Below are 72,089 nucleotides of genomic sequence, written 5' to 3' on the forward strand. Positions count from 1 at the left end.
CCTCCAATGCATTGCCAACTGCCTGGAGGGATTGGAAGCGATGCAGCAACAACTGGCCAAGTTTCTACAGGAGATGTCTTGTCGCCAGGATAACCTTCAGGCTTCTCTGGTCACAGTGAATTTACCAAATGTTCCAAATCCACATCCCGTACCAGTCGTCCCCACTCCTACCACTCCTCCTGCTCCATCCCATCTGCATCTGCCTAATAAGTTCGACGGGAACCCCGAGTCATGCCAGGGTTTCCTCAACCAGTGTGACGTACATTTCACACTTTAGCCAGCGAACTTTCCCTCCTCCAGGGATAAAGTGGCTTACATAGTGTCCCTTCTTTCTGGATCCGCCCTGGACTGGGTGTCGCCACTGTGGGAGAGATCCGATCCTCTGCTGGACAATTATCCTGAATTTCTGGCATCCTTTAGGAGAATCTTTGATGAGCCAGGAAGAACAGCGTCAGCTGCCACTGAGATCTACGACTATGCCAAGGCAACTGCCCTGTGAGTCAGTATGTAGTCCAGTTCCAGACGCTGGCTTCAGGGATGATGTGGAATGAGGAGGCCTTGATCGCTGCATTCTGGAGTGGCCTTTCTGACCGAGTAAAGAACGATCTCGCCACTAAGGATCTTCCTTCCTCACTGAATGAGGTCATCTCACTTTGCAACAAAGTGGACCTTAGACACCGGGAACGCCAAGTGGAGAAGACTAAGGGAGATCGCTATCGGTTCCACCTGGCCACCCTTCCTAATACACCAGTTCCTGAGCCATCCAATGAGGAGCCAATGCAGATCAATAGAGCTCTCTTGTCCACTGAAGAATGGCAAAGACATCGCCAAGACAATCTTTGTCTTTATTGCGGAGGGACTAGCCACCTGGTGGCATCCTGCCCTGTTTGTCCGGGAAACTCCCGCTCCTAACTGGCATTGGGGACACCAGGCTAGGAGTTATGTGTCAGTCCCCATCTAAAAAAGAGTCTACCTCGCCTCTCTCTCTAGAACTTGAGCAAAATTCTAAACTAGTGCTTTCTCTCCTTGATTCAGGAGCAGCAGAGAGCTTTATCACCACTGAACTTGTCCAGGAGCTCTCAATTCCTGTCACTACACTTGAACACAATATCACCTTATCCGCAGTGGATAGTAGCCATATCCTTAATGGGACTGTGACCTCATTGACTCAACCAGTAAGAGTCCGGGTAGGAGCTCTCCATACTGAGCGCATTCAATTTCTGGTTATTCCCAAGGCCTCTCACGGGATTATCCTAGGCTATCCTTGGCTGAGTAAACTCAACCCCAAGATTGAATGGAACACTATTCAAATTCTGTCCTGGGAGGAGGCGTGTCATGAGTCTTATCTACCGTGTGTCAGACCTGTCAAAAAGATTGAATTTTCAGAATATTCACGACTTCCGTATCATTCTTTCTGGGACGTATTTAGTAAAGCTGGGGCGGATTCCTTACTGCCGCACCAAGACTGGGATTGCCCCATTGAGTTGATACCAGGGAAAACCCCACCACGTGGCCGCACCTACCCTTTGTCCCTGCCAGAGACCAAGGCCATGTCTGAGTATATTCAGGAGAACCTGCAAAAAGTCATCATCTGACCTTCTACCTCCCCAGCCGGTGCGGGCTTCTTTTTCATAACCAAGAAAGATGGGGGCCTCCGTCCTTGTATCGACTATCAGGGATTGAACGATATTACAGTGAAAAATCATTACCCTTTACCTCTCATCACTGAGTTAATTGATAAGGTCAAGGGATCTACAGTTTTTTCAAAATTGGACTTGCGAGGAGCATACAACTTAATTCGAATACAACCTGGTGACGAGTGGAAAACTGCTTTTAATACTCGCGACAACATTTCGAGTATTTAGTTATGCCTTTCGGGTTATGCAATGCTCCAGCGGTTTTTCAAAGTTTTATTAATGAGATTTTCAGAGACTTGATCTATTCCTCAGAGGTAGTGTACCTCGATGACATACTGGTTTTCTCTTCCTCACTAGATGAGCATCGGAAACACATGGAAGAAGTCCTGTCCCATCTCAGAAGAAACCATTTGTTTTGAAAAATTGAGAAATGTGTTTTTGAGGTTCCATCCATTTCTTTTTTGGGATATATAATATCTGGATCTGGGCTGAAAATGGATCCTAAGAAGGTGCAAGCCGTTCTGGACTGGTCCCGTCCTACTTCCTTGAAAGCAGTCCAGAGGGTCCTAGGTTTTGCCAATTATTACAGAGGATTCATTAAGGTATTCTCTACCCTAGTGGCACCCATATCTGCTCTGACTTGGAAAGGAGCGGTTCCCGCTCGATGGCCTCCCGAAGCTCAATCAGCTTTCCAGTTGCTGAAACAAGCATTTATCTCCACTCCCATCCTGAGACAACCTGACGTTGAGAGACCTTTCTTCTTGGAGGTGGACGCTTCTTCCGAGGCGGTTGGAGCAGTACTGTCCCAGATGTTCGAGGACAACCGAATCCATCCTTGTGGATACTTCTCCAAAAAGTTCCTACCAGCGGAAAGAAATTACCCCATAGGAGAACAAGAACTGCTAGCAGTTAAACTCGCTTTTGAGGAGTGGCGTTATTTACTCGAAGGGGCTAAACATCCCATCTCAGTGTTCACAGACCATCGAAAACCTACTCTTCCTAAAGAACATCCACTGCATCAGTCCTCGTTTGGCCAGGTGGGCAATCTTTTTCTCCCAGTTTGATTTCTCTCTAACATTCCTTCCGGGATCACAAAACCTGAAGGCCGATGCCCTATCACGTTCTCTCTCCTAGAGGAATCAGCTGTGTCTCCAGTTCTGGAACCTAAAGTTTTTGCTGCCATCAATGTTCAACCTCACCTGGGGAAAGTCTTCGTGGTTCCCGAACTCAGGAAGCAGCTGTTAACATGGGCCCATAAATCTTGCTTTACTGGCCACACGGGGGTTCGCAAAACCTTAGGATTTCTCCAAAGGTCCTATTGGTGGCCTGCCATGAAGGCCGAGATATCTGAATTTATTTCCTCTTGCACCCAATGTGCTCAGCACAAGACATCCCATCAAGCTCCTGCCGGAGAACTTCAACCGCTACCCATACCGACCCATCCCTGGACTCATCTATCCATGGATTTCATAACCAACCTCCCTGTCTCTAATGGGTACACTACCATCTGGGTAGTGATCAACCGTTTTTCCAAGATGGTGCACTATATACCACTCAAACAACTACCTTCCGCTCCTGATCTGGCCCAACTCTTCATCTCTCACATATTCCGTCTGCATGGGTTACCGACCAAAATAGTTTTGGACCGAGAAGACCAGTTCGTGGCCCAATTCTGGAGAGCCTTATGTTCAGCGCTACAGGTGAAGCTAAAGTTCTCCACGGCCTATCACCCCAAAACCAACGGGTGCATGGAGAGAGTGAATCAGGACCTAGAGACATTCCTAAGAATTTATATGTCCTCTTCCCAGGATAATTGGGTAGATTCTTTACCCTAGGCAAAATTCGCACATAACAGGTCATATCATTCCTGCACCGGACAAACCCCAATTCTCGTTGTCTACGGCCGTCATCCCAGAGTCCCTGGGTTCCAAAGTCTTCCAGTCTTCGATGTCCCAGCAGTCGATTCCTTGCTACAACAATTCTCCCGAATCTGGTCCCAAGTCCACTCATCTTTAATGAAGACATCCAGTCGCTACTTGTAACTTATGACTTCAGGTACCCTTGATGAAGTTTGCCCCTCGCTTCATCGGGCCTTTTGCCATTAATGAGATAATCAACCCAGTGGCCTATAAATTGAGGCTACCCACTTACCTCAATATCCCAAACTCCTTCCATATCTCCTTGCTCAAACCCTTGATCCTTAACCGATTCCTTCAAGTTCTGCCATCACCTCCGAAAGTCCATACCAAAAGAGGGGAGGAATTTGAGATAAAACTCCAGTATCTCCTGGATTGGAAGGGTTACAGACCAGAAGAGAGATGTTGGGTGAAGAGTGAAGATGTCAATGCATCTCGTCTAGTGGCTAAGTTTCATTCCGAAAACCCAGAGAAATCCAAGAAATGCCCAGAGGTCACTCGTAAAGGAGGGGGTACTGTCACGACCAGGGCTGTGAGGGGTCGGGGTCAGTGGACTTACCTGTCCAGATGCTCTGGCGGGGTCCTTCTGGTGGGGGTGCAGGCACATGGAGGTCCGCGCTGCATGCTACAGGGGTCTGGAGGCATAGTATCCTGGCTGCCAGTGTGAGTATTGCACAACTTGGCAGTGCTGCAGCACGACATGGGCGCCACCATCTTGGATGTGGTCAGGTGACTACTTTCGGCCAATCCAGTCAGAGCATTCCTGGGAGTCCCTAGCAACCTATCCTGCACTTCCTCTGGGTATTTAAGGGCTGATCTGCAGTCCTTTCATTGCCAGTGCAATGTTGTTCCCAGCCTAGCTGGGTGTTAGTTCTCTGAGCTCCTTGCTATTCCTTGTCCCTGCTGAGTCTCACATATATACTGCTCCAGGTTCCAGCCTCCCAGACACCCTGCATACCAGCGGTGCTACTCCCTATTACCACCACCACCAGAGGGAACCCTGCTTAAGCTATCCTGACAGCCTGTGATCCTCCTGGATGTCCCAGTTTCCTGTTGGGTGTATCCGCAGTCCGCTCCGGGTGTATCTCATCACCAGTACCTATTCGTCATCAGGGGGCCATCCATGAGCAATACACATCTCAGACCAGCGTCCTTTCAATATCAGACGTCTGCTCCTATAAACTCCCCTGAATCCACCCCAGGTTCACCTCCACAAGTACTTAACCCTCTTGTGACAGTAACAAAGATCCGAGGGCTAAGATAATAAGTCTGCCTGGGGGTTTGTGTAGTGATTTATGGACTTTTGGGACAGTGTATAAAATTGGAAGCCTAGGATGTTGAGAAGATAACACCTCTTTGAGCGTTGATGAGATTAAGTTCATTTCTACAGCCGACTGGAGGACCAAATCAAGATCCTTTTTAAATGAGTATGTTGGGTCACCACTTAATTTAATGTAGGTTGCTGAATCAGACAATTAAGAATAAATTTCTTGTTTGTAATCTTCCAAATTTTGGCCTGGTATAGACCCCCGGTTATCTGATGATCTAATGATAATCGATGGGTCAAGGCGTAAGTCATTGAGTGCTTTGCGTTCTGCTCTGGTAAGGTTGAGGTGTCAATGTTCAGTGGGTTTTGTTTAATATTCTCTGAATACCTCAATAACCGGGAAAATGTGTTTAGCGAATAATTTGTAAACACAGGGTCAAATTTAGAGGGTGGCTGAAGTGCTTTTAATTTAGCAGGAATCAACTCCCTCTCATTGGAATACAACACTGTAAATTTGGAAAAATGTTCTTTCAGACTGAGTTTACGACCTAACTTATAATTGTAATCATTCTGTGGGCAGGTCCCTTACAGAGGTTGGAGGATGTATTTAATCAGCATAATGCATTATCCCACCCAATTAAGTTTACTTATGTATGTAGAACAGAAACGATCAATTATCTAGATGTAACGATAAGTATTTGTGATAACAAGTTGGTAACTGATTTATTTTCTAAACCAACAGACAGAAACAATGTTTTACACTATAACAGTTTTCATCCTCCAGGAACTAAACAGGGCTTGCCCTTTTCTCAGTTTCTAAGGGCATGTAGGATCATTAATGACAGGGCTCTCTTAGACACACAACTAGACAATATGGTAACAAAATATTCAGCCAGGGGTTATCCATTAGCTCTCTTGTTAACACAAAAACAAAAAGCCATGGCCATTCCGAGAGAAAACCTCTTAAAACAACATAGCCCTAACAGCAAGAAAGTGTCAAGAATTCCCTGGATTAATCACTATAGTCCTTTAGTTCCACCATCAATAAGGAGCTAAAAAAACATTGGCCTATAGTAACTTCAGACCACGAATTAAAAGGTCTTATAGAAACTACGATTATGCAAAGTTTTACAAGAGGTAAAATCTTACGAGACCTTCTATTCAGAACTGATATTTCTGATACAAAACCCTGTAAGGGATAGCTGTACAATACCACTAAAAAGGGATGTTTTAAATGTTTGAATTGCTTGACTTGCCGATATTTAACAACTGCCAACTCATTTAATCATCCCTCTACTGGTAAAATGTATCTGATCCAACAGTTTTTGACATGTACAACTAGGTTTGTCATTTATCTAATCAGTTGCCCATGTAGTAAGAACTACGTGGGGAAAACTGAACGCATGTTCAAAGAAAGAATGGCACTCCATCAAAGTGCCAATCATAGTACGCTGACTAAAGATTTGAGCGAACAGCCTGTAGCTCGACATTTTGTAGAGGAGAGACATAGTCTAGCTACTCTAAGGTACAAAATTATCGACCATGTCCCTCCCCTCACAAGAGGAGGGGACCGGTCCAAAGCTTTATTACGTTTAGAATCCCAATGGATCTTTCACCTTAACACATAGGCCTCGATGGGATTAAATGAAAATCTTGGTCTCCAATGTTTCATATAATTATATATTAATGTTTAAATCTTATCCATATTATATTGAGATTGAAATATATTCATTTCACAGGTTGTTGTGCAAGTTTGGCTCCGCATTATCGTAACCTCTCCATATCTAGTTAACATGTAAACATGCAGTAATGTTTCCTTTAAAATAACCATCTTGGTTATGTCAAGATGAGATTATGAGTGTTGCGATTTCATGTTCCCTCTATGGATCTTTCTACCTGCCTTAAATGATGCTTTTTGCTATGTTTCATTTCATTGTTTCTAAGCGTGGTTAAATTGTTTGTTTATAGTTCTGTAACCATGGTGATGGGTGCACTAATCAGTTGGTTGACGTCATCATCAGCTTCCTGGTGGCAGGTCGGCATCTTCACGAGGTGATCTGTATAAAGGTATGTAACTGTTCACTTTTATATCCTGACGAAATGAAGTAAATTCATGAAACGTTGATCTAAAACAAAGAGGCTAATCTTTCATTACTTACAAAGTCGCTACGAGTGCCGCCATCCACGTACTTGCTGTATTATTTTCCTGACATTCTCAGGAACATGGAGGGCACCAGTACATTTTTACTATGGACTTTATATATCATATTCAATCCCAAAGATTGGGATTTTTAACGGACTTTTGACTGTGAGGTTGAGCTCTATAAATTCCACCGACAATTAAAATTACAAGATTTCTTTCACAAAACCAACAAGGTTACCAATGCTAAACCCCCATTCCATGTTGCCAGTACTTTTGATCCCCCTAGTACCAACCCATCTATTGAAACTTTTATATGATTGGTCAGGCAAGATAGAATACCATTTATGAATAAACAAAAGATATCGTACTCTAATATTTCTATCCCTGAAAAACAGGCCATTAAACAACTTAAAAATAATAAGGACATCATTATTCGCCCCACTGATAAAGGCGGGGGTACAGTTGTTATGAACAAGGTTGTAATACTGTCTGACAGTACATGCTATAAGGAATTAAGGTTTAACCCTACAAGTTCCTTTAAAAAAGAAATTGATTTGATCATTTCTGTGGGTTTTTCAAATGGTTGGTTGGACGAACACACAGTAAAATTTTTGACAAAAGAATATCCAGTGATAACATTGCTTTATATTTTACCTAAAATACATAAATCCCTGTTGAAACCCCCAGGTAGGCTTATTATCTCCTCCTGGGGTTCCTTGTTTCAAAGCCTCTCGGTTTGTGGATTATTCCTCCAACCTATCGTGTGTGAAATTTCCAGTATATTGAAAGATACTACTGACTTTCTTCTTAAGCTTCAAGAATTCGGCCCCCCTCCCTCTAATTGTCTGTTGGTGACTCTCGACATTGTGAGTTTGTACACTAATATTGATCACGAGGTGGGTTTGATAGCTATTAAAAAAGCCATCCTTAACAGCTTAAACTACTCTGGTCCACCCAAATTATTTCAGGTTTGAGAATTATCCCCATTTTCCACTGAAATTCCGGGTCTGACCCGGAGTTGGAACAGTGGCCCTGATTCAGACCCGGACGCAAGTGGCCGTTCGTACGTTCGACGTACGTGCCGAAATATGTTAATTTAAGCGCTCACTCGTAATTTCGTACGCAGCTAATCTTCCTCCCCAAAGTCTCCCAACCCCTCCTCTAGCTAACGAGCGAGCCAAATAGCGAGCGTACATCCCCATTGTGGCTTGCAGGGAACGCTCGCACAAGTACAAACCGGAAGTGGGCCTTTTGGTGTTGGTTTTAACCCACAAAGCATAGTAAGATACTGAGCAATTTTACACATTACAGGATTAGCCATTAAGCAACTTTTCCTTGGGTGAACCAGCTTACACTTGCTTGTAATGTCGAAAAGAAATTATGTTTTTAAAATAAGCGAAAATTTATTAAACATAAATAATAAACACAAAGTGTTGGGTCACAATCAATACACACAGTGAAAACAATCTCAAAAATCCAGCCTACACCATAATAAAAAAGGAAAAAAACAATCAAGAACTGGTTGACGAATTAGCATGCCAACATGATTCCACAAATGTGGTGTTGCAAAATTGGGTCCAGAAAATATATCCAATGTGGCCACATGAAGTCATTTTTTGGGAGCAGGAAGTAGTCATCGTTTCATTCCAAAATATTATGGAATAAAACACAAGATGGGAAATAAAAAACCGATTAATTTGTCTTAAAAATAATTACCTTTCTACATTGTGTCAAATAAGTTATTTTGTGTCAATAATTACCTAAAGAATCTGGCCACCACATCATTGCGTATGGCCCCCCCACATACTGACCTCCGACCAACCTCGGGGGGGCCATCCTCAGGCAAGGCATCCTCTGGCTGCATTGGGACACCACTCCTTATGGTGGTGTTGTGAAATATCCCACTCATGACCACAATTTTCAAAACCATATCCGGCAAATACATGAGCTTGCCACCAGAGTGGTGGAGGCATCTGAATCGGCCTTTTAAAAGGCCGATACAGTGCTCCACCACTTGCCTGGTGGCTGTAAGTGTGGAATTAAAATCACTTTGTGGGCCTGGTGTGGGAGCCAAATAAGGAGTGAGCGGCCAGGGCGTGCAAGGGTAGCCACTGTCTCCTGTGAAAAAGAAGTGACAACATCAGGATCACTGTGTATCAAGCTTTGCATTGGTATCTACTAAAGGTCTCCACTTACCCAGAAGCCACGCATCACCAGCTTGTAGGTTGTTTAATTTTTGCCAAATCCCTGATTGCCAGATGACGAATGAGTCATGTGCACTCCCGGGTAATTTTGCATTCAGGGACAGGATCTGGAGGGAGGCATCACATACCACCATTACATTCAGTGAGTGATAGTGTTTTCGGTTCTGGAAAAATTGAAGTGGTATGTGAGTACCATCCACAACCCCTATGATGTGTGGGAAGCCAGCTATTTGGTAAAAATTGGCCTTGGCCACACTAAGGGAACCCATATCCAAAGGCATTTTAATAAAATGATGGAGGTGCTTGAAAAGGGCCTCCATCACTGCCCTCAGGATCCTTGAAAAGGAGGATTGGGATATTCCCGCAACTATTCCCACCGTGGTTTGAAAGGATCCTGAGGCACAGAAATGTAACACCGCCATAAATTGCGTAAGTGGTGGTATTGCTGTAGGACTGTCAATTTGCCACTCAAGATCACTCTCTATTAATGAAAGAGTGTCTATGATGATTTGGGGCGGAAGACGGTAGCGCCTTAACACCTCATCATCGGGCATTCCAAAAAGGGTGATACGTGTTCTATATATCTGGGGCCTTGCACGCCTACGATGCCTACGCCTGGGACGAGATTGAGGTTGGTCAGCTTCTGGCAGCATGACCACAATAATACGACCAACATCGACCTGAAATGGTAAGAATTGTAGTTAAGGTATGTTGCCCCCAAAAAAGTCTTAAAAATACTAATCTTTACGATACAATCCAAAGATGCTTACATGCCGGGGTATTGTCATGATTTACAAAACCTACATTTCAAAAGACCATAAAAAGTTAAGATTTTGGGGTGTCCATTTTGTAAGCTTGATTTTTGAAAAGGCACAAAAATAAAGGGGGTAAACACACATTTCTAAAAATAGCAAACCGACATTGCGACGACTTCCACAATTCGGCACCAAAAAAACAACCCAGATTGTGAACGCTAAATAGTTCGCATTTTTACAAGGGGAATTAAGCCTACAAAAGTGTGCTAAATAGTTCGCATTTTTACAAGGGGAATCAAGCCTACAAAAGTGCGCTAAATAGTTTGCATTTTTACAAGGGGAATCAAGCCTACAAAAGTGCGCTAAATAGTTTGCATTTTTACAAGGGGAATCAAGCCTACAAAAGTGCGCTAAATAGTTCACATTTTTCACATCCCCAAAAACCCGGAAGAAAACCGTAATGACCCCAAAAGATGCGAAAAACAAGACATGAACATTTAACAAACAAGTTAAAATCAAAACTTACCAATACACGATAAAGAAGTCACAGAACAAAAAGGTCGTTGGGGCACAGCCAAAGAAAACCTACAAACAAAATTAAACAATAAAAATTATTTTTGGGCCAAAACCAAACAAAAAGGAGAGCCATATTTTACAAAAGGATGACGGGAAAAAACTTACACAAAAAAAACACCACAACTAAAAGAACCACACCAAAAAATGCGAACGGAAAGTTAAACACAAAAAAAACGCCTCTAACACAATCCAAAAAACCTCCAAACACAACTCCCGCCAACAATCCACTCCAACCAACGTAACCTCCAACAAACAACACCCGCCACCTCGACTCGAGTCGCCAAAAGCCATAAATAGTGGTTTTTTTCCCGCTCAAATTAAGGACGGATCATAGGAACGCACAATCAATGATGCGGCCGAATAATAAGGACGCATGTATAAATACGTCACGGAAAAAAACAAACGGTCTGGTGTAGTACAAGTTTTGGCATGAAAAATGGCTACAGACCAGCCAAACAATGGGCAAGAGGCGGCCGGTAAGTATTTCTCACATTTCTAATAAAGGCTTAGGGCCTGATTCAGAGCCGTTCGCTATTTGTGGTCGTTCGTTCAAAAAACAAGGGGTGGCTATTCAAATGATCCGTTCGCAAATTGCAGTCTGTTCCCACCTCTAAGTCTGAACGAGCGAGCAAAACATACGCTCGTTTTTTTGTTAAAAACGCCCCCTGGCCGCACGCACCATACGTCATGTCCGCTATTTATTAGATTAATCGAGTACATCGTACAGCGTATGAACTGCTCGCTATTCTTGTGGTTGGTTTTTGCTACCACAATCTTGCGAGCAGTTCTGGCTTTAAAATAACCCAGTGACGTGGTCAATGACGCTGCTGTATTAATTATGCACACCCATAAAACGCCCGTTTTGACCTTTAAGCACGCCTGCGTTCGGATCTCCACTCCCCATTTTCAAGCACCTTCCCCTGTTACCACCCACATACGCCTCATTCTGTCACTCAAAATAGCAGGCATTCGCTATATTGCGAGCACATGAATTTCGGCCGCACTGACTGGTTCGCGCATGCGTATAACGATCCGTACGCATGCGCAGATGTGCGAACATCGCTCGGAACGAGCGTACTGCCGCTAGCGAGTGGCTCTGAATGAGGGCCTTAGTTTGAACCAGAACATAGTGAAAGATTGACATCTAAATTCAAACTAATTTAATGTAAATAGGTGTTGAGGATGACATGGAAGAGGCTGCTGGGCCCGGTATTCCGGCCAAAGCTGGCAAAAAGAAAAGGCAGCCACAATTCACAAGAAAGGAGATGGAGGTTTTGATTCAGAATTGTGTGGACATCCTGCCACAGGCAGACAGGAATATGGGTGTAAGCCAGAAGTGGAGAATGTGGGAGGAGATAGCCAGTGCTGTCAATAGGGTGGGTGATTATGTCCGTCTAGCCCGGGATGTCAAACGCCGGTAAGTAAAAACTTGACCAAAAAAAAAAAAAGTGTCAAATAATGCAGGAATAATGCCTACTTTTTCACCCACAGATGGCAAGACTTCAAATATCGCCTGAAGCAAAAAATGGCTGACAGGGCTAGGCTTGCAAGGGGGACAGGTGGGGGTCCCACCCCTGTGTCATTGGAGTTTAATGATTTGGAAGAGCTGGCACAGGGGTGTGTGCAGGATGTGGAGGTGTTTGGCGTGTCCAACATGGATACGGACATGCCAGACTTTGCGGCTCCTCATGTTGTCCCAGATAAATGTTGTGATGTAACCAACTCTGAAATGTTATTGTGACAATATGTAGATTGTAATGTTCCTCTTTTCTCTTTTTTCTCACAGAGACACAGGCGGATGAGTCTGCTCCAGAGGGGAGCCTTGGCCGCAGAATTTCTGCTGGCTCTGCAGGGGAGCAACCAGTACATCCGGCTGAGGACCCTGCAGAAGCCAGTCCTGGGCAATCCCCCTCGCAGGCAGTGGCACTCCTCACAGAACTCAATTTTAAATCGGATTACCATACGGAGATTCTGCACAGGATGGACTCCTGTCTGCTACGGGTGGCTGAGGCCCTGGAGCAAAATGCTGCGGCCAACATGACCATTGGTCAGGCCCTGGCGGAAAATACCAGGGCCAACATCAGAATCGCCAATGCCCTGGAGCAGCTCGTTCGCCAGCACATGGTAGAGCCGACCTCCCTTCCTGCCGGAACATCTGGATCCTCCACCTCTGGCACAACAACAGCCATTCCTCCAAATGTGCCTAGCCCTGTGCTTAGTCCAGAGGCCACAACATCTGCCTCTGGACAGGCCAGCCAGAGGACATCCCGGACCCGGTCTGGCGCCCACCCTACCCCAGTCAAACGGGGAAAGAAACGATGACAGCACTGGCTACTTTTCCCACACTCCTTCTGTGCTTGCCCCATATTCCTTAAGGGCCAAAACTTCCCTCTCCTTTCTTGTGAATTGTTTTTAATTTGTTGGTTTTTTTGGCCCAAAATTGGCTTTTTTTTAAAGACAAATGTAAAAAATATTAGTGGGTAACAATGACCCCAAACTTTTAAGGCAAAATGCACATGATTTGTTCAAAAATGTGTTGAGAAAATAAAAAAAAAAAATGTTCTCAACTGTATTGTGACATTAATTGAAAAATGGTTTAGAGTTAATCCTGTACCACAAGGCAAAAATGAAATTTTAGCTTTAAAAAAAAGCCTTAAAAAAAAGGGTTAAAAAAAATGTTTCTTTAAGGAACACTTTGTTAAAAAAAAAAAAAAAATCTCCAGGCCAATGCAAAAGGTTACAATATACACAAACATGATGACAATATTGTTACAATATCACAAAACCCTAACAAAATTGTAAAAAACATACCTTCAAAAAAACGCTAATTGATTGTGTAATCCTGAAATTAGCAGCAGAGATTTTCAGCTGCGTACGGTTTTGTGCTAACCCAAAAAAAAAAAAAAAAAACACATCACAAGCTGGTTTTCAATCCAAAGTTGATTGTTATTCTGAGAAGCCGTGATAAATCGATGAAACATCGAGGAGGCCCGGACCAGATGACAAGGCCATCGCCATTGTGGTCGAGTAATCCAGACCCCAAGCTGTGCGAGCAGTTTGAACGGAAAGAGGATCAGCCAGTGACATATGACTTGGTACGAACACATTTGACGTTCGCATGAGCTAATTTATGTACGCCCAAAAAACGCCTCGCCACGCCTGCGTTTTCCCATCTCCACCCCCGTCAACGCCCAAAAACGGCCTGTTCTGTCAATCACATTTGACATGTCACTTCCTGTTCGCAATTTGCCGAACGAGTGAAAAAAAGCTTGCAAACTGCCGTACGCACATGCACAGTGTTACACCGATGCATGCGCGGTTTCTCAACATCAGAACGCAACGAGCGTACTGCTGCTAACGAGCGGCTCTGAATGAGGGCCAGAGTTTCTATCCGGATCAGACCCGGAATTTAGCCAGCGCCGACTCAGAACATTCCCGAATTGGCGCCGCTCACACCGGCTTTCCCAGCGTGAAAGTGGACGCTTGGAGATGACGTCATCTAAAAGCGCCACTGAAGCTGGACCAATCGGCCGGCTTGCAGCGCACTCCAGGTCATCATGACCCGGAGTGCGCTGTTCTCACAGCAGGGTTTCACGGGCTAGACCCATGTTAAACCCTGCTATTTACCTGGGTCGGATTGCCGGGTCACTCGACCCGGCGATCCAACCCTCTCCCCTTTTACACCAGGGAGCTGCCCGGCAATAACCCGGGTTTTAGCTCAGATGTAAAAGGGGTATAATTTTTATTTGCAGCTACGTGGAACAGCTATGGGGTCGAATATGGCCCCATGCTATGAATATCTATATATACACGAATACAAGTGTGTGCATATTTTGAATAACGTGTTATTTTCCAAACATATTGCCTTTCATACAAGATTTATCGATGGTTTTTTTTTGGTATGGACTGGTGGACTGGCTTCTTTGGATCAATTTGTTTGTTTTTTGAATAATTTAGCCATCACCATTAGAGTAACATGTTCTAGCAGCCCTCAAACATTAAACTTTTTGATGTATCTGTTTCGATTATTCACAACAAATTTGTGACTAACATCTTTAAGAAATCAAATAAAAGAGCTCACATATAATTCCAATGTGTTGGATATGTGTGCAGTTGACAACAGCGCACCCTGCCTATTATTATGTAGTTGTTCGTCTCAACTGATGACTCCAAATGTTGCGTGGTGAACTGTAATCCCGATTATGACAAGAGAGACTGTGTTGGGGAAACAGTGTCTTTTATTAATAAAAAGTTACTGGAAGGCACTGATAAATAGCCAATGTTCTCCGGATTAATCAGGTGATGGTACAAATCCTAGGAGACACTGATAATTAACAAGTGATCTCTGGATGGGTCAAATAATTGAAATGACAAAGTTGCAGAAATGCTAAATGCGCATAATGACTGTGTTATAAAACAGGGGGGGAGGGGGGAAAAAAAAGAAAAGAAAAGTGAACAGTCTGATGTGCAAGATAAGCCCAGCGACTTCAGTAACTGAGCTATTGGTGGATGCAGTCTAAAAATCTGTCTGTGGATGATACGCGAGGTGTGTGAGTAGTGTTCTGGTGGGGCGGCGTCCCAACTCCCCCAGATGCACAGTACTCACCCTCAAGCGTCCTTTGTGGCCACCTCCTGGTGGACTCCGATGGATGTGTGGATGGCCCCACTCCTGTGGTCCTGGAGCTCTGAGGCGCAGCGCGCCGTCCGCCCGCTGTCGGGGAGAGGGAGCCCCACCAGAACACTACTCACACACCTCGCGTATCATCCACAGACAGATTTTTAGACTGCATCCACCAATAGCTCAGTTACTGAACTCGCTGGGCTTACCTTGCACATCAGACTGTTCACTTTTCTTTTCTTTTTTTTCCCCCCCTCGCCCCGTTTTATAACACACTCATTATGCGCATTTAGCATTTCTGCAACTTTGTCATTTCAATTATTTGACCCATCCAGAGATCACTTGTTAATTATCAGTGTCTCCTAGGATTTGTACCATCACCTGATTAATCCGGAGAACATTGGCTATTTATCAGTGCCTTCCAGTACCTTTTTATTAATAAAAGACACTGTTTCCCCAGCACGGTCTCTCTTGTCATAATCGGGATTACAGTTCACCACACAACATTTGGAGTCATCAGTTGAGACGAACAACTACATAATAATAGGCAGGGTGCGCTGTTGTCAACTGCACACATATCCAACACGTTGGAATTATATGTGAGCTCTTTTATTTGACCACTTATCCCACTTGAGTTTAGGACCACTCACGACATCTAGCTGCCCCTTCCTCTTTTTCTACATTATATATAACACGGCTCAGAGAGTTTGTTCTATAGTATTTACCATCTTTAAGAAATCAAATTACTTAAATACGGTTCTTATGGCCGATCATCCTAGACCACTCAAAAGGGGTTTGCCATACTCCCAACTAGTATGAGTGTCAAGGATTACTTCTGAAATTGAGGATTTACCCTTTATAAAATGGGAGCTGACTTTATACAACGCAGCTATAACCGGAATGAGGTCAATGAGGCAATTCAGAAATGTCTATAGTTGAACAGAACCTGTTTACATAAGCCTGATGAAAATCCAATTGCCAAACAAGAGAGATTATTTATTTATTTATTACCAGTTTTTGATATAGCGCACATATATTCCGCAGTGCTTTACAGAGAGAATATTTGACCATTCACATCAGACTCTGCCCCAGTGGAGCTTACAATCTATATTCCCTACCACATGTGCACACATACATACACACAGGTTAATTTGTGTTGGGAGCCAATTAACCTACTAGTATATTTTTGGAGTGTGGGAGGAAACCGGAGTAAACCCACGCCAACACAGGGAGAATATATAAACTCCACACAGTTAGGGTCATGGTGGGAATTGAACCCATGACCTCATTGCTGTGAGGCAGTAACGCTAACCATTACACCGTCTGTGATTAGTTTTTCCAATGACATTTTCAATTTCCTCTGGCAAAATGAGGGAGTCCATCCTCAAGCACTGGCCCATCATTAGTTCCGACCCGGTTCTCAAAAGCTCATGCCAGAACAACCCATTGTTTGCATATAAACGTAGTAGTAACCTAAAAGACCTGGTGACCAATGCAGATATTTGCCTTGGCATAGTTAATGACAACTGGCTCTCGTTAAAAAATGGTGTGTTCCGTTTCAGTGGGTGTGAGAACTGCAGGTTTTTACTAACAGGGGACACTTTTGTCCATCCTAAAAGTGGCCAGCGCTACTGCTTACATCAACGTATGAATTGTAAAAGCCGTTTTATCATTTATGCCATAACGTGCCCTTTCTCAAATGGTCTACATTGGCAGAACCACAAGGATGTTGAAGGAACGTATTACCATGCATCGGTCATCTATTAAAAAGGCTTTTACATCAATAGATCAGAGCACACTGCCAGTGGCCAGACATTTTGAGGACTATGGACATGCTATTAAAGATTTCCATTTCATGCCCTTGGATCAGATCAAGCCCCTTAGAAGTGGTGGTGACCGTGAGAGAAAACTCCTTCAAAAGGAATGTGAATTGATCTATAAATTGGGGACTCTAAGACCAATGGGCATTAATGAGGATTTGTCTTTCAATGTCTTCCTCTGAAGCCTTTAAGACATTAATGTAATTGAGGTCTGCTGAACATTATTACTTGACTATATATATTTTTTTATATTTATTTTGCCAAGCTTTTTTACTTTTTGGTGTTTAACATTTTTTCATTAATCTTTTCTGCTTGGTGTTTAATTTATATATATCATATATCCACATCTATCAAGTATGGCGATTAGGCTATTCTTGTACCTTGGTGCTTTGTATTTATCTTTTTCCTATGTGTTTGTTTTCTTGCAGGGGTTCCTGGTGCCTGTTAGATACTGACACCGCTAGATCCTGCTTGTGTTTACCTATGCTGGTTACTATGGCAACATTAAGAGTGGTTTGATGTTCCATTGGGTTAGTGCACGTGACGCATGTAGGTCACGTGCTTCCAGCTATCGCCCCTTCCTTGATGGCCTTGATTACGTTGCATTAGGTGCTGCCCTTGGGAGACACGCTGGCATTGGTCCCTTTGCAGCATGTTTCTCCCTTTGGGTGGATCTGTTATGCCTGACCACACGGTAGGCTGGGTATATCGAACCCTCCATGACTTTGCTTCTGGGATGCGGAGGCCAGCATGTAGCTTGGCCCCCCGGTGACATCTATGTATGGTTGTCTGATTTGGCTCCATGATCCCCATTTAACACCATGCTTTGACATTTATTCTGTGCTCATGATGGAGGTTCACAACCGAAACAGCCGTCGGGCTCTTGATTGAATACGTGTATACGGGCACCAGGCACTGAGAAGTACTACAGGAACTTTACTGCATGCATTTTGCGTACCCGATGAAGCATGGCTGTTTTAATATATTCTATTTTCTTTGCATTAAGCTAATGGCGTGCTGGTCTCGTTTTTTTGATCTCTTTGGGATTGAATATGATATATATCACAGTATGTGACCTTAGCACCCAATAATTCAATTAAGTGTGCACAGTTCTTCTTTTGTGGATATGTGGACATATATATATAAAAAAAATATATTTTATATATTTACATACATACACAGTACATAAAGTAGTGTGCAAAAGATTTGGGACCTCATTCAGACCCGCTTGCAAGTGGGTGGATGGTGGGGCACTGCGCACGCGCAAGCCCCGGAGCAAGAGAGATATTCTCTCACTCCAGGGTTCGCTACAAAAGGGGTGGCTGTCGATGTTGATCGACAGCTCACCCCATTTTGTAGGCGTAGTGCGGGGGTGGCCAAACAGAGGCATTCCTGAAGGAACGCCTGCCGTTTGTAGGCGGCCTTACTGACATCACCGGTGATGTCAGTAGGGAGCTTCCTGCTCTGTTAGAGCAGGAAGCTGCCTGGGGCTTGCGGTAGACGAGATCCAACCCCAAGGGTCTCGTCGCAAGCCCCGATGGTCTCGACCATCTCCTAGTCACTCGCTAAAGCTGTGGGTGGTAACCCACAGCTTAGCGAGTGGCCAGGAGGCCGCCTTTCAAAAGAAAAGTGGCCGCCCTCATTCAGAGCGAGGGCTCGCATTTTGCGAGCGGCTCTGAATGAGGTCCTAAGGCAGGTGTGAAAAAAATGCCGCAAAGTAAGAATGCTTTCAAAAATAGAAGTGTTAATATGTTATTTTTACAAATTAACAAAATGCAAAGTGAATGAACAGAAATCTGAATCAAATCAAAATTTGGTGGGACCACTCTCCGCCATCAATTCTTCTAGGTACACTTGCACACAGTTTTTGAAGGAACTCGGCAGGGAGGTTGTTCCAAACATCTTGGAGAACGAACCACAGATCTTCTGTGGATGTAGGCTTGCTCATATCCTTCTGTCTCTTCATGTAATCCCAGACAGACTCAATGTTGAGATCAGGGCTCCTCGTTCTTCTTTACGCTGAAGAGTTCCTAATGACATTGGCTGTATGTTTGGGGTCGTTGCCCTGCTGCAGAATCAATTTGGGGCCAGTCAGATGCCTCCCTTATGGTATTGCATGATGGATAAGTACCTGCCTGTATATCTAAGCATTGAGGACACCATTAATCCTGACAAAATCCCCAACTCCATTTGGTGAAATGCAGCTCCAAACTTGCAAGGAACCTCCACCGTGCTTCACTGTTGCCTGCAGACTCATTATTATACTGTTTTCCAGCCCTTCGGCGAACAAACTGCCTTGTTACAGCCAAATATTTAAAATTTTTGGCTCCTCAGTCCAGAGCACCTGTCATTTTTCTGCAACCCAGTTCCTGGTTTCATGCATAGTTGAGTCGCTTGGCCTTATTTCCACGTCAAAGGTATGGCTTTTGGCTGCAGTTCTTCCATGAAGACCACTTCTGACCAGACTTCTCCAAACAGTAGATGGGTGTACCTGGGTCCCAATGGTTTCTGCAAGTTCTGACCTGATGGCCTTGGACGACCACTGCATCTACGGTCCTCAATGTTGCCAGTTTCTTTTTGCTTCTTCAAAAGAGCTTGAACAGCACATCTTGAAACCCCAGTCTGCTGTGAGTTCTTTGCCTGGGAGAGACCTTACTGATACAGTATAACTACCTTGTGTCTTGTTGCTGTGCTCAGTCTTGCCATGGTTTATGACCTGACACGAAATGGTCTTCCACAACCTCACCTTTGTAGCAGAGTTTGGCTGTTCCTCACCCAGTTTTAAGCCTCCTACACAGCGGTTTCTGTTTCAGTTAATGACTGTGCTTCAAACTATATATGAAAATGATGATCATTATCACCTGTTTGGTATGACTGGTTAATCATACACCTGGACTATAATCCTACAAAATCCCTGACTTTGTGCAAGAGTTAAGGCCCCCATACACCAGAGATTGATTGCAGCAATCGTGCAATTTGCAATCGATTGAAAAAGGGAAAGATTTTTTATACACAATCGATTGCAAATTGCACGATTGCTGCAATCAATCTCTGATGTATAGGGGCCTTAACTAGAAGTGATGCTATTTTGAAGGAAAAGGGCAGTCACACCAAATATTGAGTTGTTTTAGATTTATCTTCTGCTCATTCACTTTGCTTTTTAATTGCTAAAAATAAACTTAACACTTCTATTTTTAAAAGCATTCTTACTTTGCAGCATTTTTGCACAGTACTGCACAGCACAATATATTACATTTATTCAAGACCCTCGGTGCCGCCGTCTCTTTTTGTGCATATATATATATATATATATATATATATATATATACACACACAGTATATAAATCAAATGTCCTGACTCAAATACCTAAGTGGGTGAAAAGGGCTAAAACATTTCCTCCCCTGTGCAGTGTCCTGCCTGTCTCATCGTGGCTGTAGCACAGGTTCATATTCAAACACCAACTGTCGCCCCAAGTGCTGCCAAACATCACTGGCAGTTGGTGTGTCTCCTCTATTTGAATAGTGAGGGAAGGAATTGTGTTACTACATAGGTGAGAGAGGAAAATTTGTTACTACCAGTGGTGGCTCCAGAGGTGGGGCTGCAGCACAGTCCAAAATTCAAATAGGGGAGCCACACCAACTGCCAGGAGTCCCAGCCAGCGATGTTTGGCAGTTTGTGTGGCTCCCCTATTTGAATTTTGAACTGCACTGTAGCCCCACCCCTGCTGCCACTGGTTACTACACAGGTGAGGGAGAATGTCAGATTTGTTACTATGGGGTGAAGGAAGGGAATGTGTTACAACATGGGTGAGGGGGATTCAAGTCAATAGACAATGTCTCGATAGACAGCATTAGTTGTCTAATTCCAGTCTATCTTTTGTACCAAAACCGGGCGAGGGAGGGGAATGTATTACTACAGAGGTGAGGGAGGGAATGTGTTACTACAGGGTAAACAGGAATAATGTGTTACTACAGAGATGAGGGAGAAGAATAAGTTACTACAGATGTGAGGATAATGTGTTACTAGGGATTGTATGTCTACACAGGTGAGGGAGGGGGAATGCTGAATGTGCTATTGTATGTCTACACGGGCGAGGGAGGGAAATGTGTTACTACAGAGGTGAGGGAGTGGAATGTGTTGGTATACAGGTGAGGAAAGTAATGTCTTATAGCAGTGATGCATTACTATAATGATTAATGTATTACTGGAGTGGTGAAATAGAAACTGTAAATATCGAAGGTCTACACAGGTAGATCAGCTAGTATATTATATATATCCCCTCTTTTTAAAACATTTGTGAATCAATAATCAATCTTTTAAAGACTAAAAACAGCAGTAAGAATTTTTTTTTAATGATCATATTGTACTATTACCTATTAAGGATGCAGAGTGACAGATCTGCACAATGATACAGTTAATAAATATATACACCACGACCAAAGTTAGGAGATGTGCGATACATCAGACATTGAACACTTTGTTGAAGTTTGAAACGTTCCAATAAACCACAAGGAAGGATAGAAACCATCTCCATAATTTCTTTCTGCTTGGGATAACGGATTTTGATATATCGGTTCCGGATAAGGCAAACCAATTATATAGGACACCCATCAAATTCCTCAGAGACGAAAGATGATTTGGCAAAAGTAGTCTTATTTATTTACAAATGTGAATAGCTCGGTTTCAAATAAAATCATGGTTGTGAAACGCGACATAACAAAAAGCAATTATTTATTGGTAATTTTCATGACTGAAACATTATTCTCTTGAAGACAACTCTTGTCCTGATGACCCAAAGATGTTCCATCGTCTTTCCGGAGCGAGCGCAGCCTACTCAGTGGCTTTCTCCTTTCTTCCCGACAACCTAGAGGGGCAAAGGAAACATTGTAAGTGGTTAATCATGGCCAAATAAAAGAATGACGTTCTGCATTGAGAAACGGGGAGAAACTCATAGATCCCAAATCAGCCAGAAAAAAAAAAAAAAAAGCCTACACTACATGCTATGGAGTCATTAGCATAATTTTACATATAACCATGAGCGAAACCAATTCCAAAGCTATAGAATAAGATGTTAGGTCAACCATGTCTTATCCACGTCCGTCTGTGCCGGGAGGGCTGTAAACCACTCATACAGCTGACCAGACACATATCTTACATTGGAGGGACAGAAAGGTGCACATATTACAGTGCCTATGTGTGAAAAGATCTGAGCCCAGCAGAACGCTTGGGGAGATTTTTGTTTTGTTGGATTCATTTAATAAAGCTGCTTCTCGGCGGGTTGGAGTTCGAAATTTAGTGGCACTGATGTTAAGTGCAAAGCGCAGCGCGTTTTGCGCTTATTAATACCAATTCAAATTTCGATCTCCAATCCACTAAGCTTCGTTAAGTCTAGTCCTTTTATCTTAATCGTATGGTCTGTACAGAATACTTACTATGACTCGATCATTACTGCCAATCAGTTTGTTACCCTCTAAAGCAGGGTTGGCTAACCTTGACACTCCAGCTGTTATGGAACTACATAACCCAGCATGCACTGCTACAGTTTTGCTATTAGGACATGCTGGGATATATAGTTCCACAACAGCTGGAGTGTCAAGGTTAGCCAACACTGCTCTAAAGTATCCGCTGTTGTACGTAACAGTAAAGTTCACACAAATTCAAAAAATAGAATTCAACAGGCTCCTTTCCTCATCCCGTTTGGGTCAAACTACTGTAAAGTGCTGTTGTACTTTACTAATAAAAATATAATACAATGATAATAAAGTAACCAGGTACTGGAGATAGAAGAGGAAGGCACTACGGTGCAAATGTAATTCTCCAAGCTGTGCGACTGTGCACATCCCTGATATTTACGGTGTGGCAACAAAGCTCATTTTACGGCACACCGTTATTGGGGTACGAAGTCAAATGAGCAATGCTGCAATCGCAATGTGTCACCAATACGAGCGTTCCGACCGCAAAATAATTTAACTGTCCCCAGCTACTCAATGATGTGTGTACCCAGCAGTGTGACCGTTTTAACCACCCCCTGTAGACGGGCCGATATCGATCCGCTGCCCGGCTGCCCAATCTGTGGGTCCCTGCCGCATCCCACTGCATGGGGTCATTAGTCGCATCGTAATATTGAGCTGCATGTAGGGCTGACCTGACAAAATGGCTGACGACCCCGCAGGAGCATGCAACGGCTGACTTAGGCCCGTATTCAATTTGAGGCGAAAAGTCCATAGCCGCGATACTTTTTCGCCGATGACGTCATTTTCGCCTGTTTTGCTTTTACCCCGTATTCAATTTGAAAGACTTTCCGCCTAGGCGGAAAGCCAATGCAATGTAATAGGCGGAAAAGTTTCGCCTATGAATAGCAGGCGGAAAAAAGTGCAGAATTGGGGTTTTGGGGTGCAACGTTGCGGGAACCCCCCTGCAGCCTTCAGACAGTCCCCCAAAGGTAATCTGTGTCCATTTTTTTTATAAAAACCACTTAACACCAAAAAAAAAAAATCACTTTCAATTTGGGGGCGAAATAAAATAAAATGTTGGGGGACAAAGTTAAAAACTAGCGAACTTGACTCTGGGGGGGTCCCAGAGTATGTCCCAGGTGTTTTTTTTTATTGCAGGGACTTGCGGCAGGTGGATTTTTCATGTTTTTTTAAAAAACTTAACACTTTAAAATATGCTGGCCCCCATTTTCAAGTACCCTAAATTTGCTGGGATGTTATTTTCAGCAAAAAAAACCTCCTGAATACTATTCTGCATCACTTATACAAAAACGCTATTTAGCAGCTATTGAGCCCATTTCAAAACACCAAATACCTTCAGCAAGCCAAATCGGGGGGTACCATAGTTAACCCCCATGTCAGAGCATCTTTTGGGGGGTGTCAGGCTGAATTCCCCAAATCTGACAATACTTTCCGCCTGTTCAAGTTTTGCTGGGTCCTGTTTTCGCGTACTTTCAAATTGAATACGGGAATACGCGGGCACGTGCGCGATACTTTTCCGCCTACAAAAAAGTCTGGGAGGCAGAAAAGTATCGCGGGTACGCTCAAATTAAATACGGCTCACAGTGGGTACATACTTGATGATTTATACATTTTGACGTTCCCATCCTTCGGAATCGGGCAAATCGTTCAAAATAAGTGTGAACCCAAAGGAAGAGATAGAAGGACAGAGGGAAAGACAGATAATCATCCAGAGGTGGGAAAGAAAGTGACGAGAGATATGGTGTGGAGAACAGAACGAACCAAAGAGAGGGGTGTGGATGAGGGTGCAAATGATTGGGCATGGGGTTGGGTGACCAGATTAAATGCAGGTGGGGACACAATATAGTAGAGAGGGGGATGGCAATAACTATGGAGAACACGTAGAAGGTGACAGGCAATGAAAGGGACGATACAATAGGATTACATAACTCTGGTTCCCACACTCACTCTCTTGAAGTCGTTCATATTTGTTGCCTGTACCGGGGTCCCAATAAAAGTGAAGTACGTGATTCTCGTAGCCTCCTCATCACCCTGATTGGACTGGACAAATAGCTGAAAGAAAAATGATTACTGGCCAGTTAGGAAGACACTGGGGGATAAATATGATAAATATGGTGTGAACACACTTTTGTGGGATCAGGTGGCCGAGCAATAAAAGACATAATTGAATTAGCGCGAATATAAATTAGCCTAACAGATTTCACGGATCTCGCAAATTGAAACTGTCCTCGCAATGTCATTCTGGACCGGCCACCTGTGTGCCGCTGAGCAGAATGGGTTATTTAAAGGCTGGTGGAAATTAAAACGCTGCACAGGGGAAAAAAAAAATGAAAGTTAAAAAATAATTTGTCTATAAGATCCTGGGAAATGAAGCCAGCTAATGACACACAGCGCATCGCCACCAATTATGGCCCCAAATAAATGTATTAGAAATTAAGAACCTTCATAAACTAGTCTTTACTGTTTAGTTTTCTTTTATTAACCCCTCCACGATTGGGTATGTGTGTAATTCCTTCTTCACCAAGATAATGTCATAAAAATGTTCAAACTTTATTACTTCATCTAAAGAAATGATAACATTGGAAAAAAAAACTATATAAACTTCCAGGTATTATTTTCATACAGTTAGTGCAACAAATGTGACCTTAAAAGCCATTTGTAAGCTCTAATGTTTAAAAGGAATATAGAGGAGAGTAACTTGTTAGACACTGTTTAGTTATGCGAGACATTATAAAGTCTTAGGCTGGGTACACAGTGGGCCTGATTCAGCAAGCATCGCTATTGCGTACGTAGCTGCGAATTCGTACGGAATGCATCTGCGAATGTATGCTAATGCCTGCCATAGCTCAACCGGCATAGAGACGCCCACTAATAATCAATAAGCGCCGATAATAACGCACCCGCGATAATAGGATAGACTGAAACAGGCGAAAAGTTTTCTCCATCTCAGACCAGGAGAAGAAAAATGCAAAATCCTTATTTTTGCCTAAAAATGTGGGGATTTATTTCAGAACCCTTTGGGACCATCCCCTGAATGATAAATTAGCCCAATTTTGTTTTTCTCGTAAGCTACGCACTTTGGCGAAAATGACCGCGCAAATTTTGGGTGGGGAAAAAAAAATAAATAAAATTATGTTGAAAAAGATAGAAAACTATTTTTGTTTCAGGAAGTTAATATTCAACATAAATTGGGGGTACGTTAAAATGGTTGCTAGTATATTATCCGGTCGTAAAACCGCAATTTTAAAAACTGTTAAAATACCGCCTGCTGCGGCCACGTGCGCTGTTTAAAACACTTGACGTATCCATACCGCCCCCCCCCCCCCCGCGAAATTTCAGACCCAATACGATAACCCTTGAAAATGTTTTTTTTCTTTCTTATTCACCCAAAATTTGCGCGGCCGTTTTTAACCAAAGTACGCAACTTACGAAAAATGTGGGGGTAATTTATCATTAGGGGGGGGTGTCCAAAGGGTTCTAAAAGAAGTCCCCACATTTTTAGGCAAAAATAGGGATTTTTTTTTTCTCCTGGTCTGAGATGGAGAAAAATGTTCACCTTTTTTGGTGAAAATCGTCCAATTTCGCCGCTGACGGCGAAATCTGACATTTGCCGCTAACGGAATACGGCCCGATGTCGCTTACCTGCGTAAACATCGGTACCATCGAGGCGCATTGGACAGTCGCGCACATTTACAGCAGGTCTGACATGACGCAGAAACTGTCACAGCCTGTCACTCACTCTGCGATGGGCTTCCTCTGTGCATCCATAATCGCAGTACAGGTTAATGAGGACTGGCTAACAATCGCTCGATCTGCGTATGTAGTTGCATTAGCGATCAGGCCCCCTATTCAATATATTGTTCTGCCGCAGAACGATACATTGTACACATCGTATAGTAAATCCAATCCATCGTTATCGGCGGTCGTTCGTTGCATCGACACATCTGCCGTGCTGCACGGTAGATGGGATGATGCAATGGACGATCCAGAGCTGTTACATGCAGCTTGTAACAACACATTGTACACCGGATCATGCAGTGTGTATGCCACATCGATATATCGGTACATCGCATCGCCACTCACATAATATAGTGTGTACCTAGCTATAGTGGTGCACTTTATATAATGTTTCTTTTCTAGGCCTGATCTCCTGAATGGTAACACTCCTGTATTAGGCATTATAAAATAGCACACTCTAGCTAGCTACATCCGTATGGAATATGAATATGTCCTCTAGAAATATCATACCACAGTTGTGTAATTGCTAGGAGACGATACACTAATGCATTCGTAGGAGAAAATAGATGTACACTAGGGGGGGGAATTCAATTAGCTGCAGGACTTTAGTTCCCGGGTTAAATGTACGGAGCTATTGAACTATTTCCCACGGTAAACCAGCCTGGCCTGGCCCCAGTCATCACAAGCTCATATGGTGACACCCACTGTTGAGATTGTCCTCTGTCAGCCATCAGCTAACGAAAGTTGCACCTCTGGGGACAGTCTGAATATCTAGGATGCCCCCAACTAAACGCGCATCTTCCCTAGGACCTTCATGCAAAGGTGGATTAACACATCATTGGTTCCTGTAGCAAGCGAATATTCTCCTCCGGTAGGATGGATGTTGAACAGAAGGGAAGGATTCAGGTTGCTTCCCACTGGTGCGATGAGTCCCATGAAGAAAACAAGGGAGAGAGAATTGCTGCTTCACTTCCATGGGCATTTGGCGAACTGCATGAGCATAGAGATAGCTTGGGTCATAAACGTGACCCCGGCTGGTTCCACCATTGCAGGGGATGCATTCACAGGTGATCAAGCACACTGGTCCGCCCCTTTAGGTTATGCAACGTGCAATGGTCATCCGTCCTGGAGTGGCCATGAGTCAATATGGAATGGAATCTGGAGCAGGGAAAATATTTATGCCACTATCAATACTTAAGTTGAGGTTTGACCAAAAACGCTCCACCCCAGACATAGAAAAGATGGAAGGAAAGTATACAACAGCTGCAGTTGCACAATCCTAGAAGATATTGAACTCCAAAAGACAGACCAGAGCACTCCACTGAGAATGCACAACTGGAGGTGGCAGTGCCGCCAGTGACCGCCAAATGGGATGCCACACTGAAGAGATGTGACCTCCCCACCAGGGCCCAATACAGCAATCCAAAGAATGGCCCTAAGTCACCTCTATCCACCCCCCCATATTCTCTACCCATCTCCACCTTGCAGGGGCTGACAACTGCTAAAAAGCCCAGCTGACCACTCCTCCACTTAACTTGCGCCACCTGGTGGCTGAATTTGCAGGGGTTTGGGCACGGTCTATGGAAGAAATCCCCCAACACACCCAGTAGGTGATCCCATAGCAGAAGCTGGCTGCCAGCAGATGGAGGGGCCGATTTCAGCACCTACGGAGTCCGTCCCAGGCATCCACATGTATGGCTGAGAAAGATCAGTGGAAGCAACTTTAGAAGCTGAAGAAAATAAAACCGGCCATAAAAGAAGCACCCAGCTCCTAGGGGCACTTTACAAAATGTTAAAGTTCCTGGGAGCCAAACAAGCTTTTTGCCGGTATATGTAAACCGCATAATCTCCCTGCACCGCGCCCTATCGGATATCATCAAACTTCTGCCTTAGCTGGGGGCCGACACTCTAAGTACTCACCGTTACACTGTTTACATTCTGAAACTTTACATAGCGTAGCTGTGCAATGCTCTCCTCTTTAATATCGTCTGCTGTCAATTCAAGAGCTTGGGTGGGTTCACTCCTCATCGCTTCGTCAAAGTCCATCGACCGAGGGAGGTTGATGAAGATTTTTACATACTTTGGACCTTGTCCTGAATAAAGAAAAAAAAGGCATTTTCATTAATCTCCTTAAAAATGTACCAGTCTTTTGTCAAAGTTGAAACCTCACAACTACTCGCATTGAATTCTAACCTCGGTCAGCCATTGCTAATTAGGCAAGGGGAACACAATGTATATCAAAATGAAACATAAGTAGATACAATACATTTAAAACAAAAACTATAAACTCAGCACTCAGAATGAAAACATTCAATACGTCAATCTATTTGCAGTAAGCAGTGACAAAGGATTACAAGGTCTAAGTGCAGCCAGCATGGAGAAGCCGAAGACTGAACGTGGCTTTACAGGGACAAACAGAATAGGGGATTATAGAGGGCTCTCCCCCCTTGGCTTTGTTTATGTAATTACATTTTTTTTGAACGATGCAAAGGGAATGTCATGCTTTCATGCAGGATGAAAGAAAAAAATAGCTTGCACATCTGTAATGAAAGAAACATGCATTAAGTGGCCCTCCGTGACTTTTACACACAGGCTGGCATAAGACGTGTGATGGGTGTTGCTGGGTTAGTAAATGAAAGCTTCGTGCTCTACTTCTCCAGGTGCAGTGGAAGCAGAGTCATCTGGATACTAGGATTGTGTTATACAGAGCTATCCTGCCCTCATCTGCTTATTTCCCTGCTTCTGGTATCTCTTCATACAATAGTGCGCATGAGCGGACAGAGACCTTGGATGCAGCCCGTCACTTTGTGAGCGGCAAGCGGAGAGTCTGTCCCTCCTTTAAGTTTGTCTGACACTACAAATTGGGGATAAAAGAACATGCAGGAGGGCCGGGTAACCAGAGAGGGCAAAAAGCAGACAGTGACTTCACCAGAAATGTAGTTTTTTTTTAACTGCTAAATTGCAGAGTAGTTCATCAAGTGTGCAGCATAAAACGCACAGTTTGTAATCCAGAGACACCTCTTTCTGGGCTGAGACTTGTAATTCAGTGATGGGTTTTATAAAGTGCCCTTTTCAAATCCAACTATTAATTTCTAAGGCATGCCATCACTGTGCGTTTGCCGCACATCACTGCAGAACAATATCACATGGACTGGCACGGACTCTTCTAAAATGAGGTGTACCTGTATCTAGCATAATATACTGTAATGATGATGGCAAAACACGTTTATAAATTGTTACTCAAAAGTGTACTCCGGACTCGCACGCCGAATGATTTAATCCATTATTACACACTCAATTACAGCTCTCGATCCATGACAACCATGACCTAATGACAGGTTCATTCAGCGGCGGTACTACAGACATTGCATTGTCTTTTTTTTTTTTACACACATGCACAGTGCAGTTTAGGAAAAGCGACATCTGGTGGACAGACCGTTGTATTAACCAGAAACAAAACACTATCAGGCGCTAGGTCAATTAACTTATTACACAACTAGGTATTGAGAAAACATAAAAAAATACACAAAAAATAGATAAAAATAAACACATATAGCATAAAAATGCACATTCTAAAAAAAGAGGACTGAGAACAATTTAGCAATTGATAGGCACAGATTTGAACTTTCCATAAGAACATATTAATATGTAAGCACACAGTTCATCAGCATTCAACGCAATTAAACTTTGTAGCTATTAATCATGTTTTAAAGGCTACAATGTGGTCAGATCATCCGTAACTGCTGTAACAATTTGGTTCAATTGTGAGAGTTCCAAGGAAAGTATAACAATGTTACTTAAACAGCAAGTTGATAGCTTCCCTATACGGTGCAATTCTGAGAAGAGAGATGTTTAGACTTCTAATACATCTGATTCTGTTCACATAAATCCATATTGTTCCCCCTATATCAGGCTTTTGTTTTTCCAAGAAAAGCAGCTACTAGTTTTGTAAGCCACTACTATTTGTACAGACTGCAAGCCGCTGTTCATGGTCTTGCCCGGATCCACTTTTCCTGGGATCCGGGCAGGGAACCCATAGTACAATTACTAAAAAGTTACTACATTTTTTTTTTTTTTTTATAACTTTAATTGCACTGTACAGTATGTAAGAGGTATGTAAAGTAAAACAGTTACAGTATCAAGTTTAAGTTTCTCTTAGGCCTTTTCTTTATTCAGAATAAAAATCATTACCTGTATTAAGTATATGCGGCTCCTCGCTTAGCGACCAATTAGTTTAACAACCTAGGGGGCTATTCAATTACAGGCGAAAAGTCAGAGGACGGACTTTTCGCCATCATCGCTGCTTTTTCTGGGATAAAGTATCGGGTGCGTGCCCGCAAATCCCCGTATTCAATTAGGATCCGGCAAAAACGGGACCCGGCGGAAAGGCAAGTATCGAAATGTCCTGGGAATTTTCGGGAATTCATCCTGGCACCCCCCTAAAGATGGCCTGACATGAGGGATTTCACTATGGGTACCGCCGATTTGGCCTGCTGAAGGTAGTCTGGGTTTTTAAATAGCCGCGGAAGGTGCATAAATGCACCTGTGAAGAAGGGGTGAAGAATAGCATTTATTTATTTTTATTTTTTTTAAATAACTATGTCCATCAAATTTGGGGTACATGAATATGGGTGCAAGCATATTTTGAAGTCCCTAAGGTTATTTGAAAAAAATTCTTAAAAAAGTGCACCTGCTGCTACCACCCGCAATGAAGAAAACACCTGACGCATATTTGGGGACCCCTTCCTGAATCAATTTCGCTAGTTTAAAATTTTGTTCCCCAACTTTTTTTTTTTGCCCCCAAAATAAAAGTAAATTTTTTTGTGGTGTCCTGAGGATTTTTTTTTTTACACTGATTACTTTTAGGGGGACATTAAAAAGGCTGCAGGCTATTTTATTCCACACCCCTAAACCTCAATTCTGCACTTTTTTTCACCATGTATTACATGGTGAAAACTTATCCCCGCTTTTTAACAAAGACTTTTCGCACCTGCGAAAAGTCTTTGAAATTGAATACGGGGATAATTGAAATAGGCGAAAATGACGATAATTTATCGCCGATAACGGACTTTTCGCCTCATACTGAATATGTGAGGGGCATCTGTATGTGTGATGATTATATATTCGGATCGCATTTCCGGTTGGGGATTTTGAGAAAAGAAGTTCTTCATTTAAATGGAACATGTGCGTAAAAGAATTATAACAATAGTGGAGGATAGTGTTTGGTGGCTGAAAGTTTGTGTAGAATCCTGAGTATATGAAGACTGGTTTAATTGGCATAAAAGGAACTTACTATAAATCACAGCGCTGCTGAACCTGCCTATACTGATACTAGTACATGTATGTCCGGAGCTTTGCCTCATCAGTAGTACAAGACCTAAAAACTGCAAGTGGAGCGCAACACCCACCCCACCCCCAACCTCCCTCTCCTCATCCTTGAAGGTTGGGTATCATGGTGATGCAAATTTTAGCTTTTTGCCTCAAAGCACTTAGGCGATCCCATACCGTTAGGGCTTCCGAGATCACCTATGGCGCTGCTTGTTGCTCCAGGCAGCAGAAGCTGCAAAGCAGCATTTCTACATGAAAGCCGGCAGCGGATTGGAGGAGCTCCTGCAGATGAGTTAGCATTAAAGCACATTACATGTGACCTATCGCTGCAGACATTTAGATGTTGCATGGATCAATCTTTCCTGCCCTGAGTAAAACACCGAAACTGTACTGAGTTTGCGTAGCTACTCACCATTATCAGGACCTTGGAGTTTCATGGAGTACAACTTAACTGGCTGATTAAAAGCTACGGTGATCAGGAGCTGTAAGAAAATATATATACACACCTTATTTGCAATTTTAATCATACACATTTAAAGAGGAAGACATTATTGAGAGTACGCAGCGTATCCATAGACAGTAAAACTGGGTACACTCTATATGATGCATCGTATAATATATCGTTCCAACACTGATCAGAATGGCTGTCGTTCATCGCATCGAACCATCTGCTGTGATGCACACCAGATGGGACAACGCAAGGAATGAAACAAAGTAGTTACCAGCAGCATGTAACAATACGTCACGCCGCCATATGCTGGACCGTGCAGTGTGTATGGCGTACGCGACATATCATTATATCGGACGCCGCTTCGCTGGGTCCCACCATCGTATGGTAAGTACCCAGCTTAAGAGGATAATGCTACACACAGGACACAGCATGAAAACAGGTATGTGCTTATTCAGCATTACAATGAGACGGGTAGTGTGTGTGTAGTAGTTCGCGGATGTTTACAATAAGTCACTGTATGCATTTTTACTTAAATATAAATTTCTAACACTATTCTCTATCACTTCTTTTGATAGAGAATACAGATAACACAGGCGAATACTATGTGCTAGGCGGCGCAACAACAAATGAGCACAAACACACGGATAGCTGCATTTTCACTTTGAAGTTTTAGGGGTCTATTTACTAAGCAGTGTTGGGAGACAGAGTGAAAAGTGATAAGGTACCAGCCAATCAGCTCCCAACTGTCATCTCACAGGCTGTGTTTGAAAAATGACAGTTGGGAGCTGATTGGCTGGCACCTTATCACTTTTCACTCTGTCTCCTAACACTGCTTAGTAAATAGACCCTTTAATTCTAGCAAGTTCTACCATATTGCAAATTTGTAAAACAATTTGAAGTTGGTCCTTTAAGGTTTAGCAGCACTGACATCTGCACAATTAGCTAACCCTATTCAAATTAGTTCCACACCCGGCTCCCCAATCAGGCGGCCGGATGTAATCTGCTGGCAGCAATATGTATTTTAACCGCCCCCCCCCCCCCCCCCCCAACTCATCAATATATAAAGTATAAAGACTGGCATTACTGGTGTTCGGATTCTGCCAAATGGGCATCTATCTATGCTATTTGGGCAGAAAGAACTGAATAATCAGCTTTTCACCATTAAAAATGGCGACATCCAGGGAAAAATGTTTTGGTAACTAGGTAAATTTTGTTCTAAGACAGGAAATCTTGCCGCTGTGTAGTGGGAGCAACACAATCTATGGTCTAGTTAGGGAATGGAAACTTTTAAAATAAAATAACCACTCTTATTTATTTGTTTTAAACCCCACATAGATGTACGGGTGTTTTTGTATATACATTGCACATGACTTGAGAAGACACAGAGAATAAATTATAAAAGTGAAGTGCTGCAAACCTGCTCGTCACAGTCTGATTCTAGATACGTCGTGTCTTTCCGTAAACAGTTTTCAAACCCGTTGTCGTCGCTTTCATTAAGACATTCACATCCAGCTTTGTTTACAAACGGCATTAAATCCATCTGCAAGCATGAATACAACAGAAGTCAGGAAACGCGTTGTGCCACCATAGAAACAGAGCATTATGAGCATTATCTAGAACAGTGTATGGCAGCGGGTAGCGCTCCCCATCAGGAAGAATCTTTCCCTCTATCCAATTACTTTACTGGCAGAGAGAACACAGTTATGGAATCTTAATGCTAAAAAAAGTTAATGGACAGGAAATCTAATGCACATATCACAAAACCCAAACTCTCTTCCACCACAATCAATAGAAATTAGATACACAGACCTCAATAGATTGAACGTGTGTCGCTATCTAACTATGTGTTATCAACTATATATTTTAATATGCCTACTAACTCTGTAGTGTAAGCTTATTTTAACCTAAATGACAGATAGTGAAAAGCAGGTAGTATGTGATTTATAACCTTATTAGGCTGATCATGTGACTTAGTATTGAATGAACTGTCTGATATCAACTGTATGTTAATATGTCTACTGACCTTGTTATGTAAGCTTATTTTAACCGAAGTTATAGCTAGACATATTATAAATAGATAGCCATAGCAAAATGCATGCAGGTGATTTTGCACCTCAGTATACTGACCATGTGACTTGTTACATCATAAACAGCCTTTGTGATGTCACATAGCTTTGGTAGTAAGGTCACCATTATGTAGAGAACTGTCAGTTATCAATTGTATCTGCTGATGTGACATCTCACAGTGTAAGGTATGCTTATTTTAACTTAAACGTTACATGAAACTAAGGATAGATAGATAGATAGATAGATAGATAGATAGGATATTCACACAGCGGTAAGATACCTACAAATATTTGTAAGTTTCCTTATAAACAAAAAAGATGGGTGAGGCCTAAACACAAAAAAGGGGAACTGGACAAAACAAGGGTTTTTATCTGGATCAGGTCCTAAAATTAGTTGTGAATTTAGGGTGGGTCACCATGCTAATCAATTTGGCAAAGTACTAATAAATATAATAATATCATATTTATTTTCAACTACGTCTAGTATCAGGCACATTGTATTGTTTAATAGTATAATTAACCTGTAATCAGAAAAAAAAATGTATATTGCTCCCCCAAATAATCCAGTTTATAATAGAATACAGTTTAGTTAAACAGGATAGATGTCCAAGTTAAGAGTATACAAATGGTAATCTTTAAAAAAAAAAAAATTAATTATGTTGTTCACACAACACTGCCATATTCCTGTGAACGCCCAGCTCACGCTCCAACCCTCAGTATTCCTGTGAACTGCCATTAAGCACCAGTTACTATGGTTTATTCTTTACTCTCAGCGAATGTATACAGTACAGTCAACTTTATGGATCATGACAGCTGTCAATCAAAATCAGATATTGTAGATGATCAACATTTTTATTTTGGAGTGTTATATATCAAAGTGATTTAGGGTAGAATTCAGTTGTTTTAACCCCTCTTGACACCCGACGGAGCTATTCAATTTTTGCTCCTGTCAGGAAAGATCAGCTGCCTCGCCGGCATTTCAGCTCGCACCCCCTGAGGGAGCGAAAAGTGACCCATTTGGGCGCCCAGACTGCACTTTTCGCGATCGTGCCCAGCACTTTGGTTGGGTCTAAACCCGACCTCTTTGGGCACTATCGGCGCGAAGACTGGCATCAATTGAATAGCGCCCCGCGATCTTCCGTCACTTTAGACGCGAGATCGGGCGTGCTAAAACAATTGAATACCGCCATTAATGTCTTTATTTAGTGCACAAGATGAGTAACGGACCAGACAGGTGGAAATGACATTTGCTGCCTTTTTGTTAAAAAATATCCAAAAAGTCAAAGGGTTTCTCAGCAAACAAAAGACCCTATTTAGTACGTACGTAGCCTTTGGGAATATCCGTGTCCTCGTTGTTCCCTGGATCGTTCTCTAAGTGCTGTTTGATTTTCTCTTCTAATCCAGCAGCGTCTGCCCCTTGGTACTGATCAATTTTTACTTTATTTCGGAAGAATAAAAATGTGGGAGTCGCTGATATATTGTTGGCAGCAGCTGTTGCCTAGGATAGGAAAATAACGTTTAAAACACAAAAATACAGACGTTTACCAGGACCAGCTTTAGTAGCTGCAATAATGGCATAATATACATTTCTACATGAAAATGCCATAATAAAAAAGGACAGTGAAATCTAGACAGAATGACGTTAAAGCAGTAGTAGAACTGCAGTGTCCAGTGCGAGAGACCCCCTGGCCAACACGCCCTTCCCCTGAAAATGATTTTCTATTACAGCGGGTCACAGTAGCAGGCGATTCCCTGTAGCCAGTGTTAGCGGAGGAGGCTCTCTCCTCCCACTGGGATCCCCGTTGTTCTGATGTGAGATCCCGCTCTCGAGTGAACAGAACTTGAAGACTGCCCACCCTGGAGATAGGCCATCCAATCAGACGCAGTCATTCAGGATCGTTCACATCCAACCATTTTTTTTTGTGCTTTATCACATTTAGTAAACGCATAAAAAGCAGATTAAAAACGATAAAATGAGGGACAATTGCCGTTTCCACCGCTAAATACTAAAACTGAAACTAGGCAACACTATATTTATTGTGCTACCAGTAAAAGCAACATTCCTAAAAAGTCCATTATAAACGTGTTTATAACACACATTTTCCCAGCACACGTGTGTAAACGATCCGCTAATGAGGTTTGGTCTACCCCCTGGGCAAAACGGTCAGTTACATTATTTAATTCCAACAGCCAGGAGAAAATGAAGCATATGACATTTGTACACATTAGATTAATTTGGCAAATTTAAGCCTGGTAACATACTGGATTTGGCCTACTGAGAATAGAGCGTTCATTAAGGTACAATATTAGGTTTATAGTACTCAATGACTGACCTAGTTTGCTTTGAACCTAAAGCTGGGTACACACCTATGGATATATCAGCCATTTCATTGGCGGATGTGTACTCTCGATATGTACGACGTCGTACACAGACCTATCGGATCGGCCCTGCAGCACAGCAGATGGCCGATATATCTGACAGATGTATCGTTCATCTGCTGGTGTGTACTAATGACCCAGCGATTGCCCATACAAATGGTGCTGGGACACGCTGATGAGTGACAGCTCAATTGGACGGGCAAATTTAAAAGCACACCCAGTTGTGACGTCAAGCCCGGCACATGGGGCAGATGATTGGCCAGTGTGTATGCCAGTGATATTCAACCTTTTTCATCTAGAGGCACGCTACATAAGATTTTAAAAATGCCAAGGCACACCATCCTGCATGCGCGACCTATGAAAAAACACACTACATTGGCCCCCGCAGGAACAAAACACACTACATTGGCCCCCGCAGGAACAACACACACTACATTGGCCCCCGCAGGAACAAAACACACTACATTGGCCCCCGCAGGAACAACACACTACATTGGCCCCCACAGGAACCAAACACACTACATTGCCCCCCACAGGAACCAAACACACTACATTGGCCCCCACAGGAACCAAACACACTACATTGGCCTCCACAGGAACAAAACACACTACATTGGCCCCCACAGGAACCAAACACACTACATTGGCCCCCACAGGAACCAAACACACTACATTGGCCCCCACAGGAACAAAACACACTACATTGGCCCGGCACATGGGGCAGACGATTGGCCAGTGTGTATGCCAGTGATATTCAACCTTTTTCATCTAGAGGCACGCTACATAAGATTTTAAAATTGCCAAGTCACACCATACTGCATGCGCGACCTATGAAAAAACACACTACATTGGCCCCCGCAGGAACAAAACACACTACATTGGGCCCCCGGAGACAAAACACACTACATTGGCCCCCACAGGAACCAAACACACTACATTGGCCCCCGCAGGAACAAAATACACTACATTGGCCTCCACAGGAACCAAACACACTACATTGGCCCCCACAGGAACCAAACACACTACATTGTCCCCCACAGAAATTAAAAACACACTACATTGGCCCCACAGGAACAAAACACACTACATTGGGCCCCACAGAAATTAAAAACACACTACATTGGGCCCCACAGGAACAAAACACACTACATTGGCCTCCACAGGAAGCAAACACACTACGTTGGCCCCCACAGGAACCAAACACACTACATTGGCCCCCACAGAAATTAAAAACACACTACATTGGGCCCCACAGGAAGCAAACACACTACGTTGGCCCCCACAGGAAGCAAACACACTACGTTGGCCCCCACAGAAATTAATAACACACTACATTGGCCCCCACAGAAATTAAAAACACACTACATTGGCCCCACAGGAACAAAACACACTACATTGGGCCCCACAGGAACAAAACACACTACATTGGGCCCCGCAGGAACAAAACACACTACACTGGCCCCCGCAGGAACAAAACACACTACATTGGCCTCCACAGAAATAAAACCACATTGCTCCCCACAAAAAAAAACAAAAAACACTTTGGCCCCCACAGGGAGAAAAAAAAACAAAAACAATAAAAAAAAACACACTGCTCTCCACAGAAAATAAAAAATAGCAGATTGGCTCACCCCTCAGGAACAAAAAAAAAAATGTTTTTTAATTGCCACCCACATAAAAAAGGAGTTGGCTGGCCCCCACAGAAAAACATTAAAATTACACTGAGTGCCGACCCTGTCCTGTCCCTCCAGCTGGTGTTGCTCTTGCTCAGTGACAGCACTAAGTGCAGAGCTGTGAGCAGTATGCGGCCAGGAGGGAAGGGCTGGCAGGCCGCGGGAGCAAAGGGATGGCTGGGTGACTGGCGGGCTTGGCTGGCTGACTGGTGGGCGGAACGGGCTGGTTGGCTGACTGGCGGGGCAGGCAACGCAGCGTGCGTGACCTGTGATGTCACACTGCCGCGACAAAGCAGGACACGGCCCGGGCGCACATGAGCGTCCCAGAGGAGCTCTGCGGCACACTACCAATCGTCAAATAGGTCGGCTGAACCGTCGACATAGTGTGTACCCAGCTTAACAGATGCGGGGGGTGTCATGAGTCCAAAGACTGCAGTGACCTCACCAAGATCCCTTCGCTTGTCACTTACTAGGCAAGTGATACGGCAGATGGCTAGGACAAAATATCATGCTAGTGACTGGTATGTGATGTCACCTACCATTATATGCTCCTAATCCTGCATAGTACCCAGCACGGTAACCTGGTCAGCGAGGAAAGGTCTGCATGATCCTGTGGCTAGCCAGGCTACAGATATTACTGCATCACTCCCATTGTAGAACAGCATGATCTAAATGAACCGATGCTTGGGATGTAACTACATATTCGCAGTATATAATACAGCAAGTGTGTGGGATCCAGTGGCTACATGACTGCACCGATGTAGAGAACAGAAGTCTAACCTATAATAAATATATAGGAGGACAGTGCCACCTAGTGGCTGGACCATCACTGAGCGCTGGACAGAGAACTGTTCCTATATTACAGTATAGCTTTCTGGCATAAGAAGATTAATTCAAAACATTTATAAATATTATTAGAACATACACTTCACAAATATCGTATGTATGGGTTCCATGTCATCCTGTAAAGACCACACTGGCAGTATGCATCCACCCTGTGACAAGCAGCAGCGGGTGGAGTGCTGTGGGATCAGGGTAAATGGTCATGAATTAGGAGTAGGAGAGCCGGGGAGCAGAATGTAGCCCTATATACACAGATGTGTTGCTGATGACTTACTTGGCACAGATGTACATCTACTTCCAGAAAAACGGCTTGCGGGTACTTGTTACTCAGAGACGTGAACACCGGCGCTATCCGCACACACGGGGCACACCTGTAAACGGCAATATACGGCAGAGTAAGCGGCAGCTCACAGGTTTAGCAGCCGAGTATTTCCTATGTAAACCATAATTGTGCGATCATAATTAGAACTGGTGACAGGCATAATACAATCAATAGGATTATTAAGGATTGTACTAAAATAGATCATATTACTTTGAAGATCAGATATTCACAGACCTATGCTATGAATAGCAATAAATGCAGCGAGAGGCCGGGCGTGAAGGCACTTAATGATTTACGCCAAGGCACAGTACCCAGACACTGCGTTTAACTGCCACTAGACAGATAAAAAGTAAGCTCTGATTGGTTACTGTGACTAAAAGCAACTTAAATGCAATGTTAATGAATGATCCCTATTGTCTTGTAACTACCATAAACTGTCCCCCAATAAAATATAGGAACGTATATTAATAATTATTTAATAACAGTAATTGCTACAGCGTATACTTATTACATAGTGCTTTCCAGAGACTATTTCAGTCATTCACATCAGTCCCTGCCAGTGGAGCTTACAATCTATAGTTCCTACCACATGGAAACACACAAACACACACACACACACACACACACACACACACACACACACACTAGGGTTCACTTCTGTCAGAATAATCTATCAGAATGTTTTTGGATTGTGGAGTATCCGGAGGAAACTCATACAAGTATGGTGATAACATACAGACTCAACACAGGATGGAATCTAACCCATGACCCCTGTCCTGTGAGGCAGCAAAGCTTCATACTGCTGATCATAATCCATATTGCAGGACTCATCAGTTTGTTAATGTTTCAAAGGTCTACATAGAATTAGTCCACGTGTGTGTGTGTGTGTGTGTGTGTGTGTGTGTGTGTGTGTGTGTGTGTGTGATGAAAGGCTAATCAGCATTATAGTCCAAATATGGGCGCAGGACGCAGGTGTTTCACTATACAGTAAAGAATCACTAAAACTTAAAATCGATTTAGATGTGACACATGATAGTGCGTGGTTCTGTTATGTGGACATGTCACTGCAGGTCTGTTTAACATTAGTATTGTTATAGACGGGATACGTTTAGGAAGCCAGCGGCCGCAATATCGACCGCCGGCTTCCCGAATCCTCTATCCCGCCTAGGGTTAAATGACAGGCGTCTAAAATGTAGACGCCTGTCATTTTCCCGATGCCGGGCGCCGCGAGCGGACAGCCGCGGGGGGCGGGATTAAGTTTAGGGCACCCGGTGGGGGGGGGGGGGGTCGACGACGACGACTTAGGCACCCCCCCCGGGACACTTAGGGTTAGGCTAGGGGGAGGGTGGGTTAGGCACCCCCGGGGGGGTGGGGGTGACGACTTAGGCACCCCCCAGGGGACTTAGGTTTAGGCAGCGGGGAAGGGAGGGTTAGGCACCCCTAAGGAGGGTTATGGAGGTTGGTTAGGTTGGTTTTTACTCACCTTAGGGACGATCGTGATTTCCAGCGCTGTTGGGCTTCCGCTGCCGGGCTCTGCTCTTTTGTCAGGCTGCCGGGAATCGAACTGCCGGCCATGCGGCAGCCGGGATTCCATACCGAATGCGGTATAGACCACTCCACTGCAGATAGCTGGAGCTGCCTCCCACATTCCTTGGAGTCTATTGAATTAGGTTAGAGTTGGGTCCTGCGAACCATTCTCACAGCAAGATTCCTTTGTAATTCAACTCCAAATCCGCATTGCTTTTTCTGAGGAAATTTGCGCTGGGGTTATTTTGTGCGCAGCCCCCCCCCCTCCCCCCCCCGAGTAGGTCAAAAGGTGAAGAAAATATTTATTTTAATATAAAAATGTCAGGACACAACGCAAAACCTCTGGGACCTCCCAAATCGCCATGGCGACTAGGATTTTACACCTGGTGACCGGATTTGCAGAGACCCTGGCCTATCAGTGATGGCAGTGAGGTATAGTTTAGAAACGAAACTATTGCATCCAGCGGTAGTCATGCAAATTAGGACCCACCCCCATTTTCTGATTGGAGACGCTTTGTTTCAAAGTTTTTGCGGGTCCTGGAGGAACGTGCTGCTGCAGCGTCGACAAGGGTATTGGCCTGCCGGTAAGTTACACACCTAACAACCGGGCAGCCATGACGGCGACTCTGCATCGATAGTCCCGCAGCACCTCACTGGCCAGCGGCTGAGGTCACACAGACCGCTGGTACTAGGACACAGGGGTTCCATCGTAACCCGGGAGCCTTGGCGGCAGTGTCAGTGCACTGAAGAGCTCCACAGAGGCTAGCAACAGAGCGCACAACCCGCCAGCGAGTAAGATAAAGGACCTGCGGCACCTTAGCGTTTTTATGTGGCACACGGTGAATCCTGCCGGCAGTGGGAAATGACCCCTGGACTACAAACACTAACACTATAGACGACGCTGCACAGTACCAGTGTCCGCTTAACCCTCCTGGCTAAAGACACACAGAAGTAACCCCAGGAGAAGGGCCACTGTGTCACTGTCACTCTGACATGCTGCTGGCTGCCCTTCCTCACTTGTTTGACAGCGTAGGGTGGTTTGGCTCTCCAAGCTGCTTGTACTCCATGGGCTTTTCCTGCAGAGCACGAATGTATACTTGCCAGCAACAACGGGGGCAGAGAGGGCCAGAGCTCCTTGAAAGACCTTGACAGACAGCTTCACCAGGATTAGCTCCACATGATCTCCTCCCCGATGTTCCTGCAGCAGCTCAGCTACAAGTTAGTCCGGTACTTGCCCAGCTATCATTCCGCTGGTGTCTCAGATCCCATCCCAGGTATTAGATGCAAAAACAGCAGCCTTGCCGCCCTGTACACTTTCATTTACATTATAAACATTGCCACATTGGGGCACAAGTGTTCTCCCCAGAAATTTTTTCCAGTCGGGTGGCATCCAAAAGTAGCCGGGTGGGGGCCTTCGCAATTATGCGCGTGCCGGGAAAAGGGGTAACTCCCTTACCAATCCAGCCTGACAGGTCTCAGGCTGCTCCCCCACTGGCTCTCAGTCAAAAGTGCCCATTATACAGTGCCCCCTATAGTTTTCCCCTTTATGAATTGCCCTCTGTAGTTTAACTTTGCCCTTATGCATTGCCCCCTGGCTGAAGTAGTGCCCCCAGACTGGTCCCTTATGTAGTGCCCCCAGGCTTAAATAGTGTCCCTTATGCAGTGCCCCCAGGTTGGCCCCCCATGCAGTGCACCCAGATTTAATAGTGTCCCTTATGCAGTGCCCCCAGCCCAGCACTTACCTTTACTTGCTGGCCACTCCTGCAGCCGCTGACTGGATCCAACTAGATCCAGCAGGCGCGCGGGGCAGGCTCCTCACGTCGCGGGTGACGTCATGTCGTCACCTGTGCAGTGCATCACTGGAAACGCTGGCTTCTGCAGCGATTGAAGGCCTCTTTAGCCAGCGTTCCACAGTGGGGGTTAGTGGAAGAAAGTGCCGGGCGGCAGGCGGTTTCTGCCAGGCGATGCGCCCGCAGAAAACAGCCTGGAGAGAACATTGGGCATACTATTTATTGGGGGCACTGCGGTGTGGCATGCTATGTGTTTGGGGCACTGTAATGGGGCAGACTATATAGGGTGCACTGTGGTGGGGCAGAATAAACTGGCATACTATGAATTGTACACCGGAGACAGGCATGTATCTGGGTCTGATGGAATGTGGGGAAGCCTGAAGACCATTGAAGGGGCATGGGTGGTGTTCTATAGTTTTTTATATAATTTGGTTTTGAACGATAGTCTGGCTCCTAAATTTAAAAACAAAAAATAGTCAAGCCCTGATACGAGTCAGTTTTTAGGTGATTTCTCCAAAAAGCTAAGTAATGGGCTAAAGGATGTGGGACACAGGTAGGCGGAGGGGTAACTGATGTGGGGACAGGTAGGCAGAGGTGTAAATTATGTGGAGACAGGTAGGCTGAGGTGTAAATGATGTGGGGGACAGGTAGGCGGAGGTGTAAATGATGTGGGGGACAGGTAGGCGGAGGTGTAAATGATGTGGAGACAGGTAGGCAGAGGTGTAAATGATGTGGAGACAGGTAGGCAGAGGTGTAAATGATGTGGAGACAGGTAGGTCGGAGGTGTAAGTGATGTGGAGACAGGTAGGTCGGAGGTGTAAATGATGTGGGGACAGGGAGGCGGAGGTGTAAATGATGTGGGGACAGGTAGGCGGAGGTGTAAATGATGTGGGGGACAGGTAGGCAGAGGTGTAAATGATGTGGGGGACAGGTAGGCAGAGGTGTAAATGATGTGGGGGACAGGTAGGCAGAGGTGTAAATGATGTGGGGGACAGGTAGGCAGAGGTGTAAATGATGTGGGGGACAGGTAGGCAGAGGTGTAAATGATGTGGGGGACAGGTAGGCAGAGGTGTAAATGATGTGGAGACAGGTATGTGGAGGTGTAAATGATGTGGAGACAGGTAGGCAGAGGTGTAAATGATGTGGGTACAGGTACGTGGGGGGAGCCTAACCCTAAGTCCCAACCCGGGTGCCCTAAACTTAACCACCACCCCATCCCCGCATGGCTGTCCGCTCGCGGTGCCCGCCATCCCTTCGATTGGGATGCCAGGCGCCTGTCTCCCGGCGTCGGGAAAATGACAGGCGTCAAGATTTTAGACGCCTGTCATTTAACCCTAGGTGGCATAGAGGATTCGGGAAGCCGGCGGTCGGTATTGCGGCCGCTGGCTTCCTAAACGTATCCCGTCTATAACAATACTAATGTTAAACAGACCTGCAGTGACATGTCCACATAACAGAACCACGCACTATCATGTGTCACATCTAAATCGATTTTAAGTTTTAGTGATTCTTTACTGTATAGTGAAACACCTGCGTCCTGCGCCCATATTTGGACTATAATGCTGATTAGCCTTTCATTACACACACACACACACACACACACACACACACACACACACACACACACACACACACACGTGGACTAATTCTATGTAGACCTTTGAAACATTAACAAACTGATGAGTCCTGCAATACGGATTATGATCAGCAGTATGAAGCTTTGCTGCCTCACAGGACAGGGGTCATGGGTTAGATTCCATCCTGTGTTGAGTTTGTATGTTCTCACCATACTTGTATGAGTTTCCTCCGGATACTCCGCAATCCAAAAACATTCTGATAGATTATTTGGCTTCTGACAGAAGTGAACCCTAGTGTGTGTGTTTGTGTGTGTTTCCATGTGGTAGGAACTATAGATTGTAAGCTCCACTGGCAGGGACTGATGTGAATGACTGAAATAGTCTCTGGAAAGCACTGTGTAATATGTATACGCTGTAGCAATTACTGTTATTAAATAATTATTAATATACGTTCCTATATTTTATTGGGGGACAGTTTATGGTAGTTACAAGACAATAGGGATCATTCATTAACATTGCATTTAAGTTGCTTTTAGTCACAGTAACTAGTCAGAGCTTACTTTTTATCTGTCTAGTGGCAGTTAAACGCAGTGTCTGGGTACTGTGCCTTGGCGTAAATCATTTGCCTTCACGCCCGGCCTCTCGCTGCATTTATTGTTATTCATAGCATAACAGTGACAAGAGATGCCCCAGAAGAGGAGTACAAGCGACAAGCAAAGAGAAAGCACCCCCACTATATTAGATAGTACTTTCCTATGCTGTATGTTTGTTTCCTATGCTGTATGTTTGATTCGTTTTGTGTTTTTATATGTGATTGATTGAATTAAAACAACTGTTATTTATTTTCTATCAAGAAAATATCAGATTATTTTAAAATAGCTTTTCACTATGACTATATTACTAATGTACATACAGTATAGTGCAAGTAGTGTAGCTCAAAAAATAGAGCTAGTAAAAACATTCTGAAATCATTAGTTTTTCTTGACCTCATATTAGTAATGTATGACTATTTTTACGAAGGAAACAATTAAAAGTATTAATTTGTTGTACAGTGTAATGAAACGTACATTGAGTGAATGCGTGTACGTGAGAAATGCTAGATTCAATTAGAAATACCAATTCGCTGGTCTTGTGGCGAAGTTGTGCGATTTTTCTTAAAAAAGTGAATTGGAAGATGTACATGAAATGTAGGGAAACCATCCTGGACGCCGAGAAAGTATCAACTGAGATAGCAGGAACATACGGAAGGCTATTAGTGGAAATAAGGAAAGTACTGTAGGTTCTAGTGGAAAAATGATGTGGAGACAGGTAGGTCGGAGGTGTAAGTGATGTGGAGACAGGTAGGTCGGAGGTGTAAATGATGTGGGGACAGGGAGGCGGAGGTGTAAATGATGTGGGGACAGGGAGGCGGAGGTGTAAATGATGTGGGGACAGGGAGGCGGAGGTGTAAATGATGTGGGGACAAGTAGGCGGAGGTGTAAATGATGTGGGGGACAGGTAGGCAGAGGTGTAAATGATGTGGGGGACAGGTAGGCAGAGGTGTAAATGATGTGGGGGACAGGTAGGCAGAGGTGTAAATGATGTGGGGGACAGGTATGTGGAGGTGTAAATGATGTGGAGACAGGTAGGCAGAGGTGTAAATGATGTGGGTACAGGTACGTGGAGGTGTAAATGATGGGTACAGGTATGTGGAGGTGTAAATGATGGGTACAGGTATGTGGAGGTGTAAATGATGGGTACAGGTATGTGGAGGTGTAAATGATGTGGGGAAAGGTAGACGGAGGTGTAAATGATGTGGGACAGTTATATGGAGGTGTAAATGATGTAGGACAGTTATATGGAGGTGTAAATGATGTTGGGACTGGTAGGCGGAGGTGTAAATGATGTGGGACAGTTATGTGGAGGTGTTGTACTGATAGAAAAGGGGTTTTAGAACTTGCAGATGGGTGCTAAAATGCATTTTTACAAACTTCTATTAAAACACTGAAAAAAACCCAAACACTTTAAAGACTTTATTCTTTACCCCAATATGCGGGAAAGACTTTAATTTGCTGAAAAACCCTTGCTTGCTATAATTTTTCCACTAGAACCTCCAGTACTTTCCTTATTTCCACTAATAGCCTTCCGTATGTTCCTACTATTTCAGTTGATACTTTCTCGGCGTCCAGGATGGTTTCCCTACATTTCATGTACATCTTCCAATTCACTTTTTTAAGAAAAATCGCACAACTTCGCCACAAGACCAGCGAATTGGTATTTCTAATTGAATCTAGCATTTCTCACGTACACGCATTCACTCAATGTACGTTTCATTACACTGTACAACAAATACTTTTAATTGTTTCCTTCGTAAAAATAGTCATACATTACTAATATGAGGTCAAGAAAAACTAAAATGATTTCAGAATGTTTTTACTAGCTCTATTTTTTGAGCTACACTACTTGCACTATACTGTATGTACATTAGTAATATAGTCATAGTGAAAAGCTATTTTAAAATAATCTGATATTTTCTTGATAGAAAATAAATAACAGTTGTTTTAATTCAATCAATCACATATAAAAACACAAAACGAATCAAACATACAGCATAGGAAACAAACATACAGCATATGAAAGTACTATCTAATATAGTGGCCTATTCATGGGGGTGCTTTCTCTTTGCTTGTCGCTTGTATTCCTCTTCTGGGGCATCTCTTGTCACTGTCCAACAGTAGTGATCACCTACACTGATGTCTTTGTTCCATTGCTGAAATGTCTTGGTGGAACCGCTCACTATGCTGTCACTCAGTGCACCACAGTTATCTTGTGTGGGTAATCCCGTGAATCGCATATATTTGCATAGGGGAGGGGACAAATAACTGATTCATTTAATTGGGTCATTAGGCCAATTAAAGGGGGTGTGGCCGATCGAGGAGGGGGCGTTACAGCACCCAGCACTTTACAGAGGATCTGGGCTTCCCCCAAGCTCACCCCTCATGGTGAATAGATGCCATGCACACGCCGTCTATTCAATGGGCGGTGATCTGTCACTGCATGGGGTATACATTGTATTTCAGCGAATATGGAAGACTCTCACTTACCTATGGAATCCCCTTCAGAATCTCACACAGCCTTCATATCGATAAATCTCTAGAACCTAAACTACCCATATAAATACATCTAACCTTCTTCCCACCTATACTACATAAACTAATACACCCTCACACATACTCTACTCCCACCTATACTCCCCCCACTAATACACCCTCACACATACACTACTCCCACCTCTACTATCCACACTAATACACCCTCACACCTACACTACTCACACTAATACACCCTCACATCTACCCTACTCCCACCTATACTACCCCACTAATACACTCTCACACCTACCCTACTCCCACCTATACTACTCACACTAGTACACCCTCACACCTACCCTACTCCCACCTATACTCCCCCCACTAATACACCCTCACACCTACACTACTCCCACCTCTACTATCCACACTAATACACCCTCACACATACCCTACTCCCACCTATACTCCCCCCACTAATACACCCTCACACCTACACTACTCCCACCTCTACTATCCACACTAATACACCCTCACACCTATACTACACACACTAATGCACCTTCACACCTACCCTACTCCCATCTATACTACCCACACTAATGCACCCTCACACCTACCCTATTCCCATCTATACTACCCACACTAATGCACCCTCACACCTACCCTATTCCCACCTATACTACACACACTAATGCACCCTCACACCTACCCTACTCCCATCTATACTACCCACACTAATGCACCCTCACACCTACCCTATTCCAACCTATACTACACACACTAATGCACCCTCACACCTACCCTATTCCCACCTATACTACACACACTAATGCACCCTCACACCTACCCTATTCCCACCTATACTACACACACTAATGCACCCTCACACCTATTCCACTCCAACCTATACTACTCACACTAATGCACCCTCACACCTACCCTACTCCCACCTATACTACCCACACACCTACCCTACTCCCACCTATACTACTCACACTAATACAACCCCACACCTACCCTACTCCTACATATACTACCCACACTAATACACCCTCACACCTACCCTACTCCCACCTATACTACCCACACTAATACACCCTCACACCTACCCTACTCCCAGCTATACTACACTCCCTCACACCTACCCTACTCCTACATATACTCCCCACACTAATACACCCTCACACCTACCCTACTCCCACCTATACTACCCACACTAATACACCCTCACACCTACCCTACTCCCAGCTATACTACACACCCTCACACCTACCCTACTCCCACCTATACTACTCACTAATACACCCTCACACCTACCCTACTCCCACCTATACTACTCACACTAAAACACCCTCACACCTACCCTACTCCCACCTATACTACACACACTAATACACCCTCACACATACACTACTCCCACCTATACCACCCACACTAATACACCCTCACACCTATACCACCCACACTAATGCACCCTCACACCTACCCTACTCCCACCTATACCACCCACACTATTGCACCCTCACACCTACCCTACTCCCACCTATACTACCCACACTAATACACCCTCACACCTACCCTACTCCCACCTATACCACCCACACTAATACTTTAAACTAGATTCCACACCTACCCTACTCCCATCTATACCACCCACACTATTGCACCCTCACACCTACCCTACTCCCACCTATACTACCCACACTAATACACCCTCACACCTACCCTACTCCCACCTATACCACCCACACTAATACACCCTCACACCTACCCTACTCCCACCTATACCACCCACACTAATGCACCCTCACACCTACCCTACTCCCACCTATACCACCCACACTATTGCACCCTCACACCTACACTACTCCCACCTATACCACCCACACTATTGCACCCTCACACCTACCCTACTCCCACCTATACCACCCACACTATTGCACCCTCACACCTACCCTACTCCCACCTATACCACCCACACTATTGCACCCTCACACCTACCCTACTCCCACCTATACCACCCACACTAATACACCCTCACACCTAACCTACTCCCACCTATACCACCCACACTAATGCACCCTCACACCTACCCTACTCCCACCTATACCACCCACACTATTGCACCCTCACACCTACCCTACTCCCACCTATACCACCCACACTATTGCACCCTCACACCTACCCTACTCCCACCTATACTACCCACTAATACACCCTCACACCTACCCTACTCCCACCTATACTACCCACACTAATACACCCTCACACCTACCCTACTCCCAGCTATACTACCCACACACCTACCCTACTCCCAGCTATACTACCCACACACCTACCCTACTCCGACCTATACTACCCACACACCTACCCTACTCCCAGCAATACTACCCACACACCTACCCTACTCCCAGCTATACTACCCACACACCTACCCTACTCCCAGCTATACTACCCACACTAAAACTCTCACACCTACCATACTCCCACCTATACTACCCACACCTACCTATACTACCCACACTAACACACCCTCACACCTACCCTACTCCCATCTATACTACCCACACTAATACACCCTCACACCTACCCTACTCCCACCTATACTACCCACACTAATGCACCCTCACACCTACCCTACTCCAAACCTATACTACCCACACTAATACACCCTCACACCTACCCTACTCCCAGCTATACTACCCACACTAATACACCCTCACACCTACCCTACTCCCAGCTATACTACCCACACTAATACACCCTCACACCTACCCTACTCCCAGCTATACTACCCACACACCTACCCTACTCCCACCTATACTACCCACACCTACCTATACTACCCACACTAACACACCCTCACACCTACCCTACTCCCACCTATACTACCCACACTAATACTTTAAACTAGATTCCACACCTACCCTACTCCCATCTATACTACCCACACTAATACACCCTCACACCTACACTACTCCCACCTATACTACCCACACTAATACACCCTCACACCTTGTATGCCTCTGATTTATGTGCTCTATTCACATCACGGTCCTGTGACACATTAGAAATCAACACTAATAGGTTGAGCTGTAAAGGTGCCCATCCACTAGACTATTAAGTTGAGCGATTGAACGATAACGATCGTTCAATCGTTTGCAAAAATGTCTAAAATTACCAACAACCTGCTGGTCGTTTAGACATCTATCATCGTGAAGACATGCTAGTCAACCAGACTATAACGTCAGGTTGAGCATGTTTGCAGATGATTGATGAGCCTGCACTGAACGACAATGTCGTAATCGTGCATGTCTGCTAGTGTATGGGCACCTATACCTCCACACAATGTGTATACTGGGGGCACTGTGTGGCATGATAGGTCTACCCTGGGGGCACTGTGTGGCATAATGGGTCTAGCGTTCCCGCTAGACTGTTTCAGCATGTAGCCGCGCCCTGCCCTATTTATGAAGGGCAGAAAGCAGCCTGCCCTCCAGCGCAGCGCCAGCTGAAAGCCTGCGGGTCTTGTCCTCCACCCACGCGCCGCAGTGGAAAAACGGCAAAGCAACGGTCACTGCCGGTGAATGGAAGCCGGGCTCATCCTTTCACAGTGACCACGGCGCTTGGGGACTGCCCGGCATGTACTTAAGTGCCAGGCACACCCCCAATCGTGACAAAATGGGGATGTGTCAAAGACACGCCCCCTTTTCCTTGGTCACGCCCGCTTTTTAGGGCGCGCGCATGCAGAAGTGCCCTAGCTCTAGGTCCGGTGCCCTGCCTGCCGCCGGATCTAGAGTGAACACTAGGGTCTGACCTGGGGGGCACTGTGGGGCACAATGGGTCTACCCTGGGGGGGGCACTGCGTGGCATAATGGGTCTACCCTGGGGGGGCACTGCGTGGCATAATGGGTCTACCCTGGAGGGGGGCACTGCGTGGCATAATGGGTCTACCCTGGGGTGGGGGGGCACTGCGTGGCATAATGGGTCTACCCTGGGGTGGGGGGGCACTGCGTGGCATAATGGGTCTACCCTGGGGTGGGGGGGCACTGCGTGGCATAATGGGTCTACCCTGGGGTGGGGGGGCACTGCGTGGCATAATGGGTCTACCCTGGGGTGGGGGGGCACTGCGTGGCATAATGGGTCTACCCTGGGGTGGGGGGCACTGCGTGGCATAATGGGTCTACCCTGGGGTGGGGGGGCACTGCGTGGCATAATGGGTCTACCCTGGGGTGGGGGGGCACTGCGTGGCATAATGGGTCTACCCTGGGGTGGGGGGGCACTGCGTGGCATAATGGGTCTACCCTGGGGTGGGGGGGCACTGCGTGGCATAATGGGTCTACCCTGGGGTGGGGGGGGCACTGCGTGGCATAATGGGTCTACCCTGGGGTGGGGGGGCACTGCGTGGCATAATGGGTCTACCCTGGGGTGGGGGGGCACTGCGTGGCATAATGGGTCTACCCTGGGGTGGGGGGGGCACTGCGTGGCATAATGGGTCTACCTTGCGGGGAGGCACGGCGTGGCATAATGGGTCTACCCTGGAGGGGGCACTGCGTGGCATAATGGGTCTACCCTGGAGGGGGCACTGCGTGGCATAATGGGTCTACCCTGGAGGGGGCACTGCGTGGCATAATGGGTCTACCCTGGAGGGGGCACTGCGTGGCATAATGGGTCTACCCTGGAGGGGGCACTGCGTGGCATAATGGGTCTACCCTGGAGGGGGCACTGCGTGGCATAATGGGTCTACCCTGGAGGGGGCACTGCGTGGCATAATGGGTCTACCCTGGAGGGGGCACTGCGTGGCATAATGGGTCTACCCTGGTGTGGGGGGGGGCACTGCGTGGCATAATGGGTCTACCCTGCGGGGAGGCACTGTGTGGCATAATGGGTCTACCCTGGGGGGCACTGTGTGGCATAATGGGTCTATCCTGGGGGGGTCACTGTTTGGCATAATGGGTCTATCCTGGGGGGGGCCACTGTGTGGCACAATGGGTCTATCCTGGGGGGGCACTGTGTGGCACAATGGGTCTATCCTGGGGGCACTGTGTGGGACGTTTCTATCCTTGGGGCACTGTGGCAAAATGTGCCCTACCATTTTAGCGGCCTGCTAAAACAGTCTGCCCTGTGCCTTCCACACCTGCGGGCCAGTGGCCTCAGGTGGGAAAAGTTGGGGTGACAGATCTCTGCTGAGAGAATAGATGATGTGCGCATAGCATCTATTCACCGTGAAGGGAGAGCTTTGAGGAGGCCCAGCACCCCCGTAAATGCTGGACACACCACCAAGTGTGATGAATTGGGGGGCGTGTCACAAGGACACACCCTCCCTGATCGGCCATGCACCCTTTCAGGGAGTGCAGTGACGCCCTGCCTGCACACTCAGCTCCTTGCTCTGTCTGGGGTCTAGCGGAAACACTAATGTTTCTATCCTGGGTGGCATACCGTTTCTATATTGGGTGCACTGGGTGGCACAGCATTTCTATCCCGGGGGCACAGCATTTCTATCCTGGGGGCACAGCATTTCTATCCCGGGGGCACTGGGTGGCACAGCATTTCTATCCCGGGGGCACTGGGTGGCACAGCATTTCTATCCTGGGGGCACTGGGTGGCACAGCATTTCTATCCTCGTGGCACAGCATTTCTATCCTGGTGGCACAGCGTAACTTTATTGGAAGGTGTCCCCACAAACCTAAACCTGGCCCTGGACAGATGGATTCCAGCGGAAATTTTTAGCTCTTATACAACGGTAAATATATAACCAGAAACGTTATAGGCTCTGCAATTGAATTACCCCGTGGATTGTCCCAACAACCTTAAGAGGGAGAGTTGACAGATGATTCTGGGGAACCGTAGATTAGAGGAAGGCTGTGTCCACAAACTTTAAACTAGATTCCCCTCAGCCTGAACTTGCTCATTGTGCACAGGGCGACGCAGTAGATGTCACATGTATGTACTGTACAGGGTGAAGACAATACTACAGCAGTGGTTCTCAAACTCGGTCCTCAGGACCCCACACAGGTTAGGTTTTCCAGGTCACCCATCAGGAGCACAGGTGTACTCATTACTCAATGACACATTTTAAAAGATCCACAAGTGGAGATAATTATTTTACTTGTGTCTCTATGAGGAGACCTGGTATAAACATGCACTGTTTGGGGTCCTAATGGCCAAGTTTGAGAACCTGTGCACTACAGGAATCACCGCCTCACCGCTGTCAGGTCAGACAGTGCAGCAGCCTACAGTGGAACAGGACCACCCCATGCCCTCGGACCTGGTTCCCATGGCTGTTTTTTAACTTAATTATAGCTGAGCAGGATGTAGTTAGCATGCGGCTGAGTAGAACGGCATACCTCCAGTCTGAATCCCGACGGTGGAAACCGGACACAGGACTTAAGATAGGCATCGAAATCCCATTGCCGGAATACAGGCAGACCCAGCACGAACGAGGTAAGTCGGGGGGTGTCTTAGCTGTTAGCCGGGTTGGGGGGGTGGTTTAGAGCGGGGTTAGCGTCAGGTTTAGAGCGGGGTTAAAAAAAACCTAACAGGGAGGGTTAGGCTACAAGAAGGGAGGGTTATGTGGAAGGGTAGGTATACTTACCCAATCCCTGTCGGTATACCGACCATCATTACGCCGCTGTCAGTATATTGACAGAAGGCTTCCCGGCTGCCGGCATTTCATACCCATTCCACCTGAGCTCCCAGCAAGTAACATCACACAGGACTACGGGTTCTGACAGGAGAGAATAATTTTGGGGGCTACTCTGGAGGCTGTGACCACAAAATATCTCATTTAGATTGCCAGCTCTTGAGGCGAGGAACCTGTGTGGCAGGACTGTCCCCTCCACCTCCCCTGTGCAGTGAAGGATCCCTCCGCTGCACGGCGCCCTGGTCGCTGTCGGAGCTATAAGAGAGGGTCATACACTCATTGATCCCCTCACTCACCCCCTCATGGTGAACTTGACCACACTCAGACGGGAGCCGGCCCCGCTCAGCTCGGGCTGGAAGTCGGCGTCTGCCCCGATCACCTTCACTCCCACCATCTTCAGCAGCTCCCCGTCCGCAGTCTCTCACACACCGGGCGGCTACTGCTGCTGGTTTCTGCCGCGTCACGGCCGGGCCCTGGCTACTGCTGCTCCCTCCACAATGCACCGCGGTGGTATGCCGGCACACGTGACTCCCCGCTCGCGGCGGCCATCTTACTTCCTGGCAAAGCGACATGACTCCCCAGCCGTCTCTCCCCCAAGACCGGAAGTGACGTAAACAATGACTAGGGCAACCATGCCTCCTTATACTATATTATAACAGTTTATCATAATAAAACCATTCATGTATATTCCTCCATGTGTAGATATAAACATGCGTTAAGTCAAGATTCTGGCTCCTGCTGAAGTGGGACTACAAGTCCCAGCTGCATCAGACTTGTTTACTCTCCCAGAATGCCCAGAAGGCTCCCGTAATCTTGCCAGGAAAAGTAAGACAGTCTACCGGATGCCCCCCCCTGCTGAGCCACGGTGACGTGCCTCAACTGGAAAGTGGGCGGTCTGGTGAGTTTAATGGCCCCATTCGTGCTGAATTTATTATTTATTACCAGTTATTTATATAGCGCACACATATTCCGCAGCGCTTTACAGAGAATATTTGGCCATTCACATACAATCTATATTCTCTACCACATGCACACACACATACATACTAGGGTTAATTTTATTGGGAGCCAATTAACCTACCAGTATATTTTTTAATTCATCATGTCTTCAAGGTCCCGCCCCCTCTTCACAAAACTGGTAATCGCAGAACCACAACCAGCGCCGTATCTGGACGGCAGTGCGCCGACGTTCTTGGTGCACCGTGCACCACTGCCGGAGGTCTCTTCCTAAAGACCTCCGGAGCCGGGAATTGTGTGGCCGGTGCCACTGGAGGATTCCGCCCTGTGCGGAGGCACCGGCCGCACCACCCTCCCTACGGCCCTGACCACAACCCCGCACTGCTGACCTGGTTGAAGGCAGCTGAAAAGTCAGCAAGCATGCCCAGTTTGCTTTGTCAGCATCTATTTAACAGGGCATGCTGAGTACTATAGTAGCACATAGGGATGGCCAAGGGGCAGCTTAAGGGGTCTATTTACTAAGCAGTGTTAGGAGACAGCGTGAAAAGTGATAAGAAAGTGATAAGGTGCCAGCCAATCAGCTCCCAACTGTCATTTTTCAAACACAGCCTGTGAGATGACAGTTGGGAGCTGATTGTCTGGCACCTTATCACTTTCTTATCAATTTTCACTCTGTCTCCTAACACTGCTTAGTAAATAGACCCCTAAGAGAGAAGGGAGCCTGTGTACAGTGTCCGTGCTGGCCTCCCCTCTTTCTCCAGCATAGTTGCAGAGTAGACTCGGACACTGAGCCAGATTATACTGCGAATGCGCAGGTGTCTGGGAAAATGGCATCTGCGCTATGTTGCCAGTTCATTCTATAGTGCGCATGCACAGATCTTCCGGAAAATGGCAGCTGCACCATATTCCTGAGGTTTTCTGATTTGCTGATGTCAGGGAGGTAAGTGGGATGTATGGGTGTGCGGTGTGAGCCCCTTGGCCCATGTGTACCACACACCCTGGACCCATTCAAGATATGCCTATGTGATGATCATTAAATGACCATTGGATGTCTACATTGATGGCTCTATCAATACTTTTCATCAATGGCAGGACACCATCAATTGTTATAACAATCAGTAGGTGTCGACATTTGGAATAAGTGGCATGCCAATCAGAGGAGAAGGACGGGGCTAAGTGATGTACAGGAAAAAAAAACACCCATTGCCGCATTTCCATCGGATCTCCACCATCAATGGAAAAGCCTTTGATCATTGGTAGCAATACAACAATGGATGATAATTATTGAGGGTTGATGGCTATCTCTAGGACATATTTCCTGCCTTTGGTTGTCATTGTCATAAACATCAGTTGATTAATGGTGCATACACACGATCAGATTTTTCCTTCAGATATGAACGATAACGATTTAAAAATCGTTCAGTCGTTCATATCTGAAGGAAAATCGTTCATATCTGACATGCCTGAACGATGGACGATCAACGATGCGCGTTCCCGATGGTCAGATAACGATTTCTGATATCTGATGTGTTTGCAGTCAGACTTGGACGATTCCATTCATTTTAATGCAGTCAAAAATCGTTCAAATCGTTCAAAACTTTGGTAAAATCGTTCAAATCGTTCAAATCGTTTAATCGTTCAATCGTTCATCTGACAAATCTGACAAGTCTGACAAATCTGACCGTGTGTACGCTCCATAAGAGATTTCATGTATAAATACAGAAATGTATGTATTGACTGGCTCAGTTTCCAGTTTCACCCCATGCATGAAAATCAAATGGAACAAAATCCTGAAATTCAAATAACAAAAGTAGATTTTAGCTGTCGTCTTACAAATGTCAGGTTTGACGTTCTGGAATCCCCTACGAGGGGGTTGTGATCTTGGTTTGGGAAGAATTCGGGGTGACAGGTCTGGATATCAGAACTCCTCATCCACAGGTCTTGGACGAGACCTGCTCAAAGGTGCGGAGTCTAACCTGCAGGGAGGTGTTCACCAGTGACCCACCCAAGCGGGATATGGGCTTAGCTGCACCCTGCAGGCCGGTCGCGGTCCTTTGACAAGGTAATAAAGCCCTGTGGGAATAGACTCAAATATCAGTGGCCCAGGGCAAGTGCCTAACAAAGGCACTATTACACAAGGAGATACACCAGAGGATGGTACTTGAGAGATACTTTGGAATTGACACTTGAGAGGTACACTAGAATTGGCACTTGTGAGGTACTTGAGAGCTTTTGTACCACAGAGTGGTACTCGCGGGATTCACAGGTAGCGGCTTATAGATGCATTTTTGCACCACGGTCTGGCACTCGAGGGAATCACAGGTAGTGTCGTGTGGATGCACTTTTGCACCATGGAGTGGCTCTTGAAGAAGACACAGGTAATGGCGTGTGGACGCACTTTTGCACCACGGTGTGGCACTCGAGGGAATCACAGGTAATGGCGTGTGGACGCACTTTTGCACCACAGGATGGCACTCGAGGAAGACACAGGTAATGGCATGTGGACGCACTTTGCACCAAGGGGTGGCACTTGAGGAAGACACAGGTAATGACGTGTGGACGCACTTTTGCACCACGGGAGACACTGTAACAAATACACAGGCAGGGATGTAATCGCACTGTCGCTCAAAGGAGACACTGGAGACCAGGCACACAGGCAGGGATTTTGGTTGCACTGTAGCTCGAGGAATCATTGGGAAATGAGCAAAACCAAGGGAACCTGGAACAAGATTCTGCTAGCACACTAAGGGGTCTATTTACTAAGCAGTGTTAGGAGACAGAGTGAAAAGTGATAAGGTGCCAGCCAATCAGCTACCAACTGTCATTTTTCAAACACAGTCTGTGAGATGGCAGTTGGGAGCTGATTGGCTGGCACCTTGTCACTTTTCACTCTGTCTCCTAACACTGCTTAGTAAATAGACTCCTTAGAGTGACAACTTCCTGGAGTTCTGGAGCCGGATATATACCCAGGGGTAGCAGATGATAGGAGCACAGCGTTAGCTGACCGAGATCAAGCTACCATTGGTTGGGATACTGTCACATGAGACACAAAATTACTGCAGCTGTTGGCAGTGCTGCGTATGCGCTGGTTTTACGAATATAATGGCGCATGCGCAGCACACATTCCAGCTGCGGTAAGTTAGTGTAGAGAGGGAAAACTATTTCCTAAAAAGCTGTCATCGCAAACATGACAGCTTTTCGAAATAGATAGTTATGGAGAGGAGGAATGATGAATTCCTCCGGTAATTAGGTAGAACTCCATGCGAGTTCTAAACCTAATAACCTCCATCGAATTTTAAGTTATGATGAATAGGCCCCACAGTTTCCAGATCACCCCACAGGTGCACAGGTAAGAGTTCACCAACTGTCACATTTTCCAGAGCACAACAGTGATGCATTGTAAATGGCGGGCAGACGTTTTGCCAACTAACTCCGAAACGAAACAACCATTTACAACACCAATATCCTATAGATCAAGACCTTTAACTTCCAACATCTGGGAGGTGGGAAGAAGAACAGTGGCATGGCCTTGCAATACGGGGGCATGGTTTCAGGTCTCATGTCCGTTTCCATAATTCTGGATTAGCTAGGCTTCTCCTAGGCTCTCCCCTGTACTATTTAGATACGGCATCTATTCACCTGCTGCTCTACTATGCACAGCAGCGATGATAGACTGCTCCCCCCTCCCCCCCACACACTCCTTAACCCCCCTGTGGGACACTGCACAGCCCATGGATGGCACAGTACTCCAAGAGTGTGACTGTCCTACTTTAGCCAAAAGCGGGATGGTTAGGGAGTATGGAATGAAGACACCATTGCACGCACGGAATTGTCTATTGGAATGAAAACATTGATGGTTATGAACCATCGGTTTCCTACGGCTATCTCTACAATTGTCCCATTAACCCAACTTAATCATTTGTGAAGTAAGCAATAAATGGACCCGCTTCAATGGGAAAAATAGAATATTGAAAAATAAAGATTGCATTGGAAATAGGTCTGAATACACTGTAATGCTCAACGTTAATTATTTAATCCACTACAAATAATGATTGTACTAATAAAGATATTGCCAATAAACAAGATGAGGGCGGAGGCCTCCGTTTTAGAAAACGATCAGCCTTTAATAGTGGGTGGAGCATAGGACGTCATATTCAAGCGCCCTAAGTTCGCCTGCCGACAATTGCAGCCAATAAGCTTCCACAAACGACACGTTACGCCACAAAGTCCCGCCCATCTAGCAAAGAGACCTTCTTACATCTATTTCCTTATGTCATTTTTTTTCAATTCGACTGGAAACTTTATTGATGTGTACAGAGGAGCTGAGCGAGCCCGGTGACAGCGCATGTGACTGCGCTTCAGACCACAGCTGCCTCCGGCGGGCGCGACACTGGCCGTAAAGCGGGGCGGCATCGCCATAGAAACTGTCAGCTGGTGTTTTGGGAGAGTAGGGGGGGGGGGTTCGGTGTCGGTGAGGTGCAGGCTCCATTACTGAGGGGAGAGGAGGCGGCACAGGTGAGCGCTGCAGACCCTGAGACAGGTCACTGTGTGTGTATGTATGTCTCTGTACGTTGCTGTACTGCCAGTGGTGCTGGGGGTGTCTGGCTGGTCATGCTGTGTCTTATGGTTCCACAATAGCTGGAGAGCCACCGGTTGCTTAGCTGTGTGTTGTACAGGTGATATGATGTATGGCTTCCGTCTCTTGTCAGATAATACAGGATTACTGCTCTGTGCTTGAGCTGCCGAGTAATAACCCCTCACCCACTAGTTTGCCGGGTCGCACCCAGGATGATGTTCACGCGCCCATCCCGGGAGCGACCCGGCTGAGAGCCCTGTCAGACAAGCGGCCCGACCCGTCATTAATGCCGGGTCGATGACGCCATCGGCATCACGTGATGAGCCGGTGATTGGAGATGAAATCATCTCCAAGTGCCGACCCTTCTATACAGGGACCGGGACCCGGGTCACATCGACCCAGGTTACCCATTCACACTGCTTCATGAGACTGGTTGAACCCACGTTCAACCCTGCGCATACTCAACCCGGCTTATTTCAACCTGGCCCTTTCATACAGCAAAAGAACGCGGGTTGCAGCGCGCTCACGTAGAAAATCCCGGGTTATTGCTGGCAGTGGAAAAGGGGTATTAGGAGGAAAGTATCTATCGGAAAGACCAGGAGTGGGGGCAGACCTGGACCTGGAGTAGTATATAATAATTCTCTATCGTCTATCCCGTCTCTGTTGGGTGAAGCAGGAGCCGGAGTGCGCATGGGCCAACGGCTCGCACTGTGGCTTGCAGAATAAAGGGATAGCGGGGAGCAAGGGGATCCAGGGTAAGTGTAAGGTGGGGGGGTGGATGTAGTCGGCATGCCAGCGGTCAGATTCCCGGCTGCAGAATCCCGACCGCTGACATCCCGAAGGTGAGTGTTAGGCACTAGGTGGAGGGTTAGTGTTAGGCTGCGGGGGGACCCTCCTACCTCAGGAGGGGGCGAGCAGAAATGCCAGCGTCGGCGGCTGTTTGTGCCCAAACGGAGCAACAACTGAATCGCTCTGTTGGGCGCCTGGCACTGAGCCGCTGGCGCTAACAATCTCCCTAGAGAGAGAGAATCGTAGTACTACACTATGATATTGTAGAGTTTAGGAGTTTTGTTGAATAGACTATAAAAATCTTAGTGTGCTTGATTGAAAATTGTGAAATATGTGCTTTGCCCCCACTTTATATTAACAGCTGTAGATAAAGTTCAAAGGTGGCATTGCTAAATTGGGATCTTCTAATGGATGTGTTCTTAGAAGTGATTGTCAGTGTGTGTTTATATAGTGTTTGTGTTAAGTTTTTCTGTTTCTACCTAACATTTGGTCCTTCAACATGCAGCATAGATCAAAATGTAGTAAGATCCTATATTAATATTTCTTAGAATGTGCTTATTCTTTCCCCTATACTTTTAATCTGTTGCCTCTCTTTTCTCTGACCTTTTCCCAAAGATTCATCCAGTGCTCGTGCTGAATTATGGAGCTGGAATCATTAACACATTACTTGTATTAGGGCTTATTATGTAAAATGTTTTAGGTGTGTACTTTTATGTTCTGTATCTGCATTTGTAGACTGATAGAATCTGGGTGCCATTGGTATATTGACCTGCATGCACACAATGAAGTACGTGAGGCACGAGGGCCCTGCTCGTTAGAGCTTACATTCTAAAGAGGAGGGGCAGACAGACAGGGGTGACACAGATGGGGTAGCTAGTGAGGAAGGAGCATGGAGCAGTGGGTTAGGATATATGCTGCAGAATGTGTGTGCTTTAAGATGACCTTATGTTATGTCAAACTTATGTTCTTTCATCCTATCTCTATAATAAAAAATAGATTTTATTTGTGTTATTTGCATGAGAAATGTACAAAATAAAGCTGTTGCACTTTAATTTTTGTCTGTTACATTATAGCATCTAACTACATCCAGCTAAAGATGCAGATATCATGGGACTGTCCCGCCATCCAAATAGTGATACTTTTGTCCCAGCTGCTGGGTGCTATGCCATGCTCCTGTGAGCGGGTGCTTCTCACATGCTAGACCCACCCACAAAGAGGTGCAGCCATGCCCAGCAAGCTGTGGACACCTCCGCCCCCCCTAAAGGGGACACCCCCAGGATGTTGCTGTACCCGGGCCCAGGATTTCTCTTGGCAGCCCTGGAGGTGACAGACAGAGACCGGAGGGAATGGGGCTTAGTGGTGGAGTAGCAAAGCCATGGAGGAAGGGAGGTGGTTGAGAGTGGAGGAACAGGAAAGGTAGGGGAGAGAAGCAGGGGGTTGGAATGGAGACTGTGGAGAGAAGAAAGGGGGGACAGCAAGTGGAGGAGACTAGAGGGGAAGCTAAGGGGTGGAAAAAGTAGGTAAAATAGAGGATTATGTGGGCACTGAATAAGGGGGGTGGTTGAAGTAAAGGTGTTCATGGTGTGGATGAGGTAGTAAGTGAGATGAAAACTGGAGTGGAGGCTGTGTGATGTTGAGACAGTGGAGCAGATGTATTATAGCGGCACTTAACGTGACGCTATAACGCTTCTCTTTACCGAGGCGCAGCAGGAAGCACTACCGATGAGATGTATGAACCGGCCGGCTCCACTAAGCATGCGCTGGATCTCGCAAGTATCATGAGATCTCCGCGCGCAGCCTGGAGCCGGCAGCCGCCGCTGCAGGGACAACGCTGTCCCTGCCGTGGGGATAGGGCAGCGCCAGGCTATAGCTGTCGATAGCGAGAGCGGGCCAAACAGGCAGGTATCTTGTAGATAGCAGCGCCGATAATGACAGGGGCACATAGAGCCCCTGTCATTTACCGCCCAAACCCCGATCATACATTGGGGAGAAGCTGTATCAGTGCAAATAACATGCGTTGATACCCCTTCTGAGATTCATACATCTCCCCCAGTGTGGATAAATGTAGTTAAATGTTCAAAAATACAGGTAAAAGTGCTGCTAATGTAGGAGCACAGCTACAAAAGTGAAATATAAAGAGAAATAGTGGGTGCAGGAATGTTTAAAGTGGATAGATGTGATGCAATGGAAGATATTCAGTAATATGCAGGCAATAATTACATTGTACAGAGCCCATCCAGTCAGAGGTGCATTGAACAACAAGAGCAGCCAATAAGAGCAGCAGCAGATTGGGGAGTACTTGCAATGTCCAAGCAGGGAGTGCAGTAAGGAGTTTCCTGGATATACATACAGCAGCTGTTAGTGATGGTGAATTAGCTAATTCACATAAGTACAAGTTCTGGTTTCAGGATGTTCTCCTTCAGTTCTTCTCCAGCTTAACTCCGTCTTCAGCTGGGTACACACTGGCAGATATATTGGCCGATCAAAAAATCGGCCAATATATTGTATACTAGTCGGGCAGTGTGTACTAGCGATATGTCTGTGAACTATGGCCCTGATTCAGAGCCGGATGCTCTGACCAGAGCGCTCGCTCTGAATCAGGGCCCACCTCCATTAATATGGAGCGTCCTCCTGGACGCTCGTATAGCTGTGGGTCACCACCCACAGCATATACGAGCGTGCAGGATGATGGTCGCGATGGTCGTGACGATCGCGACCATCGCCACTGCGAGCAGAAGCCTGTGGTTGAGTTTTTCAACCGCAAGGCCAGGAGTGATTTTGGCTCTCAGAGCCAAAATCACTCCCACTGACATCACTAGTGATGTCAGTGGGGCCGGCTTCAGACGGTATGCGTTCCCTTCGGAACGCCTCCGTCTGGCAGGCACGCCCACCAAAGGGGGCGTGCTGTCAGTCAACATCGACAGCACGCCCCCTTTGATGAGACACTACGAGCGAAGGAAAGTCCTTCGCTCGTCGCGTCTCGCGCATGCGCACGACGGAGCTCCCTCCGTCGTGCGCATGCGCAGTGCAGACCATCGACCCACTTGCGAGCGGACAGCCGCTCGCGAGTGGGTCTGAATGAGGGCCTATGTCGTTTCTGACATATTGTGTCCCTGTGCTGCACAGCCGATGGCAGATATATCTGTCCATCGTGCTGCGTATACAGGCGATCAGCTGACCACCCGTACACTTGCAGTGGCAGCCACAGGGGGGGAGGAGGGGTCGCTGGCCAGCGGGACCTCGCCAACAGATGGAAGATGATCGTTGTTCAGTGTGTGTATAAACAACCATCATCTGCAGATATATCTGCTAGGTGCCTACCCAGCATTAGATATCAAATTGTAATTACACTTTGAATCTAATGCCGCGTGCTCACTAGAACAGCGGTTTTCAGCTAGTGTGCCGTGGGCAGTTGGGAAGTGTTCGACGGCGGCGGTCATAGCTGCTGGGCACATTATACAGTACTGTATGGCCCGGGCTGACGCTGATCTCCTCTGGGAGGCTCAGACGCGCCTGGGCCATCGCTTGCTTAGATGCGGTGGCATGACATCACATGTCACGCACGCCGCGTTGCCTGCAAGCAAGCCCAACTTGCCTGCGCCAGTGACCGGGCCAGCGCTTCCTGCCCGCCCCACGCTACTGACCGAGCCAGCGCTTCCTGCCCGCCCCGCACCAGTGACAGAGCTAGCCCTTCCAGCCCTGATAGGGGGGGTGAGCCAATTAGCTTTTTTTTTTTTTTTCCAGTTTTTTTTCTCTCCATGGGGGCCAATGGGATTGCTTTATTTCTGTTGGGTCCAATGTGATTGCTTTATTTCTGTGGCGGCCAATGGGATTGCTTTATTCCTGCGGGGGCCAATGTAGTGTGTTTTTTCATAGGTTGCACACACCGCATCGCCTGATGGTGTGCCTTGGCAATTACAAAACCTTGTGTAGTGTGCCTTGATTTAAAAAAGGTTGAAAATCACTGCACTAGACGATAAAAATGAACGATAACGATATCGTTCAATGATATATCGTTCATATTGTCTAGTCTGAATGGTCCGAACGACCAACGATGCACGCTCCCATGGAACGATAACTATGTCTGCTGTTGTCCGAACATGCAGGTCAATCTGACGATATCATCGGGAACTGCCTGTTCTGTGATGTGGCAGGATGACATCACTGAACGATATCGTTTAGCGTGTGTGCACTATGTCGTTTGGCCAGCAGTCCAAGGGCGAGCACTGACGATATCGCACATGGAGCATATCGTCCAGTGTGTATGAGCCTTAACACTGACTATAGCAGGCTACGACTATGCAGCCTTCCTGATCACTAATAAGTATAGCTACAAACATGTGTCTGTGTGCTCTCTGATTGGGATCCCTCCCCCAGTACTCAACCTACACTAGATTGGGATGCAATAAAGTCTAATGGCGCGTATCCACTACTCGAGTAAAATGAGCGATTGAACGATTGCGACATTGTTATTGTTCAGTCGCTCATTAATCGTGCAGTAATTATGCCGGTGAAGCGCGCTCCCGCTGGTCAGTGTCGGCATCTGTCATCGCAGGAACATGTAGGCCAACCTGACGAGATTGTCAGGTTGTGCATGTTCGGGGATGAGGGAGAGTGCCTGCACAGAGCGACATATCGTACAGTGTGGGCACATTATCCATTGCACAGGATGTTGTAATCGTACAGTCCTTCCACTCTCGTGTAGTGGATACGCACCTTAAGATAAACAAATGGTGAGAGGGGAGTAGACATCAGAGTCACATTAAATTCCTAACTTCATTTATAGTAAATGCTGTTAATATAATAGCAGTGGCAATTTACCTAAAACTATTTTTTAAAGCTGAGCTTGTTGCCAGTAATGTGTAGTAATAGGACTATGGCTTAGCTGGGAAAGGAAGATGAATATTTACTTGTGCCCGCAGCTCCCGTCTAAGTGACGGACCATAGTAATTTGTTTTCCCGATGGGCTAGAGTGCCGCAGGTGCCCATTATATCTGTCCAAAGTCTGGCTTTTGGGCACCCAAACTCAGCCTTCCGAGTAGTTTGCATGAGTTTAGCCTCTTTACGCGGCTAATCCTGGTGCATTTGGGCGCGACATGCGCGAGAATTAATGGGTGTCCATGGCACGCGCGGCCTTCGGCAAAACGATTGAATATCGCCTTTCTGACACGCATTACTTACGGGTGCCCAAAAGCAATTTAATCTCCCCCCTTAGTACCCCAATTGTATACGTGCCCTCTGCTACAGAAGCCTGTGTGTGACCTGCAGTTTGCTAGTGATTGCACTGTGTCACTGCTGTGTTTGTGCTACAATATTGAGTGCAGTTTAGTTTTAGTGTTTTGGTTTGAGATAAGCGCAGACCTCTGGGATCCTCCCTGTTGTGTTTGCTTACATTCTACTCTGCAGCAAATGGAAGACTTCCAGCTCCGATAGAGAGAGGTGGACTCTGGGTAGCAAGCGGCATACAAGAGCCTTATGCTTTGTAGATGAAAGCATGTGAATGATCCATATTTAGAACACAGGAAACTAGTTTCATTTTTATGGTTCCCAGAAACTGCCATAAACAGAGAGATATAACTAAATTATTCTGCCTAGTTTTTAACTAAGTTTTAAAGTATACCTCTATGGTGTAAGTAAGTTCAAATGTCAAACTATTGTTTAGCAGTGCGTCAGCGATGTATTCAATCCCGCAGGTACTACTGATTGTTAATTGGCCAGAAGTTTTGTTTTATTAGTGTTTTGTTCCCAATTGTAAAGTGCAACAGAATATGCTAATGCAATATAAGTGTGTGTGTGTGTATATATATATATATATATATATATATATATATATATATATATATATATATAATATGTGTGTATCTATATCTCTCTCTCAAGCGTGGTGAGGATAGGCTGTGCTCCCTCTTGCTGGTGATGAACTTGAGCTGTTCTTTGCTTGCTTGCTTTGGTCTATCTGAGGAATATGAGTAGATGAGGATGAATAGATTGTGCAGCTTTTCGCAAACTTAAGGGGCAGTAGTGCCACTGTTCGACTCTCGTTATCTAGCACAGTGGCGTGACCATTGACAGAATGGCATGGTGCATTTTGGCTGCCAGCGTTCATTCCCTGTCAGAAGCTCTATATAATTGCTTGCCACTTGTTCTCAGCTCTCTCCTGACACTTATAATCTGGCTGTGCCACTAATGCGGTCAGGTAAAACAAGATATGGTTAGTGTGCATTTAAAGCAATGATTCCCATACTTTATCTCGCCACTATCCCCTAGTTTCCATAAACTCCTCACCATTGTCCCCCCCCCCCACCCATTGAGGGAGGTAATAGCACAAAAGGGTAACAATTATGTTAACGTCTTTCAAAATTCAATCTGATCTCCACTCCCCCAAGAGGGTAGTACCAACCCTCTGCAATTAACTGATTTGAAGGTTAGATACTAGGGTATGAGAATGTCTACACTTCTTAGAGTAAAGGTGCACATCCACTAGGCGATGGGGTAACGACAGTACGATATCAGCATTGTGATCATACAGTCGTTCCCCATCCCCTGTAGTGCCCACACTGAACGGTGTGTTCAGTGCAGGCACCCTCCCTCATCCCTGAACATCGCTGGTCGATTCCGACATTATAGTGCCCGATTTGTGCACGATTACTGAGCGATGGAACGATTACGATGTTGTAATCGTTCAATCGCTCATTAAAATCGCCTAGTGGATGTGCGCCTTTAGACGTACTTTAATATATGAGCAAACTGGTGAAATTTGGAGCACCTTTAGTTTTGCTGCACTGTATCTGCAAATTAGCATTAGAAATGTGTAGTCTGTATAAATTGAGCTGTACTGACGACTATATGCAGAGGAGGACGGATATTGGCTGCATGCGCTCTAGCTTTTGCTGCACGTGGGGAAAAAATGCGTCTGTTCACTCGTATTCAGAGACACACACATCATGCAGTGTGCCCACCCTCTACCAGTGCGCTTAGCTTTCTACCAGTTGTCCCCTTTATCAGTGTACACGTCTACCAGCCCTATACTCTAGACTTATCCAAGCTTACATCCAACACACAACCTGCCTTTCTGTCGACTTCCTATCACTGAACATTGTCTAATTGAGAACGTCCGTCTTCAACTAGCGTTTTTGCCGACTTGGATGCCCAGACATGGATGGCTAGTTTCAGACTTTAGAACTTTTTCTTGCACAGCAGCCAACTACCAACAGGATTGTAATGACTGGGGGATTAGAATTCGCCCTTTCATCGCAGTGTAAATCCATACGACGTTGCAAGGTGCGCCTCAGTCATATCGGTCCCCGGTCTTTTGCCTTTGTCCCTGATTAGCGTCCTTGCCGCAACGCTATAGAACGCAAATCCTCTAGTGTTGTACAGGGTACGCGTACTTTGTGCTTTTATCGCAATTAGCAGTGCTAAAAAGATGCAAATTCAGTAAAAATACAGAACAACAAGACGCATGGTGCATCTTTGTCATGGCGCAGCAAACAGGGCTATTTGGTGCGCTTTGAGGACAGGTGAAAAAGGAGAACTCGGTTACGCCTCTTTTATTGTAAGTGTAGATGTGATTGAAATACACATGGTTCTGCTTGGCCCCTGCTTGTGTGCACACAGAGGGCCTGATTCAGAGCCGGACGCTCACTCTGAATCAGGGCTGGCGTTTTTTATTTTTTTTGGAGCTGCCTCTTGGCCGCTCGCATACCTGTGGGTGACCACAGGTATAGCGAGCGGCCAGGATGATGTTCGCGATGGTCAAGACCATCGGGCTTGCGACGAGACCCTTGTGGTAGGGTCTCGCCCATCGCAAGCCCCAGAGAGCTTTCGGCTCTAACAGAGCCTGAAGCTCTCCACTAACATCACTTGTGATGTCAGTGGGGCCGCCCCCGAACGGCAGGCGTTCTCAAGGGAACGCCCCCGTTTGGGCAGCCACCCCCCTGGCCCGCCCACCAAAGGGAGCAAGCTGTCACTCAACATCGACACAGCTCACCCCCTTTTTGTGCAAGACCCGGAGCGACGGAGTGGCCGTCGCTAGCCGGGTCTCGCGCATGCGCACGACGGAGCCGGCTCCGTCATGCGCTGTGGGCCACCATCGATCCGGTTGCAGAGCGCTCAGCGCTTGCGACCGGGTCTGAATCAGGCCCGGTATGCACAGCGCTAAAACATACACGAAATGCTCTGCATACAGGTGTGCAGTCAGCTCTGTAACGGCCCCTATGTCTGCTCATTCAGTTCCGCGCTGTGTTTGGCCTATAATACGGCAGAAGTCCGGGTGCTGATACAGCTTTACAAAGATGGACTTCTTGAAGTTTAAAAGTGTATTTGCAGTGTATAAACCATCTTTTACTGTAACCACATTGTAAGTGCAGAATTCAATTGTTTTCGTGGCCCGGATCTCCCGTCTAAAGTGACGGGAGATCGCGGGCCGCTATTCAATTGTTCCAGCTTTTTGTGCTCATCGCGCCCAAAGTGGTAGGGTTTAGCCGCGTAAATCGCCTTTCCCCCGACCAAAGTGCTGGGCGCGATCGTGAAAAGTGCCATTTGGGCGCCCAAACAGGTCACTTTTCGCCGGTTTCAGCTCGAACCCCTCTGGGGCTGCGATCTGAAATGGAGCGCTGGCAGCTGATCGCGCCCGACAGGAGCAACAATTGAATAGCTCCGTCGGGCGCGAAGGGGACTCAAAACAATTGAATTCCGCCCTAAGTGACTGAAAGGCTTCATGCTGTGCTCAGTTAGACTTACAGACAGGAAGTGTGGTGTGCATACTAAGAATTCTTCCACCCACTCCAGGCTCCACACTCAACCATCTAGGTTGTCTTAGCTCCTGATTAGCTTGTAACTAGTTGCACAAGTTATTACTAGTTCTAATAAATTGTGTGTATATCTCTTGCTTTTTTGGCTTGCATTGTATTCATTGGTACTACATTCTCATTTTCTTTCTGCTAGGTGTAAAACATGACTGGGAACAGTCTTGTTCTGCCCATCGTCCTATGGGGACGTAAGGCGCCCACACACTGTATATCCACTGTGCTGGTAATGGATGATCTAGCAACCGTTATAACAGGCTGCCATGACGGACAGATCTGCCTCTGGGATCTCTCCCCAGAACTGGAAGTGAGTATAATTATTTCTGGTCTGTGACGTTCCTGGTGAAGCATTGCCCAACTGCATATTGCATTGTACATGCTAATTCTCTACTTCCACTTCTTGTCTCTATTGCATCTTTTTTTATGTGTACAGACTCTAGTATTGGGCAATGAGATACATATCTAGTCTGTTCTCCACTGGTTTCCTGACAGTGCAGCTTATATGTTACATATACTGTACGTGCTGCAGGCCTGTAAATGTCAAACGAGCAATGAGAAATCTCTGCTAGGCTGCATATGGTCCATGCACTGTGGAAAAGAAAACTATTGTTTTATTATCTGCTTATAATAAAAACTAAACAACAAACTTGCGATTCCTACAACACTTTTTACTTATGTGCCCTAGGTCTGCGGCTGAGCAATTAAACTCGTGGGACCTTCAGCAATATTTATTTATTCATTTCTGGCAATATATCGGGTGCCCGTTGGCCAGTGTGTGTCAGCGATATGTCTGTGAATGACGTCGTTCAGACATATCACGTATCCGATGGCAGATATAGCTGTCAATCGTGCAGTGTGTACGGGCGATCAGCCAACCGCCCATACACTTGCAGCAGAGACCAGGGGAAGGGGGTCGCAGTGGGACCAGTGCCCAGGAGAAAAGATGATGGTGGTTCAGTGTGTATGAACAACCACCATCTGCAGATCTATCTGTCAGGTGTGTACCCAGCTTTAGAGGCAGCCGTCTCCCAAAGTTATCAGAGGCTCCTTCCTTGGGGTAGTTGAAGGCCCAGATCCCAGGGGTAGTTATTTCCGGACTCTGGAATCCCAGGTAGCATTGGAAACCCTTGAGATCTAAGAAGCCTAATGGTTCCAGAGGTGGGTGATGTAAAGGGGCCGCTCGCTAGCGAAAGGGAGCCCAAAGACCATTATCCTCCGTAAGCGGCCTTATTGCTCCGGGTGACGGGGAGAAAGTAGCACATTACATTTATCCAGTGTGATAATGCAGCTTCTAGTGTCTTTTATTCAATTTACATAATGTCACTGTGACCAAAAGCCACGTATTTTTTAAATATCTGTGTTTTTAATTGGTGGCATAAACCGTGGCATTAGAACGCACATCCTGCCAACACACGATCGAAGCAGCCATCTGTCACCTGAGTCATCATTCATTACAATATAGCCTTTCTGTTCTCTAGGGACACGTTATGTCACAGTACTCAGGAGAATGCTTCTGTGACATCACTCATTCCACGTGCAGCAATAGCCGCACTGTGTGTCTGGTATATCACTCGCCACACCTAGAATAACTGGATTCTCTCCTATATCTATACAGTTTACGTGATTCTTTGCGATAGATACTTGTGTAGGGCTGAGAAATGTTTTTGTGATGGTTTGGTTTTTAGGTTTATGTTTTTTTATTTTTGATTTGCAGATCAACCCCCGGGCCCTGCTGTTTGGCCACACAGCTTCCATCACCTGTCTGTCCAAAGCCAGTGCCTCCAGTGACCGTCAGTATATAGTGAGCGCATCAGAAAGTGGGTGAGTAGCCTCACTGCCCCGGGGCTCTGTGTTTTTATCATGTGCCCTATTGTACATTAAGAATACTGCAAGTTATGGAGGAGTTCATCAACAATACAGTGACACAAGGCTGCAGGCTTTATACAAGGTGATGAATTCTAATGTCCATAATAATTTACAGCAAGGGGGGTTGTTTGTTCCTTACAATACATGTTTAAGTTTCTCTAGTGGATTATATGGACTATATATAAATATGTAGCCGGCTATTCATTTGTCTGTGTAGATCATAACCCTTTATAGCCTGCAGGTGGTGCTGTTTACTTATATTTGCTCCGAGACCTGTGATTGCTGGGGCTGCTCTCAGTAAATATAATGTAGCAGCAATGTCACATGACGTCTATGGCTTTGCACTCTGTAAGTGTTAAGTCAAGTATCTGTTTTCACCAATTATTGTGGGTGCTCTCAATGTAACTAGTGCTCCCGTAATAAGCTCCTTTGATTTCATATATTATTCTGTAACTGACTGCTATTCGATTATTACATGTAAAACCTATTTCATCTGCTTCTGATTTTTCTCAATAATTCTGAATATTATTATTTTTTTAGATTTAAAGGCCCTCAATCTGTATTTTGATTTGAGTACCACCAGCGTATGGAGAAGAATATGCTACATAGGGCTCTTATTATATTTTGCAGTAGGAGTGTTTTGCAATAATGGGGCTTAGTAAGGCATAATTCCCCTGGTACAGTTACATTTTGTGCCCTCCACGACGTGCCGCTTAAAGGCTCCCAGGGGTATTATCAGCAACATTTCTGCCCGTTCATTGTTGCTCAGGACAAAAATAGATAGCGATTTGTGCATTTTTGTTGATGATTTTTGCCCAGTAGTCTTTGATGTACTGTATTTCTGCTCAGTATTTCTGTGCAACAGTTTTTATAAATGTCCCCAGTTATCTCTTTCTTCCATTGCTTTCCTTATATCTGTCTATCACACTAGCTCAACGGCATTAGGCCTAGCCCATCCACAATATTATAAGTCGTGCCCTTATATTAGGCGGCATCTACAAGAAACGGAAATCTCCATAGAGAATTCCGGAGGGGGGGGGGGCATAGGCCCTCATTCAGAGGCGGTCGGTGGATGCAAGCGGTTGCTCAGAAACTGGGCGGCCGCTTGCATCCTGACTGGCCACCTCTGTTTCGGTCGTTAGGCTGTGGGTTTACACCCACAGCTCAAATGACAGCTAGGGTGATGGTCGCGATGGTCATAGACCATCGCGACCATCGGGGCTTACGACAAGACCCTAGGGTAGGGTCTCACTTGTCGTAAGCCCCGGAGAGCTTCTG

General features: G+C 45.7%; 2 protein-coding genes across 4 annotated transcripts in view; one reads left to right on the forward strand and one right to left on the reverse strand.

Annotated features, from left to right (window-relative positions):
* Window positions 1-21,651: 21,651 nt before the first annotated feature.
* On the reverse strand, window positions 21,652-54,363 carry TXNL1 (thioredoxin like 1). The gene is made up of 8 exons (XM_088476450.1): window positions 54,113-54,363; window positions 39,164-39,260; window positions 35,319-35,492; window positions 33,346-33,468; window positions 31,890-31,959; window positions 28,070-28,242; window positions 24,359-24,463; window positions 21,652-21,801 (listed from the first exon to the last, which is right to left on the reverse strand). Exons 1-8 carry the CDS (start codon window positions 54,208-54,210, stop codon window positions 21,772-21,774), a joined length of 870 nt encoding a protein of 289 aa, XP_088332576.1. The 5' UTR covers window positions 54,211-54,363; the 3' UTR covers window positions 21,652-21,771.
* Window positions 54,364-59,024: 4,661 nt separating this feature from the next.
* Window positions 59,025-72,089, forward strand: part of WDR7 (WD repeat domain 7) — a 380,928-nt gene continuing 367,863 nt past the window's right edge. Inside the window, exons 1-3 of one of the 3 annotated variants that reach the window (XM_088476453.1) lie at window positions 59,025-59,288; window positions 69,085-69,252; window positions 70,660-70,766. In XM_088476453.1, coding sequence (XP_088332579.1) covers window positions 69,094-69,252; window positions 70,660-70,766 — 266 coding nt within the window. In that variant the 5' untranslated portion in view covers window positions 59,025-59,288; window positions 69,085-69,093. The remainder of the gene's footprint in view (window positions 59,289-69,084; window positions 69,253-70,659; window positions 70,767-72,089) is intronic. The other 2 variants (XM_088476451.1, XM_088476452.1) reach the window with 2 other exon arrangements.

Source organism: Taudactylus pleione, unplaced genomic scaffold (genome assembly GCF_031769625.1).
Source record: "Taudactylus pleione unplaced genomic scaffold, aTauple2 ptg000189l, whole genome shotgun sequence".
NCBI lineage: Eukaryota > Metazoa > Chordata > Amphibia > Anura > Myobatrachidae > Taudactylus > Taudactylus pleione.

Coding starts and splice junctions, on each gene's coding strand:
- TXNL1 (XM_088476450.1), bottom strand. CDS start 54,210: ATGGTGGGAGTGAAGGTGATCGGGGCAGACGCCGACTTCCAGCCCGAG. Junction 35,493..39,163: donor TAGATGTACATCTGTGCCAA/GTAAGTCATCAG, acceptor TTCCTATCCTAG/GCAACAGCTGCTGCCAACAA. Junction 33,469..35,318: donor CGGATATTCCCAAAGGCTAC/GTACGTACTAAA, acceptor TCATGCTTGCAG/ATGGATTTAATGCCGTTTGT.